Raw genomic sequence first — 72089 nt, forward strand, 5'->3', positions numbered from 1 at the left:
TTCTGACCAGTGATCGGCCCCTTAGGAGCCCTCTTAGGCTGACTCGGGCAAGAATCATCAGAATGACCAAACACCTTACAATGAGCACACCTAGGAGGACTCCATTCATATTCAACCGACAAAACCACTTTACTAAAGCCTTCACCTTCTGGCTCAGGCACCGCAATAACAACTTCCTCTTTAAAGGCATTTTCAGCTGAGATCTCTATCAAGGCTCTCGCATAGCTGCTCCTACCCCACGCATCCGTGCACATTGAGGTAGTATACGAATCCAACAATTTCGGTTCACCAATAGTTGTAGCAATCATACTCAAACCATCTTCTGTATAGGCAACTATGGGAACATCATGAATTTTAACCCAAACTATAATCTTTTCAACTTCCTTCTTCTCTAGTTTTGCAGTAGGCGACCACACACTAAGGAAGAGAGGTTGAGAACGAATAATCCAGGGTCCCTCTTTAAGAACATTCAACATACCTTCTTTGTTCGCAAATTTGAAAAAGAAAAACCCGTTTGCATTCATCATAGACTTTTGCAAACCAAACTTCTTCCAATTATTTTTCACAAAAAACTCAACCACCGGATAAGCCACACGATCCCCCAAAAAATACCCATACAGAGTATTAGCTAATCGATCTTGAACCAGTTTAACCGATTCCCGAGACAGCACCACATCACAACCATCCTGCACCACCGGACTTACCAGAGTTCTGAAATTAACCTGTTTGTTGTTGGCTGCCACGACAGAATCAGCATAAGACCTCGGCTTTATTGAATTACCCAAATCAGAACGAGCCTGGGAACCTGGGAATCCCATGTTTGAGTAACCAGACCCTTCACAATCCGAAGACATTGGACCAGCCAATTTCACAAGTTTTTCCATTGAACTGAAAGTTGCAGATTCAATAGGATTCTGAAGCGACCCTCTTCGGGGTAACCAAGTATTACCCTCAATATCAATGAACCGTTTAGCTAAATCTTCAAACGACCTGATTGTTTGCCACGGTCTTGCGGAAAAACCCCAGCTGATTTCTTTTCTTCCATACGGTACCGGCCACAGACGTAACTTGAACAAACCCTAAGCTGAACAGAAACAGATGTCGAACAGCCTTAAGCGATAATCTGAACAAGAAAAATCCGTGTGACGGCTGAACCAAATAAACCCTAGCAGCCGCCGATACACAAACTTTCAAAAGCACAGGAATCTGCGTGAACGAACATGTATGAACAGCGCCGCACACCCTAAACTGATTGCCGCACAACCCTGCTCGGAAACGGATAAAGATTGAAAGTACTGAAACCCTAACACAATACGACGATGTGATAAGTTCCTGCTCTTAAACCCCGTAATCAAATGGCTGCCGAACAGAGAAATAACAAAAACCGAAACCCTAGAAAATTAATAACCCTAATCTGATTTCAATTGATTAGAAATAGAGATTCGATTGATGATAATCGAATCCCTAGATGCTAAACAGATCGATCAGACTCAGATTTGATGAAAGAAATCGAAGGTTTCAAGGTTTTCCCCAAGATCGCCCAGAATCGCCCAGATCGCCCAGATCCCTCTCCCAATCCGTGTTTAACATGGGACAATACATTCATTAACATTGATCACGCCGTTCGTTAGTAGGTAGTGGTACCATAGGAATTGACAACTCCCATTCCTGAAGTCCTGGGTTTGATAGGACTGGAAGGAGTGACCGAATTCGATATACATAACTTAGATGAACCTTTAATTTGTTTAAGGGTTTATCGCCACAGTCTCAAGGCTTGGATGTATGCATAGTTTACAATACCGCATAAATGTTAATATCAATAGAGCATGCATTTTTCCACAGAACATAACGTTGATTTAAACCACGTTTTACTTCAACGACTTGTTTTGTGCATTTTACATATGGTTTAAGTTGATACATTTCGCTTACCATACATGATACATTTTGGGATACACATTTCATGATTTACATTGAACATAAACACGTTGACATTGACATACACATTTGGTGGTTTACATTGAACATACACATTTGACATGGTTTACACAATAACACTTGACATTTGGTTTATACATGAACAATTTACATGGTGGATTGGTTTGGGTAAACGGTTTGAGTAACGTGGAGTATGTAATATGATGCAAACATGGTGGATACGCCGCTGGTACTTCCTATATATAAATGTTTGCATAATATCACATATCTTGGCGTTATCTAAATCATTTCAGTTTGGACATATAACATTTTATACAAATAACATGCTTTTCATAAAACATTGTCTTACAAAACAACTTATCTTTTTTTTGGGTAAAGACAAAACAACTTATCTTATTCAACTCATTTTACTAGGTTATTCATTTAACCTTACATTTATCTATACATATCATCTGATATTATCGTTTTTCAAATGGTTTACAAAGCAAGACAAATTACAAGGTTCATGACTGACTGTTATTAAACATTTCTTTAAACTCAAGTCATGAGTCCCATTTTCACAAAAACTATGTAACTCACAGGCATTTTTATGCTGACGTACCTACTTTCACATGTGTTTTCAGGAGCTGTTCCATAGGATGTTGATCACGATACTAGGGCGGACCTGTGCCTTAGAGACTAAAACTGAAGATAGACTTAGTTAACTACGTTATAAACTCTTTGTTTTCCGGTTTAAGACAATGTACTACCCTTGTTTAATAAATAAAATGTAACTTTAATTTCCATGGTTGTATAACAATTAATTCTGTCCCAACACTCCCCGACGTTTCCGCCGCGGTTGCATGTTATACGCGGTCGGGGTGTGACAGCTAGCTCGATTTGAAACTCGACCTGACGATGAGGCGGTAAACCAGGTAAATCTTCAGGAAACACTTGAGGAAATTCGTGTACAACTGGAATATCCTCTATCCTTTTCTCTTTCGTCGATGCATCAGTAACAAGTGCCAAAATGGCAGTCACCCTTTCGTAAACATTTCTGAGCCTTCAAGAAAGAGATAATGCCAACCACAGCACCACTCTTGTAGCCTTGGACTTCAAGAGGTTCCTTACCCGAACGAGGAATACGAATGATCTTCTCTTTACATAGGATCTCTGCTTGCTGCTTGGATAACCAATCCATACCAACGACGATGTCGAAACTACCCAGAACTATAGGAATGAGGTCGATGGAGAAAGCTTGACCAGCGAGGATAAGATTACAACCCTGCACTATGTGTGTGGCCTCTAGACTTTTACCATTAGCTAATTCTACAACATGTTTGGTGTTTAAGGGAGTGGGTGCACGTTTTAACATTCGACTGACATTAAGAGACACATAACTTGTATCCGCACCCGAATCAAACAAAACAGTAACGTAAAAGTTGTCGAGAAGAAATTTACCCATAACCACATTGGGATCATTCATTGCGTCACCTCGACCCAGCACAAAAACACGACCCCGAGCTTCGTTGCCATTGTTGTTGTTGTTTCCCCTGTTGTTGTTGTTCCCATTTCCCTGGTTGTTGTTGTTGTTGCGATTCTGGTTCTGATTTAACTGGGGGCAATCACGCTTGAAATGACCTTCAGCCCCACACTGAAAACATCCCCTATTGCCCCGTTGTTGCTGCTGCTGCGGGTTTTGTGGAGCTGGTAATTGCAGTTGCTGGTTCTGATTCGCAGGCCGTGGACTCCTACAGTCTTTGGCCTCGTGACCCATCTTGAGACACCTTTGGCAACGACCCTTGTTGCACTGGCCGCTGTGATGCCTGTTACAGTTGTGACACTTGGGGTGAGATCCTTGATACCTTTTCTGCCTGTGACCACCAGAAGATTGCTGACTAGGATTCTGGTAGTGATCAGTCTTCTGCTGTTGAGCCTGAAACTGAACTGTTGCTGAACCCTTGCTAGAATCCCCCTCCCACTTTCTATTGTTGTCACTGGGGGTAGTAGGAGTAGTGGCTGATGTGGTAGCAGTAGTAGCGCTGATACGTTTAGGCAGCCTGTTCTGATCCACTGCCTGATCTGTGAGGCGATGAGTGAGGCGTTGAATAGCCTGGATGTTGTCAAGATTAGCCGATGTCACATGGCTCTGAATTTCTGGCGCCAAACCCTTGAGATACAACTCAATACGCTTAACTGGAGGGTCCACCATAGTTGGACATAGCACGACCAGCTCATTTGACCTTTTGGTATAAGCTTCAATGTCTGACCCAGTCATTTTCAAATGATAAAGCTCATCTTCCAGCTTGTGGATGTCATCCCGTGCGCAGTATTCTCTCTTGATAAGTTCCTTGAAATCGTTCCAAGGGGTGGCGTTAGCAGCTGCCAACCCTAAAATCTGAACTTGCGCGTTCCACCAAGTTAGCGCAATTCCTTCCAGCGTGCCAGTGGCGTACTTCACCCTGCGATCCTCAGGGCATTCACACATTTCAAATACCGACTCGAGCTTTTCAAACCAATGGAGTAGTCCCACTGCTCCCTCTGTGCCACTGAATGTGCTTGGACGACAGTCCATGAAGTTCTTGAAAGTACAAACAGGCTGATGAGCGTGTTGACCTCCGGCGTTTGCGGCTGCAAGTGCCGCAGCAACTTGTTCATTGATAAGAGCCGTTAACTGGGCTTGAGTCAAATTGACACGTCCGGCCATTGATCTTCACATCAAAGGCAGCATAAGTGAGAAAAGTTCGCGAATAGTGCGATGACAGAAGAGTGTAAGCACACGAGTGTTCTCAAGCAATAACAAATAGTGAGCAAGGTAATTTAAGCATACTACGAGCAAAGTTCTATGCAATTCTAGCAAGTAGGCAATAAACATAAACCTTATTACCTAGGATGTTGAGTCTTGCACGTGGAGCGAAGCGTCGTTGTGGATCGTTGAGAGCACTGTTCTGGTTGTAGTCTGGTTTTAATAAAAAAACGTTTTTCCCATATTAAAACCAAGTTCTCTATAACCAATGGCTCTGATACCAATCTGTCACACCCCCAAAATCCACACGCGGAGTACCACCGCTTGGAGGCGTGACATGACCAGGATCAAGCCATCAATCATATTGAACACAGCATAATATAAATGAGATAGTTCGTAAAACCCAATTCAATACAATTGATGTTCTAAACCAAACATAGTATCAATTTTTGGGTAAAGACCAAACATAGTATCAATTGCGGAAGCGTAATAATGAAAATCCAAAGTATATGAATGTAAACCCAAAGTAATGTTAAGTTTGATTGTTTAAACGTTTTAATATAGCATCCACGGTCCATGTTCCACAACGACCTGCTCCTTCCTAGTGCAAGCTCCATAAATACCTAAGGTCCTGCAAGGCATGCAGTAGAGAGTCAACAACTAGTTGAGCGAGTTCACAGTTAATAGTTCAGTAATAGTATAGTGTGAGTAGTAGTATGTTCGTTCGTTATGTCATGTATCGTATCAGTCTCCATCGCGGCCTCCCAGGCAGGTGTGCGAAGATATTAGGGGATGTTTTTCCCAAGTATTCTAGACTAGGTTTATTTGTAACGCGGCCTCCCAGGCAGGTGTGCGAAGATTAGTAAATTTAGTTCGCGGCCTTCCTATGGCAGGTGTGCGAAGTCAGTCATAATATCGCGGCCAACCCTTGGCAGGTGTGCAAAGATCAGTTCAATAAGTGTTACTAGTCTAGTCGTATCTTATCGTTAGGTTCTACCGTCTGAGTATACACAATAATTCATCAAATCCCATTCCCACCCGGGAACCCCATGCCTTGGCTGTGTGAACTCACCTTGGTTTGCTCGGTATGCTAAGTATGTGCTCACAGTTTATCAATCGAGTCCTAGAGTACGCACATATACATAATCAGTTTATATCCAAGTTATCATCACAGAAGTACTAGCATGCATCCAATAACCATATAAGTCATGCACATCACTTAACAGCAATTAGTTAATACAGTTAACATCTAACAGAGTCTAACTAGGTTACTGTGCAGTTAACCAAGTTGACGAATTACAGGTCGGCGAAACATATTCTGTTTCGCCAACTACCCTTGGCGAAACACCCCCCTTTATTTCGTCAAACCCCCTTGGCGAATCAAATCCAGTTTCGTCAAGACAGTCCTCGACGAAACACACTTTCATTTCGTCAAATCCAGTTTCTTCAAGCAGTGTGTTTCGTCAACAACTATCAGTTACGTTGACCCGATTATGTTGTTCAGCAGTTACACAATCATTTGCAGAAACCCTAATCATCTACAGCCGTAACATCATCATAAGAAAATCATGCAATCATTATCATACAGTAACCATTGATCATACCAATTACATCAAGGCACATATCATCTAACATGAATCCCAATTACCAATAACAGTTATGTAACGGCTTGGTCATGATTTGTATTATAGCAAATCATTGATTTATACAAGGTGCCTCATTCATTGACTAGATTAATCAGAATATACAACAACAGTTGAACATGGACAGTAAGCATAACACAACCGATCACATCATTAGGTTATAAGAATCCCTATCATGCTAGTCAATTCAATAAACGGCAAAAACACATCACAGTCGATCCGCATATAAGTGCATATCATTCGCAATACATGTATGTATAACAATCATCCAACACATAACAACAATCAAGTCACCAAGACGGAATACTAACCAAAACGATACGAGACTAGCAAGGGTTTGGGAGAGAGGGAAAACGTCAAGAACTCCGAGTGAGAGAGAAGCAGCTGTCTGTTCGTAGAGAGGGGCTCTAGGGTTTCGGTTCTTGGTGAAAGTGTGACGAAGTAAATGTTCCGTGTAACTTATACGTGTTTATGTGTTCTGGGCCCTTAATGGGCTTTGGCGAAACTGGGCTCGGCGAAACAGATTCTGTTTCGTTGAGAATGGGTTGACGAATCATGCTCCTGTTTCGTCGAGTTGTTATTGGCGAATCATAGTGTTGTTTCGTCGGGCCTATACATGGCTTAAAAATTCTAAGTCTCATAACAAGTTCCATATTATAATATCAACCACAAAAGCATGCAATACCATACGTTTGTCATAACACAATATGTACATTACAAGTCAAACCAGTCAAACACTACACAGTCAAAGTCAACGTGCAATAAATACGAAAGCGAAAGTCGAAAGTTCGAGTTGTCACATTATCCCCAACTTAAAAGAAATTTCGTCCCGAAATTTGTTACGTACTCACTGAGGAAGCTAGATTGGTTGCATCGTTCACTGGTTTTCTTGGGGTGTCACATCCTCCCCCCGTTGATCTGGAATTTCGTCCCGAAATTCCGTGGTAGTAGCTTCAGCCTCAGCAGTGGTTGTATTGGTTTCGAATAACTGGGGATACTTTTCTTTTTTTTTTGGGTAAAGGGTTACCCCGGTAAATTTTATAAATCAATAAGCACAATTGTGCAACTGAAATGTTACACACAAAACCTTGGCATACGAAGGCAAGAAAAAAAAAACTGCCAAAACAAGCACAACCCAAACAAAACAACCAACTAAACAACCCAGCTCACAAAGAGCAACAAAAATAAAATCAAGACACTACTTTTCAGCCTGGATCAATCTCTAAGTTTCCACTAGGAATCTGCCATTTCTCTAGGAGTCGACGAAGGCCAGGTCTCCACTTGAACTGGAAAGACAACATACGTAAGCGAACCGTCCAAACGACCTCACGAGCAATCACCATCGGCGTACGGTGGTTGTTTGAGAATAGCCTACTATTTCTTTCGCCAGACAAAATACGAAGCAGCTGAAAGAACCAATCGACTGATAATATTTTCCGGCACTTGCATGTTCGAGTGCTGAGTCATCCAAGACATAATATCATCCCAGGAACCATTTACACTTTCCATAGCCGTCCATGCCTTAACGTTATTAATTATGTTGGGTGCGAAAAAACCCTAATTCTCTCTCACTAGCCTAGGCGATTTTCGGTTCTTCATGTTTCCCAAGATCTTTCGAGATTGAACGTATAACATTCTGTGATTGGTAGTGTTTATCAATCGGCTATAACGAACTAGTTAGCATTCTTCAAGAATGTATAACAGTCTGTGATTAGTGATTGGTGATCGCATCCATAACGAAATCGTTAGCGTTCTTGAGTCGATTTTTCTAGGGTTTCTGTGGTTTTCTGTTTCGCCGCCTATCTATTCCATGTTCAGTTGATCGTTTGCCATGGGATAAGGTGCTAGTTTTAGGGTTTTCTATTCTGCCGTTCGTGTTCTTGGTGCGTTGGGTTTCTGTTAGGGTTTTGCATGGTTGTCTTCTTTTCTGCTTAAAGCGAGAGTTGTTTTTTCGTCTGCATGGAGGAACGTATTTTTTCTGCTGAAGTTGATAAGGGAGATCGGGGTAAACCTAGTTTGTTTTCTAGGGGTTTTGCAGGTCGTGTTATCAATGTTGACGGTAACCCGGTTTTGCCACGCCGTGGTACCGTTCCAGAACCCAGACATATTAATATTATTGACGAACTAACTAAGGTTACTATTCCTGTCAATGCTGATCCGTGCCGTCCGGAATGTGAGGCTTCAGGTAGTGGTAAAGATGATTCTGATGGAGGCTTGGGAGCCAGGGCGAATACTGGTAATTCAGTTAAACCTAAAACATATGCTGATTCGCTTTCTACTAGCAAATCCAACAAGCTGAATTTTCGGACACTTGTTAGCGAACATGTTCATGATGGGTGTGATGTTGTCCTTCCGAGAGATTCAGTTCGTTTGGCTCAAGATAAATTGGCAAACACCTTGTATGGCTACTTTCTTGGTGATCGGGTTGCTTTTCCTGTCGTGGATTATTTTGTGCGTAATAATTGGAAGAAGTTTGGGGTTCAAAAGGCTATGATGAATGATAATGGATTTTTTTTCTTCAAGTTCGCCAATGAAACAGGTATGATGAATGTCTTAAACAACGGCCCTTGGAATATTAGATCACAACCTCTTTTTCTAAATATCTGGAGTCCGACTACTAAATTGGAGAAAAAGGGTGTTAAGAATGTGCAAGTATGGGTGAAAATTCATGATGTCCCGATTGCGGCTTATACGGAAGACGACCTTAGTATGATTGCTACTACTATTGGTGTGCCGAAGGCTTTGGATTCGTATACCTCATCGATGTGCATGGATATGTGGGGCCGCAGCAGTTATGCTAGAGCCTTAATAGAGATATCGGCTGAAAAGAAATTAAGAGAGGAGGTCACGTTAGCTGTTCCTGAACTTGATGGGGAGGGTTTCATTAAGGAGACTATGTCTGTCGAATTCGAGTGGGTTCCTTTGCGGTGTAGTCATTGTTGTGTTTTTGGCCATTCGGACGATTCTTGCCCGCAACACCTGAAGGTTCAACCTGCTGCTCGTAATAACTCGAAGGCTGGTAAGAAGCCAGTGGTCGATGAAGATGGTTATACGGGTGTCTATGGTAAGAAAGTTGCTAGAAAATCTGCTTTTCCTATTAACAAGCCCAAGCCTAAGTTCGAGTATAGGCCAGTGACTTCTAAGAAGTCTCAAGACGGAGCTAGTGGGTCGGCTGCGTCTACGTCCAGGTTTCAATCCACAAACCCGTTTGATGCTCTTAATGATCCACATGTTTCTGAGGTGGATGGGAACAAGTCTGGTGAGGGACGCGGTGGAGATGGGGAAGGAGAGGTGGAGGAAGTGTTCAATGAAGCTGATGGTTATGAGATGGATGCGTTTCTTAATCAGGGTACTGTGAAAAAAGATGCTAAAAAGGGGCAAGCACTCCTTCCTCGATAGTTATTAATGGTTAATCTGGCTTCTTGGAATATTAGGGGTTTGAACCGCCCCATGAAGCAAGCGGAGGTTCGTCAGGCTATTAAAGATTTTAAGTTAAGTTTTTGTGCTATTCTTGAGTCTCATGTTGAGCTGAATAATCTTCCTCATATTTGTAAGTCGGTTTTTCGGTCTTGGCAATGGGCTTCTAATGGTGATAGTTGTGATAAAGGAACTCGGATTATTGTGGGTTGGAACCCTGTTATCTTTGATGTTATGGTCCTTTCTCTTTCGGATCAGGTTATGCATTTCCAACTGAATTTTAAACAGGAGAAGATAATGGTGTTTTGCTCGATTATTTATGCCGCGAATTATTATGTTACGCGTAGGGAGTTATGGAAGCATCTCTCTTTTCATAAGACGTTTGTTCGTGATGCTCCTTGGATCATGCTTGGAGATTTTAACTCAGCTCTTAACTTGGAAGATAAATCTATGGGGTGTTCCTCGATCTCGGCTAGCATGCGGGAATTTCAAGCTTGTGTTGATGATGTTGAGATGATTGATTTAAATCGCTCGGGTATTCATTTTACTTGGAGTCAGAAGCCGAAAAAGGGTATTGGTTTGTTGAAAAAAATTGATAGGGTTATGGGGAATTCGCAGTTTATAGCTCAATTTCCTAATGCGGTGGCAATGTTTTACCCGGCTCGTTTGTCGGACCATTGTCCGTGTGTTCTGAAGGTTCCAGAAGGGGGGAAAGTTAAAAATAGATCTTTCAAGTTTGCCAATTTTCTTGTTCATAAGCCAGATTTTCTTGTCATTGTAAAGCGAACTTGGGATACGAATATTAGAGGGGTGCCGCAATTTTCGGTGGTTAAGAAGCTTCGGTTGCTCAAATCTCCGCTTAGGGTTCTTCTTTTTCAGCAAGGGAACCTGCATAAGAAAGTTCATGATCTGAGAGCTAAGCATGATGAGATTCAGCACAACGTTGATATTGATCCTTCTTCTTTGTCGTTACGAGAGGAAGAAGCTGGTGCCCGTCGTCTTTATCTAGAAGCCCTTCTAGACGAAGAGAGATTTTTGAAACAAAAGTCCAAAGTTGACTGGTTGGCGGCCGGGGATTCAAATTCGGCTTTCTTTCATTCGGTTCTTAAAAATAAGATTCATTACAATCATATTGATGTTATTCAGGATACTAGCGGGGTGTTGCATGAAGGTGTTTCGGTTCAGGAAGCTTTCGTTACGCACTATCAAAATTTTTTGGGCTGCTCGGGTGACAGGTCTCTGTGTCCATCCCCTGATCTATTTTCGAAAACCTTGGATAATGATGTTGCGGCTCATATGACTAGACCGGTTACAGTTGCAGAGGTCAAGCAGGCTATGTTTTCCATAGGTTCTGACAAAGCTCCAGGGCCCGATGGTTTTACTGCTGGTTTTTTTAAAGGGGCATGGCATATTGTGGGTAATGATGTGACGGAGGCTGTTATCGATTTTTTTAGATCGGGGAAACTTCTTCGGGAATTAAACCATACTCTTATTGTGCTTCTTCCTAAGTCCCCTTCTCCGGTTATGGTGACGGACTATCGTCCAATTGCTTGTTGCAATGTGTTGTATAAATGCATTAGCAAGATAGTGGCCGATCGTATCAAAGCAGGTTTGAACGATATTGTTAGTATTAACCAGTCAGCGTTTGTTCTAGGAAGAAAAATATCTGATAACATTTTGTTAACGCAAGAACTGATGCATAATTATCATCGTAATATCGGGCCTCCTAAATGTGCGTTAAAAGTTGATATTCAGAAGGCGTATGACACGGTTGATTGGAAGTTTCTCAACGATGTTTTGATTGGGTTCGGTTTTCACCAAAAGATGGTTCGTTGGATCATGCTTTGTGTCTCCACTACGACGTATTCGGTTTGTATTAATGGGGAAGTTCATGGTTATTTTAAGGGTAATCGCGGTCTTCGTCAAGGTGATCCGGTCTCTCCTTATTTGTTCACGTTGGTGATGGAAGTGCTCACGGCGATCCTTCAACATTCGGTAAGGATTGACTCTTCATTTAAATTCCATAATAAGTGTGAGCGTCAGCATATTATCAATCTTTGTTTCGCGGACGATTTGTTTATATTCGCGAAAGGTGAAATTGCTTCAGCCAGATGTATTATGAATTCCCTTGATTCGTTTTTGAAAATGTCTGGTTTGTCTCCTAATGTGCAGAAAAGTACAGTGTTCTTCTCGAACGTGCCTTCTTATGTGAAAAATGCAATTTTGAATATTATGCCGTTTAAGGAGGGTGCTCTTCCTGTGAAGTATCTTGGGGTGCCTCTTATCTCTTCTAGGTTGCTCCATAAGGATTGTTGTGTGCTGATGGAGAAACTGGAAAAGCGGATTTTGCATTGGAGGAATAAACTGCTCTCATTTGCAGGCAGGGTGCAACTGATTATTTCTGTGCTGTCTTCTATGCATATATACTGGTCTTCTGTTTTCATTTTACCGTCTCGGGTTATTCTTCAATTGGAGGCATTGATGCGGAATTTTTTATGGTCTCAAGACAGTACGTTTCAAAAAGGGCGGGCTAAAGTGTCGTGGAATTCGGTTTGCGTTCCTAAGTATGAAGGAGGATTAGGTATCCGTCGGATTGGGGATGTTAACATGGCTCTCATGTCATCTCATATTTGGAGTATTCTTACGAATCGTAAATCTTTGTGGGTTGATTGGGTCCACTCTTATAGGCTTAAAGGTAAGAGTTTTTGGGAGTGTAGAATCCCTTCTTCGTGTTGTTGGTCTTGGAGAAAGCTGCTTCACCTTCGGCCGATTATTAGGAAGTTTATATGGACCGAGATTGGCAATGGGTCGACTACTTCTGCTTGGTTTGATTCGTGGTGTAAGTTAGGGCCTTTAAATGCTTTTATTTCGCCTAGAATCATTGCTAACGCGGGGTTTGATATGGGTTCAAAAGTGTCGGATATTTATTCCTCTAATTCATGGAATTGGCCGAATGATTGGAGGGTCTCGTTTCCGGTTCTTAATCAACTTGATCAGCTGATTTTGGTGCCGAATAAACCGGACAAGCTTAGGTGGCGGCATGGTGACAAATTGTTTGAATTTTCTTCTTCGCGTGCTTGGGAGTCGATTCGTATTCAGGCTGGGGAGGTTGATTGGAGCCGTATTGTCTGGTTCCCTCAATGCATCCCCCGTCATGCATTTTTAATGTGGCTTATCATGAGGCAGAAGTTGTTAACTCAGGATAGAATCTTGTCATGGGATTTTTCGCGTAGGAAGAATATGAATATGATGTGCTGTTTGCTTTGTTATGCCAACCACGACTCGCATAGCCACCTTTTCTTTGAATGCAAATACTCATCTCAGGTGTGGCATAAAGTTAGGCAGAAAGTTGGTATGGTCGCGGTTCAACCTATATGGAACGACATTACTAACTGGTTGATTGAGCATTCTAAACCGAATACGGCTGTTGGGTTCGTTGCTAGATTGGTTGTGGCGGCTTCTGCTTATTTTATTTGGCAGGAGCGTAATTCGAGGTTATTCAAGAACCAATTGCGGCCTCCGGAGACTTTAAGTGAAATTGTTCTTCAACAGGTTCGGTACAAGTTGATGGGAGCGAAGCTGAAGAATTGTGTTAATGTCCGAAGGCTTCTTGAGGAATGGGGTATTGAGGGCTCAGGTGTTTTGGCGATGGCAGCTGGTTAAGGATGTGCTTTTGTTTGTTCTAGCTGTTTAGGCTAGTGGTCGTTTTTGTTTGGTTTTGTTTGGTGTGTTTGTTTGGTTTGGCTGTACTTTCATAGGGCATGTCCAATGTTTGAACTAGTGTAGGCTTTCTACACTACTTGTATTTATTTGGTTGTGAATTTATAAAATCACCGGGGTAACCCTTTACCCATGCCTTAACGTTATTCCAAACCTCCAAAGCAAAAGAGCATTCAAAGAATAGGTGATTCCTCGAATCTCTATCATAGCAACATAAAGGGCAACACATGAGGTTCAGATTTGAAGCGCTTCCCGCCTCCCAAACCGACAATCTATCTTGTGTCTTTAATTTATTTCTAATAACAAGCCACATATGGAACGAATGTCTCGGGATGCAGTGTTTAAACCAAACCATATTAACCCATGGGACTACGTTCTCACGATGCCGAATATTATTCCAAACCTCCCTAGAAGAGAAGTGACAGGAGTTACCATCGAGATCTTTCCAAACCAGCCGATCTTGCCTATCATGAAACATCGGAACCTGGATATTAATTAAAACTGGAAACAAATCATACCATGCAATCGGCCAACTCCACTCCCCACTCTGCGTTACCAACTCAGCAACCGTAGACTGGAGATGGAACCCAGCATTAGCAATCCATCTCGGGCTGATGAACCTGCTCAAGGGACCATGATCACACCACATATCGCTCCAAACGTTTGTTTGAGCACCATTGCCAATAGAAGACCATAAGAAAGGCTAGAGTAAGCTGCGGATAGCAAGGAGCTTCCTCCAACCCCAAGTCATACGACCTCTACTCGGGACCTCCCAAAAACTCTTGCCTTTAAGCTTATACATATGGATCCACTGAACCCAGAGCGATTTTCTATTAGTAAGGATACTCCAAACATGAGAAGATAGGAGGGCCTTGTTGACATCAGCAATACATCTAATACCCAAACCCCCCTCATACTTGGGCAAACAGACAACCTTCCAAGCAACTTTAGCCTTAACAGACTGTTGGGTGGAACCGGCCCAAAGAAAAGCACGCACACATCTTTCCAGTTCATGAACAATTTTAGCTGGAAGCATGAACACAGTGGCCCAATAAATATGCATAGCAGAAAGGACAGAACTAACCAACTGGAGCCTACCAGCAAAAGATAAAGATCTCGTCATCCAATTGTCAATCTTTTTCACTATTTTATCAACTAAGATTTTGCAATCTTTGTAATAAAGCTTTGTTGAGATTAACGGAACTCCCAGGTAATGAACCGGAAGCGATCCCTCTTGGAACGACATAATATTGAGAATTTCCTGCTTAATGGTACGAGGAACATTACCAAAATAAACAGTACTTTTCGGCAAACTTGGGACCAGACCCGAAATACTTGAAAACATCTTAAGAGTGTCCCGAAGAATCCTCACCGACGCCGCATCCCCATTAGCAAACAAAAACAGATCATCAGCAAACGATACATTAATAATCTTCTGTTTTTTGCAATGTAGATGAAACCTGAATGCATTATTAGAGTAGGCTGCCCTCTTTAGTAACAAAGTAAGAACCTCCATAACCAGAGTAAATAGGTAAGGTGATATAGGATCACCCTGTCTAAGTCCTCGTTTCCCTTTGAAATAACCATAAAGGTTGCCATTAATGCTCAGCGAATAAGAGACACTCGTAACGCAAACCATGATCCATTTAACCATTTCTGGTGAAACCCAAAAGCATGAAGGACGTCCTCAAGAAAAGACCAGCTCACTGTATCATAGGCCTTTTGAATGTCAATTTTAAAAGCACATTTGGGCGGGCCAATGTTCAAGTGATAATTATGCATAAGCTCCTGGGTAAGCAGAATATTATCAGTAATCTTCCTACCCGGCACAAAGGCAGACTGATTAATGTCTACAAGGCGATCCAAACTACCTTTAATCCTGTCCGTGAGAATCTTACTAATGCATTTATAAAGAACGTTACAGCAGGAAATCGGCCTATAATCCGTCACTGAATTAGGCGATGGACTTTTCGGAACTAGAGCAATGATAGTGTGATTTATTTGCTGAAGCAACTTCCCATTATCAAAGAAATCCAGAATCGCTTTCGTTATCTCCTCACCTACAATCTCCCAAGAGTTTTTGAAGAACGCCGACGTGTAACCATCCGGCCCCGGGGCTTTATTTTCACCTATGGAAAACATGGCACTTTTAATCTCTTCACGCGTAACCTGCCGGACCATATTACTAGCACCATGCGAATCAAGGACATTAGAGAATAAATCATCATTCACCAACCTGCTTACCTGGTCCTGAGTACCCAAAAAGTTCGAGTAATGTGAAACCAGAACACCAAAGACATCGTTCCCATGCGACCAGTTTCCATAAATGTCTTGGATACTATGAATTTTGTTGCAAGCATTCCTCATTTTCACACAGTTATGAAAGAATTTCGTGTTAGAATCACCTGCCGCAAGCCCTTCTGCCTTAGATTTTTGTTTAAGAAAGCACTCTTCGTCATACGAGACGGTATTCAATTCCTGAATACAACGAGCTTCAGAGTCACGTAGAACCAGGTCTAAAGGGTTGTCATCTATAGCTTTCTGAATGGCATCCAACTTCAATCTAACCTCCTTCACACGGTTGTGGAGATTACCCTGATCAAATAGAAGGCGTCTTTGTCACACCCCCAAAATCCACCTGCGGAGTATCACCGCTTGAGAGCGTGACTGACCAGGATCAAGCCACCAATCATATCGAACATGTAATTAATACCAAATATAATAAATGTAAACCAGTCATTCAATATGATAGGTGTTCAAACATAATCATAGTTTTAAAGTATAGCGGAAGCATAAGTACAAAAACCCAAATGTGAAACATAAGTTCAATAAGTTTCAGAACATAATCCATGCCCCACAACGACCTGCTCCTCCCTGTGCAAGCTCCATAAGTATCTAACGACCTGCAAGGCATGTAACAGAGGATCAACAACTAGTTGAGCGAGTTCACAGTTAACAGTCAGTAGTAGTACAGTGTGAGTAGTAGTATGTTCGTTCGTTATGTCATGTATCGTACTAGTTTCCATCGCGGCCTCCCAGGCAGGTATGCGAAGATATTAGGGGATGTTCATCCCGTATATTCTAGACTAGGTTTATCCGTATCGCGGCCTACCAGGCAGGTGTGCGAAGATTTGTAAATTACAGTTCGCGGCCTTCCAAAGGCAGGTGTGCGAAGTCAGTCATAATATCGCGGCCAACCCTTGGCAGGTGTGCGAAGATCAGTTCAGTAAGTGTTACTAGTCTAGTAGTAGTTCTAACAGTGGAGTATGTACCATAGTTCATCAAATCACATCACCACGTTCCATTATAGACAAGTACCAGTAAATATCCAAATCCCATTCCCACCCTGGGAACCCCATGCCTTGGCTGTGTGAACTCACCTTGGTTTGCTCGGTATGTTATTGCTGCTAGGGTTTATAAATCTCTAAGTCCGTTACCCAAGACCTAGGATATATTGCACACGCTTCATTCAATTAGGGCTTACAATCCTCGATATTCAAGCATCGGTGCTTTGTGTGTTTATTGTGTACACGATAAAATTACATAAAATGCTCACACATGCAAGATCATACTGTCGCATTCAATATCATACAATCATTCACACATAATCATACATCATGTAAGCAGTCAGTCCTATTCATGTAATTCATGCGTAGCGTCCCTGATTTCACGGTTTAATCTTACGTGTACATTATTCTAGTGGCCACTGTTAACACTCTTTATACCTTTAACAGTGTAAATACTTCACATGATTAACGGAAACAAGGAATCAAAGTGTCATACAGGCTTAACAGGACTAACATAATATATCATGCAGCTACTTGTTTCAAATTGACAATTACACAGCATCATACAGTTACACAATATCAGACAAGTGTGGGGGGGGGGGGGTTTCCCCTGTTTGAAACTCGGATAACACATGACATAGCATACAACCTCGGACATATAATCAACATACAAATTCGGACATGTATGATCATATTAAACTCGGACATGGATGATCATGTTAAACTCGGTCCATAGATAATCCGTTAAACTCGGTCCAATAGATAGTCCACTAACTCAGACTTTTGTATTGCTTAAACTCGGACAATACACATTCCATTAAACTCGGACAATATAATGAAATTAAGGTCGGACTTTGATCTCCTTTATCAAAGTCGGACTAGGGTGAGGGGGGGTTTAAACTCGGGCATCACACATGGTTATTAAACTCGGACAAGTGTGATGTTCAAGAAACTCGGACCTTCTTCATTAAACAAACTCGGTCCATCTACATACAATAAACTCGGACCACCATACATTAACATACTCGGACCACCATACATTAACATACTCGGACCACCATACATTAACATACTCGGACCACCATACATTAACATACTCGGACCAGGTGAGAATGGTTAAAAAAACTCGGGTATATGAAGCATATGAAACTCGGATCCTTAATGCATTATTAAAACTCAGACTATTATACACATAAAGGTTACAAACTCAGACATTAACAGTACGTTTCACAGGATCAAGAATATCAAATCAGTTACGTTCTATATTATCAAACCCTAATTCATACACTTCGCAGAACGGCAATTTATCATCAGGCAATCATTCTAACATTCCTTGAATCTTAACATCATGTAAATGATCATTCACTAATCAACATCATCATCACAATATTCAATATCAATTTAAAACGCAGAACCTTCATATGATAATCTAGGGTTTTTCAAGAATTACAAGAATCATGAATTTGTAACAATCAAACAATCAATTACTAACAACCAACAATGATTAAGCAATTACCTTGATGGATTCTAGAGAAAGAGGAATCAAGTGTGATGATTATCTTGTGCCAATGATGATGGTGGTGATGCTTACTAGAGGATTAGGGAGTTACAAGTACGTGCTTTGATTTTGAGAGAATGATTAGTGAGGAGGGGATTAGGGTTAAGTATAATTAAGTTTTCACTAATAACTCTTCACACCCTCAATTATTCTATTTTACAAAGGTACACCATCTCAATTAATTTCACAGTTTCACCACCAAGTTCACATATTAACAAACAACCATGCAAAATCACACGACACACTTCATTGTATCCAAACATATACAATTCCATAACAACTAACTGTGAAATCAATCAACTAAATAATACAAGAACGTGCAATAAATGCGAAATAGAATCTTGGAAATTCGAGTTGTCACATTATCCCCAACTTAAAAGAAATTTCGTCCCGAAATTTGGTACGCACTCATCGTTCGCTGGTTTTCCTGGGGTGTCACATCATCCCCCCGTTGATTTGGAATTTCGTCCCGAAATTCAGTAGTAGTAGCTTCAGCCTCAGTAGTGGTTGCATTGGTTTCGAATAACTGGGGTACTTTTCTGTCATCTGATCTTCGCGTTCCCAGGTGTACTCTGGGCCACGTCGGGAGTTCCAACGAACTCGAACAAGAGGGATTCTCTTGTGTTTGAGGACCTTAACATCCCGGTCCGTGATTTCAACTGGTTCCTCGACGAACTGCAACCGCTCGTCGATAGTGAGTTCCTTAAAAGGAATTATGAGGGTCTCATCTGACAGACACTTCTTCAGATTCGACACGTGGAATACGTTGTGAACTGCACCGAGTTCAGCTGGTAGGTTCAGTCTGTAGGCTACTGGGCCTATTCTTTCAGTGATTTCGAACAGTCCAACATACCGTGGATTGAGTTTGCCTCTTTTACCAAAACGAACCACACCCTTCCAGGGTGAGACTTTTAATAAAACCCGGTCCCCGACCTGAAATTTCAATGGTTTCCTACGCTTATCCGCGTAGCTTTTCTGGCGATCACGAGCCGCCGCCATGCGTTGTCGTATTTGTGCAATTCGTTCAGTAGCGTCAACTACCATTTCCGGGCCTGTAATCTACCTATTCCCCACCTCTGCCCAACCGAGAGGTGACCGGCATTTACGTCCGTACAATGCCTCGAATGGAGTGGCTTGAGTGCTGGTGTGGTAACTGTTATTGTACGAAAACTCCACTAAAAGGGAGGTGCTTTTCCCAACGGTTGCCGTAATCGATAACACACGCCCGAGGCATGTCTTCTAGAGTTTGGACTGTTCGCTCAGACTGCCATCCGTCTGAGGGTAATAAGTTGTGCTCGTGTCTAAACGAGAGCCGAAAGCTTTGTGCATTGCTTGCCATAGTTTTGACGTGAATCATGCATCGCGATCCGAAATGATAGATGTGGGCACCCCGTGCCTCGAGACTATTTCCTTTACGTATAGGTCCGCTGGTGTGGGAAAACTTGTCTGTTTCTTCGATTGCTAGGAAGTGAGCAGTCTTGGTGAGGCGATCCACGATCACCCATGTAGTATCATTCCCACGCTGAGATCTAGGTAAGCCAGTAACAAAATCCATGGAAATTTCTTCCCATTTCCACTGTGGTATCCTGGGTTGTTGCAGTAGGCCTGAGGTTTTCTGATACTCTGTCTTGACTCTCGCACAAGTCAAACATTTGCCGACGTAAGTTGCAATGTGGGCCTTCATGCTAGGCCACCAATATGTAGTTCTAATGTCGCGGAACATTTTATCCGACCCTGGATGTATCGAGTAGCGAGACTTGCGTGCTTCATCCATCACAAGTTCGCGTAGACCGCCATAGAGTGGGGCCCAAATGTGCCCCGTTACATAGTAGGCGCCGTCTCCCTTTGTTCTAATCGTTGCCTTGAGCCGCGCGAAGCTTCATCCTTTACGTTTTCTGGTTTCAATGCTTCCACCTGAGCATCTCGTATTTGTGCAGGAAGATCAGACTGAATAGTGAGCTGCAAGGCTCGTACGCGTCTAGGTAGAGTGTCCTTTCGACTGAAAGCGTCAGCCACAACATTGGCTTTTCCTGGATGGTACTTGATGGCGTATGTCACACCCCCAAAATCCACACGCGGAGTATCACCGCTTGGGAGCGTGACTGACCAGGACCAAGCCACCAATCATATAGAACATTGTATAAAGTAAAAGTAATTGCAGTATAATTCAGAACAAATCCATATGAAAGGTGTTTCCAAAACATAAGCCAGTTATCAATGTTTAGCGGAAGCGTATATATAAAAATATCCAATGTAAAAGTGTATCAAGTATCATATGGGTTCCATATGATGTTCACGATCCAAGTCCACAACGACCGCGCCTCCAGTGCAAGCTCCCAGTACCTAACGATCTGCGAGGCATGTAAAGGAAAGGATCAACAAAATAGTTGAGCGAGTTCACAGTACGTAAATGCGTAATAGTAAGTAACGGGTGGCTCTACCGGGCCAATAGTAAGTTATACAGGTGGGGGCTTCCCATGTTAAGTGACCACTAGACTATTCGTATTATGACCACGTAGGTGTTATCCCAACCTACGGAAGAAGTAAGTAATGCGTACACGTATGTCTTACGTGCGTATCCTTTGTATCGAGGATAGTAATTTGCATATGACCACGTAGGTGTTATCCCAACCTACGGAAGAAGTAAGTAATGCGTACACGTATGTCTTACGTGCGTATCCTTTGTATCGAGGATAGTAATTGGCATCTGACCACGTAGGTGTTATCCCAACCTACGGAACCACGTAGGTGTTTTCCAACCTACGAAACCGTCCTGACATCCGAGGACTATGATAGGTGATAGTCTAGGAAAAGCGTAGTGTATGTACGTTATTAGTTTATCATCAAGCCTTTAACCCATTCCCACAACCCGGGAATCCCATGCCTTAGTAAGAGTGTGAACTCACCTTGGTTTGCTCGGTATGCTAGGTTATGTACTCACAAGTAATTAATCACGTCCTATTGTATGCATGTATAACAAATCAGTTCATGTTCGCAATGATACGTATGCAAATCGAGTGTCACACAATTGCAAATGTAAACATTCATCATCAAGCATGGCATGTCAAGTAAATCAAACATACATTCCACTATCTTTCGAAAGATGTTTATAACCTACCATCCTTCGAATCCAACCTTATCTTTCGACACATTAGTGATCCTTCGACACATACTAAATATCACAGTTACCTTTCGGACTGGTTGTTATGTTTCGAACCACCAGTCATCTTTCGACCAAATGGCATCTTTCGGTCAACCTAATTATGTTTCGGTCAATTCTATCCTTCGGTCAACAGATATCTTTCGGTCACAACTATGCTTCGACAACTATGTTTCGACTACAAGTATCTTTCGACACATATCAGTTACGTCAACAACAGTTACAATTTCAGAAACCCTAAACATGCTAACAGCCGTCAACAACATTGTCGATCAAACAACAATCATGCAGCAATCATAGGATCAAATCATCAACCAATCCAAATCATCATCTATGTGTCATGTAAACATAATTATCATTTGGTTCAACAATCTAACATACATCTATACGCATATCATCCAGTTGCTTAGCATAACGTATTACATAATCGAACACTATTGACATGCTAATCTGTTTTCGAAATCTAATCAAATCAATATCATTCAACCCATTCAATACTATGCATTCGATCCTATCAATCTAGATCAACATGTATTTCGTATGCAGTTACATAATAAATTAATCATGTATGATGAAATCAAGAACAAAACACGTAAATCACTAACCGAAGTTAAGAATGAACAGCACAAGAGATTTGGCTTCGGATGTTGAGGGTTTGCCGACGCACACACACACAAAGGAGCTAGGGTTTTTCTTAGGAAATCCTTATCAGTTTACATGCATTCCCATATTTAACGTATCACAGAAATGGGCCAAGCCCATCAGAAAAGGCTGGGCCGAAAGATGTCGAAGGATATGTTTCGTGCTCGAAGGATGAAGTCCTTGGTCGAATGATATGTTTCGAGAATCTTTAATTCGAAGGTTGATCCTTCGGATCGGAAGTTATCTTTCGTGGTCCTTCGAATCCTTCGAACTGTATGTCAGGTTTCGTGATCTAGACTAAGTGTTTTAATGATAATTCTAATATTAATTCTAATATTATTTTCTACCACAACAAGTAATCACATATAGGCAAAACAACAATACGTTTCATTAAAACACCACGCGTACAATTCAAGTTCACAACCCAAGCAACTAAGCAGTCAAAGTCAACGCGCATTTAATGCGAAAGCGAAAGTCAGAAACTCGAGTTGTCACATTATCCCCAACTAATTGGAAATTTCGTCCCGAAATTTGGTATGCACTCACTGAGGAAGCTAGGTAAGCTGTATCGTTTACTGGTTTTCCTGGGGTGTCACATCATCCCCCCGTTGATTTGGAATTTCGTCCCGAAATTCAGTAGTAGTAGCTTCAGCCTCAGTAGTGGTTGTATTGGTTTCGAATAACTGGGGTACTTTTCTGTCATCTAATCCTCGCGTTCCCAGGTGTACTCTGGGCCACGTCGGGAGTTCCAACGAACTCGAACAAGAGGGATTCTCTTGTGTTTGAGGACCTTCACATCCCGGTCCGTGATTTCAAGTGGTTCCTCGACGAACTGCAACCGCTCGTCGATAGTGAGTTCCTTAAAAGGAACTATGAGGGTCTCATCTGACAGACACTTCTTCAGATTCGACACGTGGAATACGTTGTGAACTGCACCGAGTTCAGCTGGTAGGTTCAACTTGTAGGCTACCTTGCCAATCTTTTCTGTAATTTCGAATGGTCCGACGTACCGCGGATTTAGTTTGCCCCGTTTGCCAAAACGTACCACACCCTTCCATGGTGAAACTTTCAATAAAACCCGGTCCCCGACCTCAAATTCCAATGGCTTTCTACGCTTGTCCGCGTAGGCTTTCTGACGGTCGCGTGCTGCCGCCATGCGTTGTCGTATCTGTGCAATCTTTTCTGTGGCGTCCACTACAATCTCTGGACCCGTAATTTGACTATCCCCCACCTCTGCCCAACAGAGAGGTGACCGGCATTTACGTCCGTACAATGCCTCAAATGGAGCGGCTTGAATGCTGGTATGGTAACTGTTATTGTACGAGAACTCCACCAAAGGGAGATGCTTTTCCCAGCCGTTGCCGAAATCAATGACACATGCCCGAAGCATGTCTTCAAGTGTTTGGATCGTACGCTCAGACTGTCCATCCGTCTGAGGGTGATAGGTTGTGCTCATGTCTAGCCGTGAGCCAAAAGATTTATGCATTGCTTGCCATAGTTCCGACGTGAATCGTGCATCGCGATCCGAAATGATAGAATTTGACACTCCGTGCCTTGAAACAACTTCTTTCATGTAGATGTCTGCTAGGGTAGAAAACTTATCCGTTTCTTTGATTGCCAAGAAGTGAGCAGACTTTGTGAGTCGATCAACTATGACCCATATTGTATCGTTTCCATGCTGAGATCTGGGTAAACCCGTGACGAAATCCATGGAAATTTCTTCCCATTTCCATTGAGGTATCTTAGGCTGCTGAAGTAAGCCAGCTGGTTTCTGATATTCAACCTTGACTCTCGCACCGGTCAAGCATTTTCCACGTACGTAGCGATGTGGGCCTTCATGCTAGGCCAGCAATAAGTAGTTCTGATGTAGTGATACATCTTGTCCGACCCTAGATGTACCGAGTAGCGAGACTTGTGAGCTTCATCCGTTACAAGTTCGCGTAGACCGTCGTAAAGTGGGACCCAAATACGCCCCGTTACATAGTAGGCGCCGTCCCCCTTTTGTTCCATGCGTTGCCTTGAGCCGCGTAAGGCTTCAGCTTTGACGTTTTCGGGTTTCAGTGCTTCTAACTGAGCAGCTCGTATCTGTGCTGGAGGACTAGACTGAATCGTAAGCTGTAGCGCTCGCACGCGCTTAGGTAGAGTGTCCTTCCGACTGAGGGCGTCTGCCACAACATTGACTTTGTCTGGATGGTACATGATGGCGTATTCGTAGTCGCTAAGTAGTTCAACCCATCTTCGTTGACGCATGTTCAAATCCTTCTGCTTAAGGATATGCTCGAGACTCCTGTGATCGGTGTAAATCGTGCACTTGGTACCGTACAGGTAGTGTCGCCATATCTTAAACGCGAAAACAACAGCTCCCAGCTCTAAATCGTGCGTCGTATAGTTCCGTTCATGAACCTTGAGTTGCCGAGAAGCGTAGGCTATCACTTTATCACGTTGCATCAACACACATCCAAGACCCTGGATGGATGCATCACAGTATACCACGAAGTCATCTGTGCCCTCTGGCAATGAGAGAATAGGTGCGCTGCAGAGCCTATCCTTTGAGTACTGAAAAGCGGTTTCCTGAGAATCTCCCCAACGGTAGGTGACACCTTCCTGTGTCAGCATTGTAAGCGGCTGCGCGATCTTGAAGAAGTCTTTGATAAATCACCTGTAGTAACCCGCCAAACCCAAGAATTGGCGTATCTCTGTTGGTGTACGCGGTGCTGGTCTGTTCCTGATCGAATCTATCTTGGATGGATCGACATGAATCGCATCCCTGTTCACTACATGGCCTAAGGAGTGGACTTCACGTATCCAGAAGTCGCATTTAGAAAACTTGGCGTACGTTTGCTCCTTCCGAAAAGTTCCAAGATAAGACGTAAGTGTTGCTCATGTTCTTCCTGACTCTTGGAGTAGATCAGAATGTCGTTGATGGAGACAAGGACAATTTGTCCAGGTAGGGTTTGCACACCCTGTTCATAAGGTCCATAAATACGGCAGGTGCGCTCAATAATATCAAACCATTCATCATATCAAACATGAAGTATAGCAGTTAAAATAATTCATAAAACCCAACATGATTAATGTTCAAACCAAACTTTGTTTGAGTAGCGTAAACATAATAATAAAAATCCAAGACAAGTTATGAGTTCAATTAGCGTTCATTGCGTCTCCTCCTCCTAACATGAAAACTCGACCTCTTGCCTCGTTGCCATTGTTATTGTTGTTTCCCCCGTTGTTGTTGTTATTGTTCCCGTTGCCCTGATTGTTGTTGTTGTTGTTCTGGTTCCTGTTTAGCTGCGGGCAGTGTCTCTTGATGTGACCTTCAGCACCACAATTATAGCACCCCTTGTTGCCCTGTTGCTGATTCTGCTGAGCGTGTGGCTGCTGCTGACCCTGGTTCTGGTTCGCAGGACGAGGGCTCCTGCAGTCTTTGGCCTCATGACCCATCTTGAGGCATCTTTGACAACGACCTCTGTTACACTGGCCGCTGTGGTGCCTGTTGCAGTTGTTACATTTCGGAAGATTTCCCCGATATCCTCCCTGTTTGTGACTACCCGAAGAGTGCTGACTGGGGCTTTGATAACCTTCAGTCTTTCGTTGCTGAGCCTGGGACTGGACTGACGCTGATGCTTTACTTGAATCCCCCTCCCATTTTCGCTTATTGTCACTGGGAGTAGCAGTAGTAGCAGACGTAGTAGCAGTAGCAGTAGCGCTGATGCGCTTAGGCAGGCGATTCTGATCCACGGCCTGATCTGTGATGCGATGAGCGAGACGCTGGATCTCCTGGATGTTGTCGAGGTTAGCTGAGGTAACATGGCTCTGAATTTCTGGAGCCAAACCTTTGAGATACAACTCGATACGCTTGTATGGAGGGTCCACCATAGTTGGACACAGCACGGCCAGCTCATTTGACCGTTTAGTATACGCTTCAATCTCTGATCCAACCATTTTCAGATTATACAGCTCGTCTTCCAACTTGTGAATATCTTCACGTGTACAATACTCTCTCTTGATAAGTTCTTTGAATTCGTTCCAGGGTGTGGCGTTAGCAGCTGCCAACCCGAATATCTGCACTTGCGCGTTCCACCAAGTTAACGCGATTCCCTCTAGGGTACCGGTAGCGTATTTCACCCTGCGTTCCTCAGGGCATTCACACATTTCGAATACTGATTCTAGCTTCTCGAACCAGTGAAGGAGTCCAACTGCTCCTTCTGTGCCGCTAAACGTGCTGGGACGGCATTCCATAAAGTTCTTGAATGTGCAGGCAGGTTGTTGCTGAGCGGGTTGACCTATTGTGTACGAATAGGGCAAAGTTAAATACGAGAATTAATGTAGGATCTAAAGATCCTAGTGCCTATACTGCAGGGTATACTACCTGCTTGGGCGGCTGCAACTGCCGCAGCAACGAGAGCCTCTAGCTGGGCTTGAGTCATGGTAATTCGTGCGGCCATTGATCTTCACATCAAAGGCAACATAAGTGAGAAAAGTTCGCGAATAGTGCGATGACAGAAGAGTGTAAGCACGTAAGTGTTCTCAAGCAATAACAAGTAGTGAGCAAAGTAATGTAAGCATACTACGAGCAAAGTTCTATGCAGTTCTAGCAAGCAGGTAACAAACATAAACCTTATTACCTAGGATGTCGAGTCTTGCACGTGGAGCGAAGCGTCGTTGTGGATCGTTGAGAGCACTGTTCTGGTTATAGTCTGGTTTTAATAAAAACGTTTTCCCATATTAAAACCAAGTTCTCTATAACCAATGGCTCTGATACCAATCTGTCACACCCCCAAAATCCACACGCGGAGTATCACCGCTTGGGAGCGTGACTGACCAGGACCAAGCCACCAATCATATAGAACATTGTATAAAGTAAAAGTAATTGCAGTATAATTCAGAACAAATCCATATGAAAGGTGTTTCCAAAACATAAGCCAGTTATCAATGTTTAGCGGAAGCGTATATATAAAAATATCCAATGTAAAAGTGTATCAAGTATCATATGGGTTCCATATGATGTTCACGATCCAAGTCCACAACGACCGCGCCTCCAGTGCAAGCTCCCAGTACCTAACGATCTGCGAGGCATGTAAAGGAAAGGATCAACAAAATAGTTGAGCGAGTTCACAGTACGTAAATGCGTAATAGTAAGTAACGGGTGGCTCTACCGGGCCAATAGTAAGTTATACAGGTGGGGGCTTCCCATGTTAAGTGACCACTAGACTATTCGTATTATGACCACGTAGGTGTTATCCCAACCTACGGAAGAAGTAAGTAATGCGTACACGTATGTCTTACGTGCGTATCCTTTGTATCGAGGATAGTAATTTGCATATGACCACGTAGGTGTTATCCCAACCTACGGAAGAAGTAAGTAATGCGTACACGTATGTCTTACGTGCGTATCCTTTGTATCGAGGATAGTAATTGGCATCTGACCACGTAGGTGTTATCCCAACCTACGGAACCACGTAGGTGTTTTCCAACCTACGAAACCGTCCTGACATCCGAGGACTATGATAGGTGATAGTCTAGGAAAAGCGTAGTGTATGTACGTTATTAGTTTATCATCAAGCCTTTAACCCATTCCCACAACCCGGGAATCCCATGCCTTAGTAAGAGTGTGAACTCACCTTGGTTTGCTCGGTATGCTAGGTTATGTACTCACAAGTAATTAATCACGTCCTATTGTATGCATGTATAACAAATCAGTTCATGTTCGCAATGATACGTATGCAAATCGAGTGTCACACAATTGCAAATGTAAACATTCATCATCAAGCATGGCATGTCAAGTAAATCAAACATACATTCCACTATCTTTCGAAAGATGTTTATAACCTACCATCCTTCGAATCCAACCTTATCTTTCGACACATTAGTGATCCTTCGACACATACTAAATATCACAGTTACCTTTCGGACTGGTTGTTATGTTTCGAACCACCAGTCATCTTTCGACCAAATGGCATCTTTCGGTCAACCTAATTATGTTTCGGTCAATTCTATCCTTCGGTCAACAGATATCTTTCGGTCACAACTATGCTTCGACAACTATGTTTCGACTACAAGTATCTTTCGACACATATCAGTTACGTCAACAACAGTTACAATTTCAGAAACCCTAAACATGCTAACAGCCGTCAACAACATTGTCGATCAAACAACAATCATGCAGCAATCATAGGATCAAATCATCAACCAATCCAAATCATCATCTATGTGTCATGTAAACATAATTATCATTTGGTTCAACAATCTAACATACATCTATACGCATATCATCCAGTTGCTTAGCATAACGTATTACATAATCGAACACTATTGACATGCTAATCTGTTTTCGAAATCTAATCAAATCAATATCATTCAACCCATTCAATACTATGCATTCGATCCTATCAATCTAGATCAACATGTATTTCGTATGCAGTTACATAATAAATTAATCATGTATGATGAAATCAAGAACAAAACACGTAAATCACTAACCGAAGTTAAGAATGAACAGCACAAGAGATTTGGCTTCGGATGTTGAGGGTTTGCCGACGCACACACACACAAAGGAGCTAGGGTTTTTCTTAGGAAATCCTTATCAGTTTACATGCATTCCCATATTTAACGTATCACAGAAATGGGCCAAGCCCATCAGAAAAGGCTGGGCCGAAAGATGTCGAAGGATATGTTTCGTGCTCGAAGGATGAAGTCCTTGGTCGAATGATATGTTTCGAGAATCTTTAATTCGAAGGTTGATCCTTCGGATCGGAAGTTATCTTTCGTGGTCCTTCGAATCCTTCGAACTGTATGTCAGGTTTCGTGATCTAGACTAAGTGTTTTAATGATAATTCTAATATTAATTCTAATATTATTTTCTACCACAACAAGTAATCACATATAGGCAAAACAACAATACGTTTCATTAAAACACCACGCGTACAATTCAAGTTCACAACCCAAGCAACTAAGCAGTCAAAGTCAACGCGCATTTAATGCGAAAGCGAAAGTCAGAAACTCGAGTTGTCACATTATCCCCAACTAATTGGAAATTTCGTCCCGAAATTTGGTATGCACTCACTGAGGAAGCTAGGTAAGCTGTATCGTTTACTGGTTTTCCTGGGGTGTCACAGCGTATTCGAAATCATTAAGTAGCTCGACCCATCGTCGTTGACGCATGTTCAATTCCTTCTGCTTGAAGATATGCTCGAGACTCCTGTGATCGGTGTAAATCGTGCACCTGGTACCGTACAAGTAGTGTCGCCATATCTTAAGCGCGAAAACAACAGCTCCCAGCTCTAAATCGTGCGTCGTGTAGTTCCGTTCGTGAACTTTGAGTTGCCGCGAAGCATAGGCAATAACCTTATCCCGTTGCATCAATACGCAACCAAGCCCCTGTATCGATGCGTCGCAGTAGACCACAAAATCGTCTGTGCCCTCTGGCAATGAGAGAATAGGTGCACTGCAAAGTCTATCCTTTAAGTGCTGAAAAGCAGTTTCCCTGCGTGTTGCCCCAACGGTAGGTGACACCCTTCTGTGTCAGTAGCGTGATCGGCTGAGCAATCTTTGAAAAGTCCTTAATAAACCGTCTGTAATACCCCGCCAAGCCCAAGATTTGGCGTATTTCCGCCGGTGTACGCGGTGCAGGCCAGTTCCTGATCGAATCTATCTTGGATGGATCGACATGAATCCCATCCCTGTTCACCACATGGCCTAGCAAGTGGACTTCACGAAGACAGAAGTCGCATTTTGAAAACTCTGCGTACAGTTGCTCCTTTCGAAGAAGTTCCAAGATAAGACGTAAGTGCTGCTCGTGTTCCTCCTGACTCTTGGAGTAGATCAGAATGTCGTCGATGAAGACAATGACGAACTTGTCAAAATAGGGTTTGCACACCCTGTTCATAAGGTCCATAAATACGGCAGGTGCGCTCAATAATATCAAACCATCCATCATATCAAACATAAAGTATAGCAGTTAAAGTAATTCATAAAACCCAATACAATTGATGTTCAAACCACACTTTGTTTGAGTAGCGAAAACATAATAATGAAAACCCAAAATAAGTTATAAGTTCAAATATCATTCATTGCGTCTCCTCGTCCTAACACGAAAACTCGACCTCTTGCCTCGTTGCCATTGTTGTTGTTGTTTCCCCCGTTGTTGTTGTTGTTCCCGTTGCCCTGGTTATTGTTGTGGTTCTGGTTCTGGTTCAACTGGGGACAATCGCGTTTGTAATGACCTTCTGCCCCACACTGGAAACATCCCCGGTTTCCACGCTGTGGTTGCTGCTGCTGGTTCTGTGGAGCTGGCGGTGGGAGTTGCTGGTTCTGATTTACTGGCCGAGAGCTTCTACAATCCTTAGCCTCATGACCCATCTTGAGGCATCTTTGACATTGCTCCCTGCGACATCTTCCGCTGTGGTGTCTGTTGCACTTATTACACAGTGGGTGAATTCCCCGATATCCACCCTGCCCCTGACTGCCAGATGATTGCTGACTCGAATTCTGGTAGTCATTTGTCTTGCGCTGCTGAGACTGAACAGAAACTGATCCCTTGCTGGAATCCCCCTCCCATTTCCTCTTGTTGTCACTGGGAGTAGCAGAAGTGGTGACAGCAGTAGTGGTAGCCTTGACACGCTTTGGCAGTCTGTTCTGATCCACTGCCTGATCTGTAATACGGTGAGCGAGGCGCTGAATAGCCTGAATGTTGTCAAGATTGGCCGATGTCACATGGCTCTGGATCTCTGGCGCCAATCCCTTGAGATACATCTCAATGCGCTTGTACGGAGGGTCTACCATAGTTGGACACAGCACGGCCAGCTCGTTTGACCGTTTAGTATACGCTTCGATCTCAGATCCAACCATTTTCAAATTGTACAGCTCGTCTTCCAACTTGTGAATATCTTCACGCGTGCAATATTCCCTCTTGATAAGTTCCTTAAAATCGTTCCAGGGTGTGGCGTTAGCAGCTGCCAACCCCAGAATTTGCACCTGCGCGTTCCACCAGGTTAGCGCGATTCCCTCCAAGGTGCCAGTTGCATACTTGACCTTGCGAGCCTCAGGGCACTCGCACATTTCTAATACTGACTCTAGCTTTTCAAACCAGTGGAGGAGTCCAACCGCTCCTTCAGTGCCGCTGAACGTGCTAGGGCGACAATCCATGAAATTCTTGAAAGTGCAGACAGGCTGCTGCGCGTGTTGACCTGCTTGAGCAGCTGCAAGTGCCGCAGCAACTTGAGCCTGAACAAGAGCCTCTAGCTGGGCTTGAGTCATGTTAATACGTCCGGCCATTGATCTTCACATCAAAGGCAATATAAGTGAGAAAGGTTCGCGAATAGTGCGATGACAGAAGAGTGTAAGCACGTAAGTGTTCTTAAGCAATAACAAGTAGTGAGCAAAGTAATGTAAGCATACTACGAGCAAAGTTCTATGCAGTTCTAGCGAGCAGGTAATAAACATAAACCTTATTACCTAGGATGTCGAGTCTTGCACGTGGAGCGAAGCGTCGTTGTGGATCGTTGAGAGCACTGTTCTGGTTATAGTCTGGTTTTAATAAAAACGTTTTCCCCATATTAAAACCAAGTTCTCTATAACCAATGGCTCTGATACCAATCTGTCACACCCCCAAAATCCACCTGCGGAGTATCACCGCTTGGGAGCGTGACTGACCAGGATCAAGCCACCAATCATATCGAACATGTAATTAATACCAAATATAATAAATGTAAACCAGTCATTCAATATGATAGGTGTTCAAACATAATCATAGTTTTAAAGTATAGCGGAAGCATAAGTACAAAAACCCAAATGTGAAGCATAAGTTCAATAAGTTTAAGAACATAATCCATGCCCCACAACGACCTGCTCCTCCCTGTGCAAGCTCCATAAGTATCTAACGACCTGCAAGGCATGTAACAGAGGATCAACAACTAGTTGAGCGAGTTCACAGTTAACAGTCAGTAGTAGTACAGTGTGAGTAGTAGTATGTTCGTTCGTTATGTCATGTATCGTACTAGTTTCCATCACGGCCTCCCAGGCAGGTATGCGAAGATATTAGGGGATGTTCATCCCGTATATTCTAGACTAGGTTTATCCGTATCGCGGCCTACCAGGCAGGTGTGCGAAGATTTGTAAATTACAGTTCGCGGCCTTCCAAAGGCAGGTGTGCGAAGTCAGTCATAATATCGCGGCCAACCCTTGGCAGGTGTGCGAAGATCAGTTCAGTAAGTGTTACTAGTCTAGTAGTAGTTCTAACAGTGGAGTATGTACCATAGTTCATCAAATCACATCACCACGTTCCATTATAGACAAGTACCAGTAAATATCCAAATCCCATTCCCACCCTAGGAACCCCATGCCTTGGCTGTGTGAACTCACCTTGGTTTGCTCGGTATGTTATTGCTGCTAGGGTTTATAAATCTCTAAGTCCGTTACCCAAGACCTAGGATATATTGCACACGCTTCATTCAATTAGGGCTTACAATCCTCGATATTCAAGCATCGGTGCTTTGTGTGTTTATTGTGTACACGATAAAATTACATAAAATGCTCACACATGCAAGATCATACTGTCGCATTCAATATCATACAATCATTCACACATAATCATACATCATGTAAGCAGTCAGTCCTATTCATGTAATTCATGCGTAGCGTCCCTGATTTCACGGTTTAATCTTACGTGTACATTATTCTAGTGGCCACTGTTAACACTCTTTATACCTTTAACAGTGTAAATACTTCACATGATTAACGGAAACAAGGAATCAAAGTGTCATACAGGCTTAACATGACTAACATAATATATCATGCAGCTACTTGTTTCAAATTGACAATTACACAGCATCATACAGTTACACAATATCAGACAAGTGTGGGGGGGGGGGGGTTTCCCCTGTTTGAAACTCGGATAACACATGACATAGCATACAACCTCGGACATATAATCAACATACAAATTCGGACATGTATGATCATATTAAACTCGGACATGGATGATCATGTTAAACTCGGTCCATAGATAATCCGTTAAACTCGGTCCAATAGATAGTCCACTAACTCAGACTTTTGTATTGCTTAAACTCGGACAATACACATTCCATTAAACTCGGACAATATAATGAAATTAAGGTCGGACTTTGATCTCCTTTATCAAAGTCGGACTAGGGTGAGGGGGGGGTTTAAACTCGGGCATCACACATGGTTATTAAACTCGGACAAGTGTGATGTTCAAGAAACTCGGACCTTCTTCATTAAACAAACTCGGTCCATCTACATACAATAAACTCGGACCACCATACATTAACATACTCGGACCACCATACATTAACATACTCGGACCACCATACATTAACATACTCGGACCACCATACATTAACATACTCGGACCAGGTGAGAATGGTTAAAAAAACTCGGGTATATGAAGCATATGAAACTCGGATCCTTAATGCATTATTAAAACTCAGACTATTATACACATAAAGGTTACAAACTCAGACATTAACAGTACGTTTCACAGGATCAAGAATATCAAATCAGTTACGTTCTATATTATCAAACCCTAATTCATACACTTCGCAGAACGGCAATTTATCATCAGGCAATCATTCTAACATTCCTTGAATCTTAACATCATGTAAATGATCATTCACTAATCAACATCATCATCACAATATTCAATATCAATTTAAAACGCAGAACCTTCATATGATAATCTAGGGTTTTTCAAGAATTACAAGAATCATGAATTTGTAACAATCAAACAATCAATTACTAACAACCAACAATGATTAAGCAATTACCTTGATGGATTCTAGAGAAAGAGGAATCAAGTGTGATGATTATCTTGTGCCAATGATGATGGTGGTGATGCTTACTAGAGGATTAGGGAGTTACAAGTACGTGCTTTGATTTTGAGAGAATGATTAGTGAGGAGGGGATTAGGGTTAAGTATAATTAAGTTTTCACTAATAACTCTTCACACCCTCAATTATTCTATTTTGAAAAGGTACACCATCTCAATTAATTTCACAGTTTCACCACCAAGTTCACATATTAACAAACAACCATGCAAAATCACACGACACACTTCATTGTATCCAAACATATACAATTCCATAACAACTAACTGTGAAATCAATCAACTAAATAATACAAGAACGTGCAATAAATGCGAAATAGAATCTTGGAAATTCGAGTTGTCACAGTCTTAACGGAGACTTAAGGGCCGACAACTTCCTAACCACCGAGAACATAGTCTTACCCGGAATCTCCTTAGCCCATTCCTTGGCAACACACGGAATAAAACCCCCTTGCTTGCTAGGAAGTTAGCAAACTTGAAAGGCTTAGGCCGATTATGGTTAAACGGGAACAAATTCAGAATGCACGGCGAGTGGTCCGAAACCCGATAAGGATGAAAGAAAACATAAGCATCTGGGAATAAATCAAGGAGCTGAGTGTTACTCATAACTCTATCAATCTTCTTCAATACTCCTACACCATTTTTCTGTTTTTGGTTCCAAGTGAAACGAAGCCCATGACTTTTAACATCAGAAAGTTGATTGTGTTGAACACAATCATAAAACTCCCTCATCCCTACCGGAATAGTAGATGGCCCAACTAAGTAGTCATCCATCGAAAGAGCTGAATTAAAATCACCTAACACTACCCACGGTCTGTCTTGAATGAAGCACTTGTGTTTACAAAGGTCATCCCACAAAGCCCTTCTATCTTGGTAATTATTTTCAGCATAAACAAACGAGCAGAACAGGATTTTATTATCAGATTTTATACGCATTTGCACATGTAACACCTGATCCGATTGGGCTATCACCAAAAGATCCACTACATCCTTGTTCCAACCGACAATAATCCGAGTACCTCTAGAACAGCAGCTCCCATTAGAGGTCCAATCCCACGATCTAAACACCCCTTTACAGATTCTATCAAGCTTGCTAACATGAACATGAGACTCCAAAACAGCACACACCTGAAGCCGATTTTCAGAGATAAGTTGACGAACCTCTCTTTGTTTCAGGGGAAGGTTCAATCCCCTTATATTCCATGCACCAATACTACCCATGGACACCAGCTTGACCGGGAGTGCTTGCCACCTCAGATTTTTTGTTACTAGTACCCGCACACATAAACTCAGAAATCTCAGTTGTATTATGCTTTACACAGTCTTCATCAAATGAACTCTCACCCATACTGTTACTCGTAGTTGGGTCCCCATCAGCCATTTGATCCAGCACCGAAAAGGAGTTCTTCAAATTCAGGTTACTGTTACTAACACCTTGACTTGCCTTAGCCGCAGGCTGTTCACCTTCACCATTCTTAGTTCCAGATGGACCAGGACCCGTATGGCTAGTTTTTTGTCTATAAATAACTTTCGGCTTTTGCTTCTTTTGAGGAAATCCATATCTAGCAACTTTCCTTTTGTCAGTTACAAACCCATCTTCATCAGTTGTTACTTGTTTAGACTTCAAAGCTACCGATTTAGGACAGATAGAATCCGAATGGCCAAAAAGACAACAAGCTGAACACCTTTGAGGTTTCCACTCATATTCAACGTTAACTTTTTCCAGCAAAAAACCATCTTCATCTAACTTAGGAATAGCAAGGACAATGTGCTCCTTTAACTCGTTGTCCGCCGATAACTCGATCATGGCCCGAGCAAAGCTTGTGCGACCCCAATTGTCAGCACACATATCAGCCGTATAAGCATCTAATCTTTTTGGGACCCCAAGCTTTGACGCTAGTAAACTCAGACCCTCGTCAGTGTAAACTGCAAGGGGAACATTATGCAATTTGATCCATACCGGCACCGTTTTAATCCCCTCCTTTTTCAAACTTACCGATGGAGTCCAGATATTGAGGAATAGGGGAATCTTCCTTATAAGCCAAGGGCCACCTTCTAACACATTTAGCATACCTTCTTTAGTATCAAACTTGAAGAAGAAAAAGCCACCCGCATTCATCATCAATTTCGTGAAACCAAACTTCGCCCAAACATTTTTTGCATAATACTCCACAACCGGAAAAGGCAACCTGTTACCCAAGAAATAACCATAAAGAACATTCTCGAGCTTATCCTGGGCCTTTTGGACTACTTCTCTAGGGATTACCACATCCGCATCCTCTCTTGTTTCCGACGGCTTCATAAGTCTGAAGTTAATTTCTTTCTTTTTTCGGAATGATGATTGAAGTTTCTCTGCATAGGAAACATGTACTGACGGCTCAACATGCTGATCTTCCTGACTATCAACGATGTCAGCAGCTGGCTGAACAGGAACTGTGATCTTCTGTAATTCGTCAATAACGTTAATGATCTTAGGATCTCCCTGCAACACACCCCGACAAGGAAATAGAGGATTCCCATCGATCTTAAGCGGTTTGCTAAACAAAGACGGCTTATCACGTACATCCTGAATATTTATAGGGCCCTTTGACGAAATAAATACATCCTCATGCATCTTTTCCGAAAAAGTCCGAAACCCTAATTCGTCTAAACCCTCCTCACGATTATTATTCATATTCAAGAACAAAGAATAACCAACAGCTTACATGCAACGTGAAGCGAACAGAAAAGACGGCAGCACCACGACGATTACAAGCAACAAAAACCCTAGAAGAACAATAAGAAACGAAAACCCTAAAATCAACTTCAAAAGATTAGAAACCAGGGTAGAAGTCTAGAAACCTTACTCAGAAGGATCGACAACACCTCAATACCTAACCCAGATCAATCGAAATTAAGGTTGAAATCAAGAACTAGGGTTTCTTAGAAAAGTCGCCAAAATCGCCTAAGGGACCAGAGAGAAGCCATAGGACTCTTGTTAAGATTAGTCATCAACTGGGGATACTTTTCTGTCATCTGGTCTTCGCGTTCCCAGGTGTACTCTGGGCCACGACGGGAGTTCCAACGAACTCGAACAAAAGGGATTCTCTTGTTTTTGAGGACCTTAACATCCCGGTCCGTGATTTCAACTGGCTCCTCGATGAACTGTAACCGCTCGTCGATAGTGAGTTCCTTAAAAGGAACTATGAGGGTCTCATCTGACAGGCACTTCTTCAGATTCGACACGTGAAATACATTATGAACTGCACCGAGTTCAGCTGGTAGGTTTAGCTTGTAGGCCACTTTGCCTATTTTCTCAATGATTTCGAACGGTCCGACGTACCGCGGATTTAGTTTGCCCCGTTTGCCAAAACGTACCACACCCTTCCAGGGTGAGACTTTAAGTAAAACCCGGTCCCCGACCTGAAATTCCAATGGCTTCCTACGCTTATCCGCGTAGGCTTTCTGACGGTCGCGTGCTGCCGCCATGCGTTGTCGTATCTGCGCAATCTTTTCCGTGGCGTCCACTACAATCTCTGGACCCGTGATCTGACTATCCCCCACCTCTGCCCAACAGAGAGGTGACCGGCATTTACGCCCGTACAATGCCTCAAATGGAGCGGCTTGTATGCTGGTATGATAACTGTTATTGTATGAGAACTCCACCAAAGGGAGATGCTTTTCCCAGCCGTTGCCGAAATCAATAACACATGCCCGAAGCATGTTTTCTAGAGTTTGGATCGTTAGCTCAGACTGCCCATCCGTTTGAGGGTGATTCGCTGTGCTCATGTCTAACCGTGAGCCGAAAGATTTATGCATCGCTTGCCATAGCTCTGACGTGAATCGTGCATCCCGATCCGAAATGATGGAGGTGGGCACCCCGTGCCTCGAAACAACTTCTTTAAGATAGATGTCTGCAAGAGTGGAGAACTTATCCGTTTCCTTTATAGCCAGGAAGTGTGCAGACTTGGTGAGTCGATCCACGATCACCCATATGGTGTCATTCCCACGCTGGGATCTGGGTAGGCCTGTAACAAAATCCATGGAAATTTCTTCCCATTTCCATTGTGGTATCCTGGGTTGTTGAAGTAGGCCCCCTGGTTTCTGATACTCCACTTTGACTTTTGCACATGTCAAACACTTGCCAACGTAGGTCGCTATGTGGGCTTTCATGCTAGGCCACCAATATGTTGTTTTGAGATCGTGGTACATTTTATCCGACCCTGGATGTACCGAGTAGCGAGACTTGTGAGCTTCGTCCATCACAAGCTCTCGTAAAGCGCCATAAAGTGGGACCCAAATACGCCCTGTTACATAGTGGGCGCCGTCTTCCTTTTGTTCCATTCGTTGCCTTGAGCCGCGTAAGGCTTCAACCTTGACGTTTTCGGGTTTTAATGCTTCTATCTGAGCAGTTCGTATCTGTGCAGGAAGACTAGACTGAATAGTGAGTTGCAAAGCTCGTACACGTCTAGGTGTAGTATCTTTCCGACTGAGGGCATCAGCCACAACGTTGGCCTTGCCTGGATGGTATTTGATGGCGCATTCATAATCGTTCAGAAGTTCAACCCATCTTCGTTGACGCATGTTCAAATCCTTTCGCTTAAGGATATGCTCGAGACTCCTGTGATCGGTGTAAATTGTGCACTTGGTACCGTACAGGTAGTGTCGCTATATCTTAAGCGCGAAAACAACAGCTCCCAGCTCTAAATCGTGCGTCGTGTAGTCTCGTTCGTGAACCTTGAGTTGACGAGAAGCGTAAGCAATAACTTTATCCCGTTGCATCAATACACAACCGAGCCCCTATATCGATGCGTCACAATAAACCACAAAGTCGTCCGTGCCCTCTGGCAATGAGAGAATAGGTGCGCTGCAAAGCCTATCCTTTAAGTACTGGAAAGCGGTTTCCTGGGAATCTCCCCAACGGTAGGTGACACCCTTCTGTGTCAGTAGTGTAAGCGGCTGTGCGATCTTCGAGAAGTAATAACCCGCCAAACCCAAGAATTGGCGTATTTCCGTTGGTGTACGCGGTGCAGGCCAGTTCCTGATCGAATCTACCTTGGATGGATCGACATGAATCCCATCCTTGTTCACCACATGGCCTAAGAAGTGGACTTCACGAAGCCAGAAGTCGCATTTGGAAAACTTGGCGTACAATTGCTCCTTTCGAAGGAGTTCCAAAATCAATCGTAGGTGCTGTTCGTGCTCCTCTTGACTCTTGGAGTAAATCAGAATGTCGTCGATGAAGACAATCACAAACTTGTCTAAGTACGGCTTGCACACCCTGTTCATCAGATCCATAAATACGGCAGGCGCATTCGTTAACCCAAATGGCATGACAAGAAACTCGTAGTGACCGTAGCGAGTTCTGAATGCGGTTTTAGAGACGTCCTCATCCCGGACTCTCAGCTGATGATACCCTGACCTCAAGTCTATCTTGGAGTAGTAATTCGGCCCCTGCAACTGGTCGAATAAGTCGTCTATACGCGGAAGAGGATAACGGTTCTTCACCGTCACCTTGTTCAGTTCACGGTAGTCGATGCACATCCTGAAAGTGCCATCCTTCTTTTTCACGAAAAGTACTGGAGCTCCCCAAGGCGATGAGCTTGGACGAATAAAGCCCTTTTCCAAGAGTTCTTGTAACTGCTTCGACAGTTCTTCCAGTTCGGTTGGAGCTAAACGATACGGTGCGCGGGCTATTGGTGCTGCTCCAGGAGCTAACTTAATCTGGAATTCGACCTGGCGATGAGGCGGTAAACCGGGTAAATCTTCAGGAAACACCTGAGGAAAGTCACGTACAACTGGAATATCCTCCAGCTTCTTTTCTTTTGCGGATGCATCAGTGACAAGTGCCAGAATTGCAGTGTGCCCCTTTCGTAAACATTTCTGCGCCTTTAAGAAAGAGATGATGCCAACCACAGCACCACTCTTGTCGCCTTGAACTTCGAGAGGTTCTTGACTAGAGCGAGGAATACGAATGATCTTTTCCTTGCATAAAATCTCTGCGTGATGTTGGGATAACCAATCCATACCGATGACGACGTCGAAACTACCCAAAACTATGGGTATAAGATCAATCGTGAAGGTCTGACCAGCTAAAACGATGCTACAACCCTTGATTACATGTGCGGCTTCTACACTTTTGCCATTTGCTAGTTATACGACGTGTTTGGTGTTTAGGGGTGTTGGTGTACGTTTTAACAATTTACTCATTTTCAAGGACATATAACTTGTATCAGCACCCGAATCAAATAAGACAGTAACATAAATATCGTCGAGAAGAAACTTACCCATAACCACATTGGGATCATTCATTGCGTCGCCCCGACCCAGCACAAAAGCACGACCCGGAGCTTCATTGCCATTGTTGTTGTTGTTTCCCCTGTTGTTGTTGTTCCCGTTGCCCTGGTTATTGTTGTTGTTGCGATTCTGGTTCTGGTTCAATTGAGGGCAATCACGTTTGAAGTGGCCTTCAGCCCCACACTGGAAACATCCCCGGTTTCCACGCTGTGGCTGTTGCTGCTGGTTCTGTGGAGCTGGCGGTGGGAGTTGCTGGTTCTGATTTGCTGGCCGTGAGCTTCTACAATCCTTAGCCTCATGACCCATCTTGAAGCATCTTTGACAACGTTCCCTGCGACATCTTCCACTGTGGTGTTTGTTGCACCTACTACACCATGGGTGAATTCCCCAATATCCACCTTGTCCCTGACTGCCTGATGATTGCTGATTCGGACTCTGGTAGTCATTTGTCTTGCGCTGCTGTGCTTGAGACTGAACAGAAACTGATCCCTTGCTGGAATCCCCCTCCCATTTTCTCTTGTTGTCACTAGGAGTAGCAGAAGTAGTAACAGCAGTAGTGGTAACACTGATGCGTTTTGGCAGTCTATTCTGTTCCACCGCTTGATCGGTGAGGCGATGAGCAAGACGCTGAATGTCTTGGATGTTGTTGAGGTTAGCCGACGTCACGTGGCTCTGAATCTCTGGCGCAAGCCCCTTGAGATACAACTCAATGCGCTTAACTGGAGGGTCCACCATCGTTGGACACAAGATGGCCAGTTCGTTTGACCGTTTCGTGTAAGCCTCAATCTCTGACCCCGTCATCTTCAAGTGGTATAACTCATCCTCCAACTTGTGGATGTCGTCCCGTGTGCAGTACTCACGTTTAATCAATTCCTTGAAATCCTCCCAAGGTGTGGCGTTAGCAGCTGCCAACCCTAGGATCTGTACTTGCGCGTTCCACCAAGTTAGCGCAATCCCTTCCAACGTGCCAGTGGCGTACTTGACCCTGCGAGCCTCAGGGCATTCACACATCTCAAATACCGACTCGAGCTTCTCAAACCAATGGAGGAGTCCCACTGCCCCCTCGGTGCCACTGAAAGTGCTTGGACGACAGTCCATGAAGTTCTTGAAAGTGCAGACAAGTTGCGGAGCGTTTTGACCTATAGTGCATAGAATAGGACAATGTTAAATAGAAAGGTTGATTTAGGAATGTAGCATTCAAAGATCCTAGTGTGTATCCCATCCGCAGGGTATACTACCTGCTGGTGCAGCTGCAAGTGCCGCAGCTACTCGTTCATTAATAAGTGCCGTCAACTGGGCTTGAGTCATGTTCACACGTCCAGACATGATCTTCATAGTAAAAGTAGAATAAGTGAGAAAGGTTCGCGAGTAGTGCGATGACAGAAGAGTGTAAGCACATAGGTATTCTCATGTAACGACGTATAGTATGCAATTCTAGCAAGTAGGCAATAAACATAAACCTTATTACCTAGGATGTTGAGTCTTGCACGTGGAGCGAAGCGTCGTTGTGGATCGTTGAGAGCACTGTTCTGGTTGTAGTCTGGTTTTAATAAAAACGTTTTTCCCATATTAAAACCAAGTTCTCTATAACCAATGGCTCTGATACCAATCTGTCACACCCCCAAAATCCACACGCGGAGTACCACCGCTTGGAGGCGTGACATGACCAGGATCAAGCCATCAATCATATTGAACACAGCATAATATAAATAAGATAGTTCGTAAAACCCAATTCAATACAATTGATGTTCTAAACCAAACATAGTATCAATTGCGGAAGCGTAATAATGAAAATCCAAAGTATATGAATGTAAACCCAAAGTAATGTTAAGTTTGATTGTTTAAACGTTTTAATATAGCATCCACGGTCCATGTTCCACAACGACCTGCTCCTTCCTAGTGCAAGCTCCATAAATACCTAAGGTCCTGCAAGGCATGCAATAGAGAGTCAACAACTAGTTGAGCGAGTTCACAGTTAATAGTTCAGTAATAGTATAGTGTGAGTAGTAGTATGTTCATTCGTTATGTCATGTATCGTATCAGTCTCCATCGCGGCCTCCCAGGCAGGTGTGCGAAGATATTAGGGGATGTTTTTCCCAAGTATTCTAGACTAGGTTTATTTGTATCGCGGCCTCCCAGGCAAGTGTGCGAAGATTAGTAAATTTAGTTCGCGGCCTTCCTATGGCAGGTGTGCGAAGTCAGTCATAATATCGCGGCCAACCCTTGGCAGGTGTGCGAAGATCAGTTCAATAAGTGTTACTAGTCTAGTCGTATCTTATCGTTAGGTTCTACCGTCTGAGTATATACAATAATTCATCAAATCCCATTCCCACCCGGGAACCCCATGCCTTGGCTGTGTGAACTCACCTTGGTTTGCTCGGTATGCTAAGTATGTGCTCACAGTTTATCAATCGAGTCCTAGAGTACGCACGTATACATAATCAGTTTATATCCAAGTTATCATCACAGAAGTACTAGCATGCATCCAATAACCATATAAGTCATGCACATCACTTAACAGCAGTTAGTTAATACAGTTAACTTCTAACAGAGTCTAACTAGGTTACTGTGCAGTTAACCAAGTTGACGAATTACAGGTCGGCGAAACATATTCTGTTTCGCCAACTACCCTTGGCGAAACACCCCCCTTTATTTCGTCAAACCCCCTTGGCGAATCAAATCCAGTTTCGTCAAGACAGTCCTCGACGAAACACACTTTCATTTCGTCAAATCCAGTTTCGTCAAGCAGTGTGTTTCGTCAACAACTATCAGTTACGTTGTGACAACTCGAATTTCTGAGATTCCTATTTCGCATTTATTGTACGTTCATCTATTGTGTAGTTGTTTAATTGCACAAATAATTGGCTATGGAACTGTAATGTTTTTATACAATGAAGTGTATTGTGTGATGGTGCATGGTTGTTTGTTAAATATTGATAGACTTGTCAAATGCATAAACTTGGTGGTGAAACTGTGAAACTGTTTGAGATGGTGTACTATTGTAAAATATTATAATTAAGGGTGTGTAGAGTTATTGGTGAAACTTATATGATACTTAACCCTAATTCTTCACTAAACCTCACACAAGAAACAAGGCACGTACTTTCATTCTTTGGTTTTCTCTGACAATCATCACATCATCATTGGCAAGCTATTCATCACTTTTCGATTTCCACATTTTCTCTAGAATCAACACAAGGTAATTGTTAATGATTGTTTGTTGATTATTTGATTGATATCAATTCTTGATTCTTGTAAACCATGCAAACCCTAGTTCTTGATATGATGGTCCTGTATTTATTGAATTGAATCTTGATTATTGTGTTATGATAATGATTAGTCGTGAAATCGTTGTTTGATGACAAGATATGCTTGATAGGATGAAGTTGTTAATTGTTAAAGTGATTCCTGTTATGCAAAGTATATTATTAGGGTTTTCTGTTCGTATGAAAACAAGAACGTAACTGATCTGATTTGTTTGATTCTGTGCAATGATTGGAGTTCACGCATGTAATTGTCTGAGTTTTAAGTGATAATGTTATGTCCGAGCTTTGATATTACAAGTTGTCTGAGTTTCACATCATTTAGCCTTGTCCGAATTCTTGTGAAATAAAATGATCTGTCCGACTTTTACTAGCTAGATTGTAGTCCGACTTTTATGAATCAAACATGATCCGAATGTTGAAAATTAAAGTAAAGGGCCGAGCTTTAAGAGAAGGGATCTTGTCCGAGTTTTAAAAGGAGCCCATGTCCGAGTTTTGTGAAGCTAATCTTTTGTCCGATCTTTTGAGGTTATGTGGCCCTAGTCCGACTTATATATACAACACACTTGGTCCGAGTTTTTGCTTGTTCTAGTCCGAGCTTTAACATGTTGTAGGGTCCGAGTTTTAGGAGGTTATTAGTCTGACTTTTATGAGCATACAAAGGTCCGACTTTTCTTAGCATGTTAGTGGGAGTCCGAGTTTTAAGGGGGGGCCTCTTGTCCGACCTTGTGACCCCCACACCCCTTATCTGAGTTTCAACCACCTCTTTTGGTCCGAGCTTTTCATGTGGAAGTTATGTTGTCCAAGTTTTGAAATCCCCATGCGCTATCCGACTTTTAAACAGGGGAAACCCCCCCCCCACACTTGTCTGAGTCTTTATGAAGGGCAAGGCCCTGTCTGATTCTGATGTGTGATTAATATGAGGCCTTGAGATATGTGTTTCATAATGTTGAATCTGCTAAGATGGGTACGCTACTGTGTTAGGCCCCAAACTCTGTTAAACCTGTTAAGCTTGATAACGATGTAACATGTTAAGTATGTTAACAGTGACAATTAGATTAACATCCACGTGAGATTTAAACTGTGTAATCAAAGACGAGACGCATGAATTTTTGTGAATACTATTAACTGTTTACGTGATGTATGATTCTGTATATGGTCGTACGATACTGAATGCAACTGTATGATCTGGCATGTATGAATCGGTCTATGTGATATCATCCTGTACACAACAAGCACACAAAACGCAGTTGCTTGATTTCCAATGAATTGCAAACCCTAATTTGATGCAAACACTTACATCGTATCATGTGCAACATATCCTAGGTCGTGTGTAACGGACTTAGACACTTGATAAACCCTAGAGCATAGCATACCGAGCAAACCAAGGTGAGTTCACACCCTTACTAAGGCATGGGATTCCCAGGGTTGGGAATGGGATTGAAGGAATAAGGTTGAATAGATTCATACTGACACTACCACTAGACTACCATACCAGCGTCCTCGGTTGTGCAGGACACATACGTAAACCTACGTATGCTTATACTACTTACTGTCCTCGGTTGTGCAGGACACATACGTAAACCTACGTATGCTTATACTACTTACTGTCCTCGGTTGTGCAGGACACATGCGTAAAGCTCACATATGCATATGCTTCTTACTGTCCTCGGTTGTGCAGGACCCCTACGTAAAATCTACGTATACTTATACTTACTACTTTCCTCGGTTGTGAAGGATACTCACGTAAAACCTACGTGTATTTATACTTACTACTATCCTCGGTTGTGAAGGATACTTACGTAAACCTACGTAAACTTGTACGTACTACTGTTCTCGATTGTGAAGAACACTTATGGTTACGAATAGTCTAGTGGTTATACAACATGGGAAGCCCCCACCAATAGAACATACTATCGGCCCAGTAGAGCCACATGTTACAAACAAACTTACTATTACCCATTTACTTTCTGTGAACTCGCTTAACTAGTTGTTGATCCTCTGTTACATGCCTTGCAGGTCGTTAGATACATGGAGCTTGCACAGGGAGGAGCTGGTCGTTGTGGGCTTGGATCGTGATTGTTTGTTAAACACTTTATGACATTACATACTTATTTATGATGGGTTTTATTGATGCGCTTCCGCTAAACAGTGATAACTTACTTATGCTTTGGAATACCTTTCATATGGATTTGGTTTGGTTTAATTACGATTACTGTTACTATATACATTGTTCTATATGATTGGTGGCTTGATCCTGGTCAGTCACGCTCCCAGGCGGTGATACTCCGCAGGTGGAATTTGGGGGTGTGACAGATTGGTATCAGAGCCATTGGTTATAGAGAACTTGGTTTTAATATGGGAAAAACGTTTTTATTAAAACCGGACTATAACCAGAACAGTGCTCTCAACGATCCATAATGACGCTTCGCTCCACGTGCAAGACTCAACATCCTAGGTAATATGGTTTATGTTTATTACCTACTTGCTAGAATTACATAGAACTTTGCTCGTGGTATGCATAGATTACATTGCTCACTATTTGTTATTGCTTGAGAACACCTGTGTGCTTACACTCTTCTGTCATCGCACTATTCGCGAACATCTCTCACTCATGTTCTCCTTGATATCAAGATCATGAGTGGACGCGTTAACCTAACTCAAGCCCAGTTGGCGGCTTCGATCACTGAACAAGTTACTGCAGCACTCGCAGCTGCCCAGGCAGGAGGTGTAACCTACCATCACCACTTATTCTAGGATCTTTAGATCCTACTCTCATAAACCAACACTCGTGCTCAAGTATGTTTACTCTTACGCACACGACAGGTCAACACGCTCAGCCACCTGTCTGCACATTCAAGAACATCATGGACTGTCGACCAAGCACGTTCAGTGGCACGGAAGGAGCAGTGGGACTACTCCATTGGTTTGAGAGGCTCGAGTCAGTATCCGAAATGTGTGAATGCCCTGAGGCTCGCCGGGTGAAGTACACCACTGGCACTCTCGAAGGAATAGCGCTAACTTGGTGGAACGCGCAAGTACAGATCCTAGGGTTGGCAGCTGCTAACGCCACACCTTGGGAAGATTTCAAGGAACTGATCAAACGAGAATACTGCACACGCGATGACATCCACAAGTTGGAAGTGGAGCTTTATCATTTGAAGATGACGGGGTCAGAGATTGAAGCTTATACGAAACGGTCGAACGAACTGGCCATCTTGTGTCCAAGCATGGTGGACCTTCCGATCAAGCGTATCGAATTGTACCTCAAGGGTCTAGCCTCAGAGATTCAAAGTTATGTGACATCGGCCAACCTTGCTACTATCCAGGATGTTACTCATCTTGCTCATCGCCTCACGGATCCGGCAGTGGAACAGAACAAGCTGCCTAGACGCATTGGTGCTACTACTACTACTTCTGCTATTCCCAGTGACAACAAGAGAAGGTGGGATGGAACCTTCAGCAAGGGTTCAACTTCAGTTCAGTCTCAGGCACGGCAGCGAAAGATTGATGACTATCAGAGCACTGGTCAGCAATCTTCTGGTAGTCAAGGGTTGTAACCTCGTTTTAGTTGGTCAGACATTCTCCATCAACCTCATTCCCTAGTCTTGGGTAGTTTCGACATCGTCATTGGGATGGATTAGTTATCCCAACAGCAAGCGGAGATCCTATGCAAAGAGAAGATTGTTTGTATTCCCCGTTCTGGTCAAGAACCTCTCGAAATTCAAGGCAACAAGAGTGGTGCTGTAGTGGGCATCATCTCCTTCCTTAAGGCCCAGAAGTGGTTGCGCAAGGGCCACACTGCTATGTTAGCACTTGTTACTGACGCATCATTGAGAGAGAAGAGAATAGAGGACATTCCAGTTGTACGCGATTTTCCTCAAGTGTTTCCTGAAGATTTACCTGCGCCAGGTCGAGTTTCAAATCGAGCTAGCTCCAGGAGCAGCACCAATAGCCCGCGCACCGTATCGTTTAGCTCCAACCGAACTGGAAGAACTGTCAAAGCAGCTACAAGAGCTCTTGGGAAGGGGCTTTATTCGTCCAAGCTCTTCGCCTTGGAGAGCTCTAGTGTTATTTGTGAAAAAGAAGGACGGTACTTTCAGGATGTGCATCGATTACCGCGAACTGAACAAGGTCAACGTGAAGAACCGCTACCCTCTTCCACGTATTGACGACTTATTCGACTGGTTGCAAGGGTCGAGTTACTATTCCAAGATTGATCTAAGGTCAGGATATCATCAGCTGGAAGTCCGGGATGAGGACGTCTCCAAGACAGCATTCAGAACTCGCTACGGTCACTACGAGTTTCTAGTCATGCCATTTGGGCTTACTAACGCGCCTGCAGTTTTCATGGATCTAATGAACAGGGTGTGCAAACCCTATCTTGACAAGTTCGTCATCGTTTTCATCGACGACATTCTGATCTACTCCAAGAGTCAGGAGGAACACGAGCAGCACTTACGACTTATCTTGGAACTTCTTCGAAAGGAACAACTGTACGCCAAGTTTTCAAAATGCGACTTCTGGCTTCGTGAAGTCCACTTCTTAGGCCATGTGGTGAACAGGGATGGGATTCATGTCGATCCATCCAAGGTAGATTCATTCAGGAACTGGCCTGCACCGCGTACACCAACAGAGATACGCCAATTCTTGGGTTTGGGAGGATACTATAGACGATTCATTAAAGACTTTTCGAAGATCACACAGCCGCTTACACTGCTGACACAGAAGGGTGTCACCTACCGTTGGGGCAACACTTAGGAAACCGCTTTTCAGTACTTAAAGGATAGGCTTTGCAGCGCACCTATTCTCTCATTGCCAGAGGGTACGGACGATTTTGTAGTATATTGTGACGCATCGATACAGGGGCTTGGTTGTGTATTGATGTAGCGGGACAAAGTTATTGCCTACGCTACTCGCCAACTCAAGGTTCATGAACGGAATTACATGACACACGATTTAGAGCTGGGAGCTGTTGTTTTCGCGCTTAAGATATGGCGACACTACCTGTACGGTACCAAGTGCACTATCTACACCGATCACAGGAGTCTCGAGCATATCTTCAAGCAGAAGGAATTGAACATGCTTCAACGACAGTGGGTGTCACACCCCCAAAATACCACCTAGAGAATGTCCCTGTTAGGCGTGTGACGTTCCAGGACCCAAGCCACCAATCACATTGAACTCATAAATATATTTAGATAAAACCTTCATTCATTAACATAAAGGGTTACAAACGTTACATATCATTTATTGTGTACAGCGGAAGCAAAACTCATTTGTTAAGCGTTTAGTAAACCATGTGTACATAAATCATTTAGCTTGTGTTGAGATTCCATGTATCACGACCCATGACCACTCCAGCATCCCAGACAGCAAGTCCCAATGATATAAACCTACAACCTGCAAGCATGCAGACAAGTGTGTCAGACGACGCTGGTGAGTTCAAAGTTTTGTTAATGCGCTTAGTTACCAGATGTGTGTATAAGACAGTTCAACGTTTTGTTTTGATGTTGTTATTACTCGATTACCGTATGTGGCGACTAGATGTGAATGCCCAACCCCAATGCCTCCATTTAGGCATTGGTCATGAGGTCAAGGTATCAAACAACCTTGAATAGATGTAAGGGGTCTTATATGTACACGATGAGAATGCCCAACCCCAATGCCTCTAACTAGGCATTGGTCATGTAGTCCAGGTAATTAGTTCACGCCCGTCCTTTCGGCCCGGTGTGAGGGTGCCAAACCTAATAGCGCTATCAACTAAATACCTCGTTGCTTCTTCAGCAACACGGTAGATGTATGGGGTCTTACATGATTTATACTGTGTTCAATAACCAACATCCCAAATAAACAGTTTAGCCAGTATTTCCTTTAGAAACGTTTACCAGATGTCCCAAACCACCGGGACGCATGCTTAGAAAAGTGCAGTGAACTCACCTTAGGTTTGCTCGGTAAGATTTAGTTACTCGTTTATCAAAAGTGGTCAACCAAGCCCTACCGTGGTTACCAGAGTTAGTCAATTTCATGTATACGTAAAGTGGGTGTTTATTGCATTTAGCACACAGGTTACAGATAACAATACTTATGTTATTACACAGATCGTAACAAGCAGTTGAGTCAGACAATACAAGTCCATATCATACTATATCACAAGTGGTTTAGTTCACAATTAACTTTACGCGTCTTGGCTCAAAGAGCTTCGTAACCACATTTAGCATTATGGCACATCATAATTTAATCACATAATAAAACGACACTATGGATTTTGGGTCACATATTCAACACACCTTATTGATAGCATCCAACTTATTATTATAGTTCTTATAACCATTCGGCCTGTCTAGGTCCGGTTAACTATCCGTGGCCCAATTACATGCATCTAATAAGTCCTAGTCGTACAGCCCAGGTTATGAATATGGCCAGTTATTTCCGTAGCTAACCCACCATCACAACCGGCTTTCCTGGTGTTATCCAGATTACATGGACCCACTCCTGCTTGTGGCCTGACTCGCTAATCAGCCCAAGCCATATCCTCGTGCACCATCTAAGATCTCAAACAGGCTATTTTATGTGAAGATTATTACCCTTCTCTATGTTAAACACCTTATGATTATTTAACAGTTTATACAATCACTAGTTTAATTATCAAAGCCAAGAACAACGCAACCAGTTTCATTATTACAAGCCATTCATCATAATATTCTATGGCAATTGTATTTGTGTAATCCATTTGCATGAGATCCACTCATTTTATCGGTCCAATCATGAGCCATCAAAACATTATCATTTGTTTTTAATACAAAAGGATTCGGTCACATGCTCTTGCTCTGACATACAATTAATGAAAAGATGCTTGTTTCCAATCGGTCCAATCAGATGTACTTAGGTGGTCTTTGATCAAATATTGAGTGTATCAATTTGGATAGCCCATGTGCCACTTCTCTGTTGACGGCAAACAATACCCTCAAACCATGTGATACATTGAATCTAGCAACAACCCTAAGTTATACTTATTATCCTATATACACCCAAATCGCACAACATCAATTAATAGTTGTTTAATCTCATGCAAGTCTATTCATTTAATAACATTATCAACAAATCAAGTATATATACAATCAAGTTTAAGACATAAGCCAAGGTCACAAACACCCCTCGGTCACACTCAAGTTCCCGTAATACATGCAATTCGAGGGTGTGATACTAACCAGTTAGCGGATCAGATGAGAGATGGGCGAGAGATTGATTCCGAATCCAAGACTTGCCGTAGCGATTTACAAGAGGGCGTGCTAGGGTTTGGGTGTATCTTTGCGTTTGCAACAATAAGGCATGCATACGAAGACACTATATAGCGATTCGGGCCCTGCGTTTGGGCTTTAGATTGGGCTGGCAACCGGACTCAGTGATGAGCGATTTGGGCCAAGGTGAAACGCAACGAAGAAAGGGTTTGCGGTCGTTTAACATGTAGCAATAATCTACAAATAACTTAGCATATAATTATGATACGTGACGGAACATATGTATATGACCCTGACGTTTATTATTGGTATGCAACAACTCACGACCATTTATTCGTAGAGACACAAAGACAACGTATAGAAGGACATGAATGATAGCGATACAAATCAAGTGTCACGAGCTTAAACAAAGCTAACCTTGGGAATACGGGTTGTCACATCATCCCCAACTTGAAAGAAATTTCGTCCCGAAATTTGACAAGCAATACAGAGGAGTGAAACGATAGAAACTCAAATTAAACTATATGCAACACCACACACATAATAATCAAGCATTACACACAATAACCCATCATCCAGATAACTACGCAGACACTACGTAAACCAAATTGTAAAAAAAAACAAAATCGTGAAATCAGTCGGGTGTCACAGTGGGTCTAGTTGCTTAATGATTACGAATGCGCCATCAAGTACCATCCAGGCAAGGCCAATGTTGTGGCTGACGCTCTCAGTCGAAAGGACACTCTACCTAGGCGTGTACGAGCTTTGCAGCTCACTATTCAGTCTGATCTTCCTGCACAAATACGAGATGCTCAGGTGGAAGCATTGAAACCAGAAAACGTCAAGGCTGAAGCCTTACACGGCTCAAGGCAACGATTAGAACAGAGGGAAGACGGCGCCTACTATGTAACAGGGCGTATTTGGGTACCACTATACGCGGTTTACGAGAACTTGTGATGGATGAAGCTCATAAGTCTCGCTACTCGGTACATCCAGGTTCGGATAAAATGTACCACGATCTTAGAACTACATACTGGTGGCCTAGCATGAAGGCCCACATTGCAACTTACGTCGGCAAATGTTTAACTTGTGCGAGAGTCAAGACAGAGTACCAGAAACCCTCAGGTCTACTTCAGCAACCTAGGATACCGCAGTGGAAATGGGAAGAAATTTCCATGGATTTTGTCACTGGCCTACCCAGATCCCAGCGTGGGAATGACACCATATGGGTGATCGTGGATCGACTCACCAAGTCTGCACACTTCCTGGCTATAAAGGAAACGGATAAGTTCTCCACTCTCGCAGACATCTATCTTAAAGAAGTTGTATCGAGGCACGGGGTGCCCACCTCTATTATTTCGGATCGGGATGCACGATTCACTTCAGAACTATGGCAAGCGATGCACAAAGCCTTTTGGCTCTCGATTAGACATGAGCACAGCTTATCACCCTCAGACGGATGAGCAGTCTGAGCGCACAATCCAAACTCTAGAAGACATGCTTCGGGCGTGTGTTATCGACTTCGGCAACAACTGGGAAAAACACCTCCCTTTAGTGGAGTTTTCGTACAATAACAGTTACCATACCAGCATACAAGCCGCTCCATTCGAGGCATTGTACGGGTGTAAATGCCGATCACCTCGCTGTTGGGCAGAGGTGGGGGATAGTAAGATTACAGGACCAGAAATGGTAGTTGATGCTGCTGAACGAATAGCACAAATACGACAACGCATGGCGGCAGCTCATGATCGCCAGAAAAGCTACGCGGATAAGCGTAGGAAGCCATTGGAATTTCAGGTCGGGGACCGGGTTTTACTCAAAGTCTCACCCTGGAAGGGTGTGGTTCGATTTGTTAAACGAGGCAAGCTCAATCCACGGTATGTTGGACCGTTCGAAATCACTGAAAGAATAGGCAAGGTAGCCTACAGACTAAACCTACCAGCTGAACTCGGTGCATTGCACAACGTATTCCACGTGTCGAATCTGAAGAAGTGCCTGTCAGATGAGACTCTCATAATTCCTTTCAAGGAACTCACTATCGATGAGCGGTTGCAGTTCGTCGAGGAACCAGTTGAAATCACGGACCGGGATGTTAAGGTCCTCAAGCACAAGAGAATCCCTCTTATCCGAGTTCGTTGGAACTCCAAACGTGGCCCAGAGTACACCTGGGAACGCGAAGACCAGATGACAGAAAAGTACCCCCAGTTATTCGGAACCAATGCAACCACTACTGAGGCTAAAGCTACTACTACTACTGAATTTCGGGACGAAATTCCAAATCAACGGGGGGATGATGTGACACCCCAGGAAAACCAGTGAACAATACAGCTTACCTAGCTTCCTCAGTGAGTGCGTACCAAATTTCGGGACGAAATTTCTTTCAAGTTGGGGATAATGTGACAACTCGAATTTCCGAGATTCCTATTTCGCATTTATTGCACGTTCATCTATTGTGTAGTTGTTTAATTGCACAAATAATTGGCTATGGAACTGTAACGTTTTTATACAATGAAGTGTATTGTGTGATGGTGCATGGTTGTTTGTTAAATATTGATAGACTTGTCAAATGCATAAACTTGGTGGTGAAACTGTGAAACTGTTTGAGATAGTGTACTATTGTAAAATATTATAATTAAGGGTGTGTAGAGTTATTGGTGAAACTTATATGATACTTAACCCTAATTCTTCACTAAACCTCACACAAGAAACAAGGCACGTACTTTCATTCTTTGGTTTTCTCTGACAATCATCACATCATCATTGGCAAGCTATTCATCACTTTTCGATTTCCACATTTTCTTTAGAATCAACACAAGGTAATTGTTAATGATTGTTTGTTGATTATTTGATTGATATCAATTCTTGATTCTTGTAAACCTTGCAAACCCTAGTTCTTGATATGATGGTCCTGTATTTACTGAATTGAATCTTGATTATTGTGTTATGATAATGATTAGTCGTGAAATCGTTGTTTGATGACAAGATATGCTTGATAGGATGAAGTTGTTAATTGTTAAAGTGATTCCTGTTATGCAAAGTATATTATTAGGGTTTTCTGTTCGTATGAAAACAAGAACGTAACTGTCTGATTTGTTTGATTCTGTGCAATGATTGGAGTTCACGCATGTAATTGTCTGAGTTTTAAGTGATAATGTTATGTCCGAGCTTTGATTTTACAAGTTGTCTGAGTTTCACATCATTTAGCCTTGTCCGAATTTTTGTGAAATAAAATTATCTGTCCGACTTTTACTAGCTAGATTGTAGTCCGACTTTTATGAATCAAACATGATCCGAATGTTGAAAATTAAAGTAAAGGGCCGAGCTTTAAGAGAAGGGATCTTGTCCGAGTTTTAAAAGGAGCCCATGTCCGAGTTTTGTGAAGCTAATCTTTTGTCCGATCTTTTGAGGTTATGTGGCCCTAGTCCGACTTATATACACAACACACTTGGTCCGAGTTTTTGCTTGTTCTAGTCCGAGCTTTAACATGTTGGAGGGTCCGAGTTTTAGGAGGTTATTAGTCTGACTTTTATGAGCATACAAAGGGATAAAAACCCTAATTCTCTCTCTCCTATAGGCGATTTTCGTTCCCCATGAATCCATAGTTTTTCTTCGTGATCATGTGTATAACAGTCTGTGATTAGAGGATTGATCTTACAATACTCTATAACGAACTCGTTAGCACTAGGGATCGATCCAGAACTAGGGTTTATTTTCGTTTTCTTGTAATCGCCGCTCTAGTTTTGATTCAAGAACCCTGATTTATTAAACTGGTAGTCACTGATTGCGGTTAACTGAGTTTAATTTAGCTAGATTGGTGCTCAGGTTTAATCGATTAAGGGATCAAGTTTCATTCTAGGGTTTATAGGATTTAGGGTTTTGTTTTCGTTTGTGTTGGTGGCGGCAGTAGAGTTTGGTTTTACGTGTGCATGCTTGCTGTTTTGTCTGGATTCAAGTGAGAGTTGCGTGAGTAGTTATGGATAATCGTTCCAAGCCTTGTGACACTACTGATGGTGTCCTGCATGATCGTGGTAAACCGCCGGACTCGTTTAACGATTTTACTAATGAACCTATAAACCTAGATGGTGCTGAATACATGAATGAACCTGTGGCCGAGGAATTGTCTACACCTGGGACAGCTCCAATTCGTGGAATCGGATTACGTGTAAGAAATATTGAAGGTAACCCTTTGCTTCCTAGAAGAGGTATGTATTCTACATCGAATGCATCGATTTTGGATGGGTTGACGAGTATATCTAAACCTGTGGAAAACTTGTTTGCTGCTGGAGCATCTTCATCGATGGCTAGTAAGGGTGTTGATGGCTCGCAACCTGTTTCGTTTGCGAAGATTGTGCAGAATCAAAAGGAACCTGTGAAAGTAAATTTCAGAAAGATGAATCTGGATGTTAACATGGAAGGAGTGGATGTTGTTATTCCGGTTGAGTCGGTTAAACAAGTAAACGACAGATTCGCTAACACTTTATACGGGTACTTCTTGGGTAAACGTTTGGCGTTTCCTGTTGTGGAATATTTTGCTAAAAACAGTTGGGCGAAGTATGGTCTAAACCGATTAATGATGAATGCAAAGGGATTTTTCTTTTTTAAGTTCAACTCGAGTAAGGGTTTGGAAAAACTTTTGGAAGATGGCCCATGGTTGATTCGGAACGTCCCTATTATCTTGAATGAATGGTCGCCATCGGTGAGTTTAGTTAAAGAAGATATTAAAACTATTCCAGTGTGGGTGAAGATGCATGATGTACCTTTACCGGCCTTTTCTGAAGATGGCCTGAGTTTACTAGCTTCGAAAGTGGGTGACCCGAAGATGTTAGACTCTTATACGGCTTCTATGTGTGCTGAATCATGGGGTAGGAGCAGTTTTGCTAGAGCCCTAATTGAAGTTCATGCTGATTGTGATCTTAAAAAGACTGTCAAGGTTGCGATCCCGGGGTTGGAAGGTAATGGTTACATGACGACTGAAGTTAAAATAGAGTATGATTGGGAACCAATTAGGTGTGCGGGGTGTTGTGTTTTTGGGCATGATGACAAAACATGCCCAAAGAACCCGATTAAGGTGCCTGATGAGGGTAGTAAGCAGGATGCAGATGGCTTTCGGGATTTTAAAGGTAAGAACAAGAAAGGCGGCCAGAATGGTATCCAGATTAATAACAGGAAGCCGAAGATGGTTTACCGTCCGGTTATTAAAAATCAGGCTAAACACCAAGCGGATAGAGCGTCCTCGTCTACTGCCAGGGTTCAGGTTTCAAACTCATTTGATGCGCTGCGAGATGAGGAAGAGATTAATATCGGTGATGTTCCTAAAGATAATCCTCCCAAGTATGGGGACCCGAGTAAACAAAGCAAGAAAGGGCAAGAACATGACATCCTATCGGACGAGGTTTCGATAGATGACCTTCTTTCGGATATTCCTAAATACATGGATGGAAGTAAGGATGGCAAAAAATCTGAGGGTGCAAGCACACCCGGTCAAGAGGTTTCCAATGGTTAGTATCGGTGCTTGGAATATAAGGGGTCTGAACCACTCCCTTAAACAAAAGGAGGTTCGGCAGATTATCAATGATAATCATCTTCAAGTTTGTGCGATTATGGAGACTCATGTGGATATTTCAAACGTTTCAGATGTTTGTAGGAAGGTATGTAATAATTGGCAATGGATTTCTAATGCTGGTAGTTGCTTGGGTGGTACACGAATTATGGTTGGGTGGGATGATCACAATGTGGACGTTATGATTCTTGCCCAAACAAATCAGGTGATTCATACGCAGATTATTTTTAAGCTGGATAAGAAATCGTTTTTTTGCTCGTTTGTGTATGCGGAAAATCACTACAAAGAGAGGCGTAAGTTATGGTATGATTTATGTGGCCATCATGCTTTTATGCGAAGTAAGCCTTGGGTGTTAATGGGCGATTTTAATGCCACTCTAGCCTTTGATGATACTTATTCGGGCTCGTCTATGACAAATATTGGGACAAGGGAATTCAAAGACTGTGTAAATGATATTGATGTGTTCGATATTAATAGCTCGGGTTTTCACTACACGTGGACGAACAAACAGAGGAATGGTAATACAATCTTTCGGAAACTTGATCGTGTGTTAGTGAATGTGCATTTTACGGATGTTTTTCCGAATTCGGGGGTCAGATTCTTGCCTTTTAGAATCTCGGACCATACTCCATGTGTTCTTACTCTCCCTAATGTGCAACGTGACAAAGCGAAACCTTTTAAATTTGTCAATTTAATTGCTGATAAAAAGGGCTTTCTTGAAGATGTTAAACGAGTCTGGGATACGGAATGTGAGGGGCATACCATGTTTAGAGTGGTGTCGAAGCTTAAGCTTTTAAAGAGTCCGTTAAGGAAACTTCTTTATAGCCAAGGCAATCTACACGAGAATGTGGTAAAGCTTAGAAAGCGGCTGGAGGAGTGCCAGATGGAATTGGTAACAAACCCGGGTAATGATGAGCTGTTGTTGAATCAGGAAAAGGCTCTTCAGATGTATAAGGAAGCTGTTCGAGATGAAGCATCCTTCTTGCAGCAGAAATCGAAGGTTGACTGGCTATCTTTGGGAGACTCTAACACAAGGTACTTTCATAATGTTGTCAAAGCTAAGAATCATAGAAGTCGGATTTCAACAATTCGAAACGTTGCGGGGCAATTTTTTGAAGGTAGTGAAGTACCACAAGTTTTTGTAGATCATTATATGGAGTTCTTCGGTTCTACAGCTGATACAACGGTTCAGCCGTCTCCAGATTTATTTCATCAGAAGCTTTCGGTGGAAACTGCTGACTCTATGGTTCGTAATGTGACCGATGATGAAATTAAGAATGTGATGTTCTCTATTGCGGGAAACAAAGCGCCTGGCCCGGATGGTTATACGTCAGTCTTTTTCAAAAAGTCTTGGCATATTCTTGGGGAGGAGGTGTGCAAAGCGGTTAGGGAGTTTTTTAATAATGGTAGGCTTCTTCAGCAGCTAAACCATACTGTGCTATCATTAATTCCGAAGGTACCAACCCCAGCTCTCGTAACTGACTTTAGACCTATTTCGTCCTGCAATACTCTTTATAAGTGCATCAGTAAGATCATCTCTAACTGAATTAAGGAAGGATTGGGGGATATTGTGAGCATAAACCAATCGGCTTTCGTACCGAGTAGAAGAATTTCTGATAATATCCTATTGACTCAGGAGCTTATGCATAATTATCATCGCAACATAGGGCCTCCTAGATGTGCGTTTAAGGTGGATATCCAAAAGGCCTATGATACGGTGGAATGGAAATTCTTAGAAGAAGCGTTAGTGGGGTTTGGGTTTCATCCGAAAATGGTGACATGGGTTATGGCGTGTGTCTCTTCCACATCGTTTTCTGTAGCGATTAATGGAAATATGGACGGGTATTTTAAAGGAAAACGCGGTCTGCGTCAAGGTGACCCTATGTCGCCTTATCTTTTTACGTTGGTAATGGAGGTTCTAACATTGGTTCTTCAAAAGCAGGTTATGGAATCACTGGATTTTCGGTTTCATGTTAAATGTGAAAAGCAAAGAATTATTAATCTCTGTTTTGCGGATGATTTATTTTTGTTTGCTCGTGGGGACCCGAAATCGGCTAGGGTGATTATGGACTCGCTGGATGAATTCAAGAATATGTCTGGTCTTGTCCCTAGTTTGCTAAAGAGTACAGTTTTTTTCGGTAACGTGCCTTGCTCGGTGAAAACTAGAATTCTAGCTATTATGCCTTTTGAGGAAGGGGTTCTTCCGGTGAAGTATCTGGGTGTTCCGCTTATCTCATCTCGCCTCTATTACAAAGATTGTAAAGTTTTGGTGGATCGAATGGAAGCTAGAATTACCGATTGGAAAAACAAGAGTTTATCTTTTGCGGGCAGATTACAGCTTATTCGATCGGTGCTATCTTCGTTGCATGTGTACTGGGCCTCGGTTTTCATTCTCCCTAAACGTATCATCAATGATTTGGAGGATCGTATGCGGAGGTTCCTTTGGGCTCAAGGAAATGGCATTAAAGGTAAAGCGAAGGTTAACTGGAAAATAGTTTGTTTGCCAAGAAAAGAAGGGGGGTTGGGCATCCGTAGGATTGGGGACATGAATAAAGCTCTAATGGTCGCGCATATTTGGAGTCTGCTTACGAACCGGGAATCGCTATGGGTCAAGTGGATTCATGCATACCGTATTCGAGAGAGAAATTTTTGGGAGGTTCCAGCAAAAAATAACATAACCTGGAGTTGGCGAAAGATGCTCGGGTTAAGACAAAGTATACGAAATAATATATGGGTGAAACTTGGGGATGGGGCGAATACATGTGCTTGGTTTGATAAATGGGATGCAATGTGTCCGCTTGGCAGTTTTATTTCTCCTAGAACCATTGCTAATGCAGGTTTTAGTATGAGCTCTTGTGTAGCCGATGTTTGTGTCAACGGCGAATGGGTGTGGCCGGAAGCTTGGGTTGGTCGTTTTCCGGGTTTATGTGAAATGCAGGTTCCGGAGTTAAATGCAAACGATCATGACAGGTTGGTTTGGTGTACAAATGGCGGACAAAAAACGGATTTTAGTACGTCAACAGCGTGGAATGATGTGAGGCACTCGCATAATGAGGTTCAATGGGCAAGTATAGTATGGTTTCCGCAAGCTATACCTCGCCACTCTTTTCTCGTATGGTTGCTTGTTCTTCGAAAGTTGAAAACCCATGATGTCATGAGTCGATGGAACTCGGGCAATATGAATCTTAATCTGTTATGTTGCTCGTTGTGTTCAAGGGGGCCTGACTCGCATGAGCACCTGTTTTTTGAATGTGATGAAGCCAAGAAGATTTGGTATGGGGTTCGGGAAAAAGCTGGCATGGGCACAATTCAGAATACTTGGAATGATATCTTTGAATATCTATTGAGTATAGCTAACTCAAAAAAGGCGGCAAATGTCATTGCGAAGCTGGTTGTCGGTGCAACAGTCTACTTTGTTTGGGAAGAACGGAATAGACGATTATTCACTCCGAAAAGGAGAACGAATGATCAGCTTATTGAGGTCTTGTTGTTTACGGTCCGAATGAAGCTTCACACTATGAGGTTTCGGTATTCTATCCACACGGAGCATGTCTTGCAGGAGTGGAGTTTACCGAGAGGGTTGCTTGTTGCGGATGATGATTGCGGCTGATTAGTTGTTTGTGTTAGAGGTTTAGAGTTGAAAAACTCGAGTTTGTACTGATAGTGTGTTTATAGTGTGTGTCACTTGTTTAACTCTTGTATGGCATGTCATACTTGAGAACTGGAGGTGATTTCTTGCCTTCACTTGGTTTTTGTTGGTTTGGTGGTAATAAAATTAACCGGGGTAACCCTTTACCCAAAAAAAAAGAGCATACAAAGGTCCGACTTTTCTTAGCATGTTAGTGGGAGTCCGAGTTTTAAGGGGGGACCTCTTGTCCGACCTTGTGACCCCCACACCCCTTATCCGAGTTTCAACCACCTCTTTTGGTCCGAGCTTTTCATGTGGAAGTTATGTTGTCCAAGTTTTGAAACCCCCATGTGCTATCCGACTTTTAAACAGGGGAAACCCCCCCCCCCCACACTTGTCTGAGTCTTTATGAAGGGCAAGGCCCTGTCTGATTCTGATGTGTGATTGATATGAGGCCTTGAGATATGTGTTTCATAATGTTGAATCTGCTAAGATGGGTATGCTACTGTGTTAGGCCCCAAACTATGTTAAACCTGTTAAGCTTGATAACGATGTAACATGTTAAGTATGTTAACAGTGACAATTAGATTAACATCCACGTGAGATTTAAACTGTGTAATCAAAGACGAGACGCATGAATTTTTGTGAATACTATTAACTGTTTACGTGATGTATGCTTCTGTATATGGTCGTACGATACTGAATGCAACTGTATGATCTGGCATGTATGAATCGGTCTATGTGATATCATCCTGTACACAACAAGCACACAAAACGCAGTTGCTTGATTTCCAATGAATTGCAAACCCTAATTTGATGCAAACACTTACATCGTATCATGTGCAACATATCCTAGGTCGTGTGTAACGGACTTAGACACTTGATAAATCCTAGAGCATAGCATACCGAGCAAACCAAGGTGAGTTCACACCCTTACTAAGGCATGGGATTGCCAGGGTTGGGAATGGGATTGAAGGAATAAGGTTGAATAGATTCATACTGACACTACCACTAGACTACCATACCAGCGTCCTCGGCTGTGCAGGACACATACGTAAACCTACGTATGCTTATACTACTTACTGTCCTCGGTTGTGCAGGACACATACGTAAACCTACGTATGCTTATACTACTTACTGTCCTCGGTTGTGCAGGACACATGCGTAAAGCTCACATATGCATATGCTTCTTACTGTCCTCGGTTGTGCAGGACCCCTACGTAAAATCTACGTATACTTATACTTACTACTATCCTCGGTTGTGAAGGATACTCACGTAAAACCTACGTGTATTTATACTTACTACTATCCTCGGTTGTGAAGGATACTTACGTAAACCTACGTAAACTTGTACGTACTACTGTTCTCGGTTGTGAAGAACACTTATGGTTACGAATAGTCTAGTGGTTATACAACATGGGAAGCCCCCACCAATAGAACATACTATCGGCCCAGTAGAGCCACATGTTACAAACAAACTTACTATTACCCATTTACTTTCTGTGAACTCGCTCAACTAGTTGTTGATCCTCTGTTACATGCCTTGCAGGTCGTTAGATACATGGAGCTTGCACAGGGAGGAGCTGGTCGTTGTGGGCTTGGATCGTGATTGTTTGTTAAACACTTTATGACATTACATACTTATTTATGATGGGTCTTATTGATGCGCTTCCGCTAAATAGTGATAACTTACTTATGCTTTGGAATACCTTTCATATGGATTTGGTTTGGTTTAATTACGATTACTGTTACTATATACATTGTTCTATATGATTGGTGGCTTGATCCTGGTCAGTCACGCTCCCAGGCGGTGATACTCCGCAGGTGGAATTTGGGGGTGTGACATACGTTGACCCGATTACGTTGTTCAGCAGTTACACAATCATTTGCAGAAACCCTAATCATCTACAGCCGTAACATCATCATAAGAAAATCATGCAATCATCATCATACCGTAACCATTGATCATAACAATTACATCACGGCACATATCATCTAACATGAATCCCAATTACCAATAACAGTTATGTAACGGCTTGGTCATGATTTGTATTATAGCAAATCATTGATTTATACAAGGTGCCTCATTCATTCACTAGATTAATCAGAATATACAACAACAGTTGAACATGGACAGTAAGCATAACACAACCGATCACATCATTAGGTTATAAGAATCCCTATCATGCTAGTCAATTCAACAAACGGCAAAAACACATCACAGTCGATCCGCATATAAGTGCATATCATTCGCAATACATGTATGTATAACAATCATCCAACACATAACAACAATCAAGTCACCAAGACGGAATACTAACCAAAACGATACGAGACTAGCAAGGGTTTGGGAGAGAGGGAAAACGTCAAGAACTCCGAGTGAGAGAGAAGCAACTGTCTGTTCGTAGAGAGGGGCTCTAGGGTTTCGGTTCTTGGTGAAAGTGTGACGAAGTAAATGTTCCGTGTAACTTATACGTGTTTATGTGTTCTGGGCCCTTAATAGGCTTTGGCGAAACTGGGCTTGGCGAAACAGATTCTGTTTCGTCGAGAATGGGTTGACGAATCATGCTCCTGTTTCGTCGAGCTGTTATTGGCGAATCATAGTGTTGTTTCGTCGGGCCTATACATGGCTTAAAAATTCTAAGTCTCATAACAAGTTCCATATTATAATATCAACCACATAAGCATGCAATACCATACGTTTGTCATAACACAATATGTACATTACAAGTCAAACCAGTGAAACACTACACAGTCAAAGTCAATGTGCAATAAATACGAAAGTGAAAGTCGAAAGTTCGAGTTGTCACAACCACGACCAACAATAAAAGGGCAAGTTTTATCAGACTTCGCCACGGAAATTCCCATAGACAAAGTGCAGAAATGTGAAGCAATCCAAAACCCGGTTCCTGTTTTCGATGATAGGGTCTGGACTCTGCACACAGATGGAGCTTCTAATGACGATGGAGCAAGCGCGGGCCTCCGATTGGTCAGCCCAGACGATCACGAGCTCACATATGCGATACGCTTGGATTTTCGGAGCACAAACAACGAAGCAGAATACGAAGCGTTTCTAGCAGGCCCCCGTTTAGCGCTTAAAATGGGAGCAAAAAATCTTGAAGCTAATGTTGATTCAAAACTGGTGGCCGAACAAGTTAATGGGCACTACGATGCAAAAGGTGAAGCTATGGCATTATATCTGGAACAAGCGCAGATGCTAATCAGCCAATTCCAAACGTTCAAAATAAATCACATAAACAAAAGTGAAAACAAGCACGCGGATGCACTAAGCAAATTGGCTGCCACCAGCTTCAGACATCTAGCAAAACAGGTGCGCATTGACGTATTGTCCAATCCTTCCGTCCCTTTAAAACAAGTAAATATCATAGAGGTCGGCAACCCATCCTGGATGTCCCCGAATATCATGTACCTACAGCATGGCAAACTTCCGGAAGGAAAGGCAAAAGCTAGGAAAATCCAGAACAAGGCAATAAACTACGAGATGGTGGACGGAATTCTATACCGAAGGTCATTCATGGGACCACTCCTGCGCTGTGTCGACAAAACTGATGCGCAATACTTAGTCAGAGAAATACATGAAGGCTTATGTGGGATACACGCCGGTCTGCGCATGGTAGTAGCAAAGATCATGAGTGCAGGCTACTACTGGCCGGGGATGCATGTGGACGCGATAGAATTACTACGAAAATGCGCAGCTTGTCAGCGTCACGCGCCAAAAACCCTCCGTCCAAAAAATCCACTCGTACCGGTCACATCCGCCTGGCCCTTCCAGCAATGGGGCATCGATCTTGTTGGTCCATTCCCTGACGCGCTTGGCGCAATAAAATTCATTATCGTGGCAGTTGATTATTTAACAAAATAGGTTGAGGCCAAGGCGTTAGCTTCAACCACAACAATGGTAATCCACAAATTTATATGGGAACATATTATTTACAGATTTGGATTACCATTGTGCATCATTTCCGACAACGGCACCAACTTCGCCTCGAAAGATCTTCAGAAATGGTTCAAGGAAATGAAAATCGAACACAACTTTGCCTCTGTGGCGCACCCACAAGCGAACGGCCAGGTCGAAAGTGTCAACAAACAAATAGTCGATGGCATAAAGGCGAGACGTGGGACCGCGCTGTCACACCCTCAAAAATCCACACGCGGAGTATTACCGCGAGGCGTGTGACGACCAGGATCTTAGCCACTAATTATTTTGATCGGATTAGTTATTGTTAAAAACATTAGCATAATTAGTGACCTAATTTAAATTTTTCAAAACATAGTTTAAGTTCACAGCGGAAAGGGGAAGAAAACGCATCATAATCGTAACCACAAGTTTATTAACATGTCACTTACGAACCACGCACTCCATCCGATTGCAATGTCCGTCCAAAGCTGTATTGAGCAACCTGCAAAGCATGCAGTAGAGTGTCAACATAACGTTGGCGAGTTCACGTGTTTGCAGTTTTCCAGTTTTAATTCCAAAAACTTGTTTTAACCAGTTAATTTACTCGTTTATACATGCCATGGGGAGCTACCCCATAAGTAAGCGACTAAACTGTTTTTCCAATACCGAACACTAGGTAACCGTTGCGTTTCCGCAGAATGCCCCGATGTCAATGTTCTATCATCATTGACGGATGCCTGAGTCCATTAGTTCACGCCCGATCCCATACACGGGCACGGTGTGAGGCTGGTAAAACCTAAATAGCGCTATCAACTAATAACCCGTTCGCTGGCCCCGACGACAAATCGGTATTATGTAGTAGGGACTTGAGTGATAGAGTTTCGTTTAGTGCTGTTTGTTGCAATCCGTATAAACAGTAATTAACTAAAGGTTCCCAATAACAAGGGAAGAAAAGTAGGTTTGTATCCCTCACAGGGGATAGTGTTGTTACCCGTATCCCACACAAGGAGATAGAAATACCGCATCCCGCACAAGGAGATAGTAAGCAATTCCAAACCATGAAAAGTTGTTTCGTTCCGTTTCCCAACCACCGGGAACGCATGCTTTAAGTAAAAAGTAGTGAACTCACCTTTGCTTTGCTCGGTAGTCAATTTACTTGTGTTACGTTGGTGAACCATGCCCTATTATGGTTATTAAATATTTATTAGGTTCGTATGCAAGTAGTGTCACGCACAAACTACACGTATCTAACACATAACACGTAAGTCACACTAGCATATACGTTATTGGGCCTATCCTAACATATGAGCAGTTAAACACTAGCAGCACATAGTCCAGTTAAGCAGTGGCAATTAATACACAGTCCAAAACAGGTTGTCACATAGTGCGGCCCAATAACGGAGTCAAACAGCCCAGTCGAAACTAGGTAGTCTCGACTCGATACTATGAGGTCTCGAGTCGCAACCAAGCGTTTTCGAGTCGCAACCGGAGATTTCGAGTAGTGCATTCTTGAGTCGAGACCCTTAGGTCTCGGGCCCGGTCTCGAGTTGTGCACATATGAGTCGCAACCAAGCAGTGTTTCGAGTCCGGTCTCGAGTTGAGATCAAGAGATCTCGAGTCGAAACCATGCTGATCTCGAGTCGCAACTGGGATGAAACATCTATTGAGTCGAGACCATGGAGGAATCTTTCTAGAATGCACGAAACAGTACTACCCAAATCTGATTTCATAACTCTGTACTATCCAATCAAATTCCACTAACATGTTTTCATGTATCGTGCACCCACAATTCAGATCAACAGCATATTATTTCAAATATCTCAAGAGCATTCAACAATTCATCAAGGTTTTCATTACCAAGCACTAAGTTAAATCATCATACTTATCGATTTTGAGGAAGAAACACATGCTTTTCAAAACACTGAAGATATAATATCTAACCTAACAATAAGCAATTTACTATTAAGAATCCTCATAAATGTCATAGACCTATTTCAACAATACACTTTATATCCTCCTTTTGAATCTGTATACAAGACAGTTGGTGCCAGGTCATTTTAATCATGCTTTTAAATTTCCTTTCTAGCAACCAATGTACAACAATGCAGGGGTAGTATGAGTTGGGGGTGGAGGAAGATTCTATCCATTCGTAACATTGTTCGGCCGTTCGTTTGGAAAGTCATTCGTTCTGGTAGGCAAACGAATGCTTGGAGTGATAACTGGTGTCACTTGAGTCCTCTCAGGTCGATGATAACTCCAAGACGTATTGCAAATGCGGGCTTTAATCTCGGTTCCTCGGTTGCGGAATTACTTGATGAAAATGGTGAATGGAAATGGCCGCAAGCTTGGTATGATCTCTATCCAGTTTTGATTGGGTTGACACTTGATATGCTTACTCCTCAACTACAAGACCTAACGATTTGGAGGGATTCGGAGGGTAATCGATGCCAGTTTAGCTCGTTGGAAGTGTGGCATAGCATTCGTACCCGAGACACCCTTAGCACTTGGGCGAATATGGTTTGGTTTAGTCAGTGTATTCCTCGACACTCATTTCACCTTTGGTTGGTTATAAAAAATAAGCTGAGAACCCAGGATCGATTGCGAGTATGGGGAGCGGGTAGTGAAACTAATTTAAGGCTCATGTGTTGTCCTCTTTGCCAGCATGGTCGAGATTCAAGAGATCATCTCTTTTTCTCTTGTGTTTTTGCCTCACAGGTCTGGATGAACGTAAAGACTATGGTTGATATGGACAATGTGGGTGGGTCGTGGGATTCTATTTCGGAGTGGATGGATCAGCACGCAAATTCAAACACTTTAGATCGTGTGGTGTGTAAGTTGGTGGTAGCAGCTGCGGCTTATTTCATCTGGCAAGAACGCAATAACCGGCTCTTCACCAGAACTCATTGTTCGGTTAATCAGGTTACCGAGAAGATTAAAAACACGGTCCGACTTCGGTTGATGGATTTCAAGCTTCAAAAGCATGTGGATTACAATCGAGTTGTGACGAACTGGCAGATACCAGCTAGGGCGCTAAATGAAGACCCGGGTTAAGCATATCGATGGGGGTCTTTAGATAGATTGTTGGTAGGTGGTCGTGTTTATTGTTTCGGGTTGTTTTTTGTTTTTTGGTTGTCGTTTTTTATGGGCTTTGTGTGTCGTGGTTGTCTTGAATTGTAGTGTGTGTCAGTGTTTTGGCACACCCTGTTCTTTTATTTGGTGATTTATAAAATTTACCGGGGTAACCCTTTACCCAAAAAAAAAAACATATGAGAAACTCAAAGGCAATATCATCACACTTATATTTAGATCTGAAAAGAATACAAGAATACATCCTATCATCATCATCATCACCGAATCATGTGCACCATCTAACACAATTTAATGTTTCAATATCATGTTACAAGGACCTCCTATATTTTTTTTTATATATCTACATCGGATCTCAATATCACCCTTTTAGTATATTCATCAGTTTTCAATAACCCCACAACTCCCTAAACCTCTACTTATTGTTCTTGTGCATATTATCCTAATATCATGAACAGGACAGTTTTCATTTAACACTACCAAACATATTATGAACAGCAGATGTATTTGACCTTATCATAATTCAAACACACAACATCACATAAAGAAAATCCTACTCTATTCACAAAACGGTTACAATCACATTAACTAAATCATAAAGCAACAAAAACACATATAAATTATGAACCACTAAACACTGACCAAAATGTGCTGACCGAGTGGCTTCGAGACAGGGGGAGGGGGAAGAGATACCATGTTTCCACCGATACAGCTTGAATTGAGGTGCCGGAGACCTCCACTGCCACCGTTCTCCACCGCCACACCACTGTGTCATCAGAGTGACGTTTCCCGCCGCCACCAAGAGCTGTTGACTGGTTTCTGGCTGTTGGGGTATTATCCAGCGCCACCATTGTTTACGGTGGTGGTCGGCTGTGTTATTCAGGAGAGAGAGAGAAGGAATAGCGTGACTGAGGTGTGTGATCGGACAGAATGAGAGTGAGGAGGAGACAAGGAGTGTGGGTGCGGGTTGTCGGCAGAAGGAATCGCCGGAGCTCGCCGGAATCGGCTCCGGTCACTGGAGGTCTGATCAATCGGGAAGGAGGGAGGGGAAGAAGGGGGATTTGTTGGCTGATGTGTTTGTGTAGGGTTTTGTCCAAGAATTGAGGGGGGTGGGGTTTAAGATAATTAAATAGTGTAGGGTTTGGGTTGGTTAGGTTGGGCCTAGCCCAAGTGTGTGGATCCACCTAATACTAGGTGTCGCCAAGCCCGAACACCCGGTTTAAATTATAGAAAGTTATTTTATGTATGATTCGTGTTATCCGATAGACAACTCGTATTTCTCGTTGCTGGTTAATAGTAATGATAATAAGAATGATAATAACAGTAATAATAATAATTATAATAGTAATCACATGCTCGTCTCTCAACGATCAGGATCAGGGGTTCGAGTTGTCACATTCTCCCTATGTTACAGGAACTTCGTCCTCGAAATTTAGACAAAAGTTATACGCTACGCTCTATATGTATACATAGACTCCATTACCATACGTAATTACAAGTAGTTTCATGAAAGTCCATAGAACGAACATATAAGACACATAGTGCATAAGGCCACATAGCACGTAACTAGCACGTAACAGCCACGTAGCACAAGATCCACAGAGTTTGTACGTATTTCACATAGTATAGAATTTCACAAATTTAATTATAACATCCAAGTAACGCGCAGGAAAACTCGAAGTGTCACATTATCCCCAAGTTCAAGAAATTTCGTCCCGAAATTTAGCGCGCAGCCACTGACAAGCTAGTGTGATTAAACGTTTTCGTGGGGTGTCACATCATCCCCATGTTGGCTTGAAATTTCTTCCCGAAATTCAGTTGTAGCTTCAGTGCTGGAAGTTATGTTTGTAAACAACTGGGGATACATGCGCATCAGCTGGTTTTCCCGTTCTCAGGTAAACTCTGGGCCACAGCGTGAGTTACAACGAACTCGTTCTGTTAGTTACACTACGCTCGAGGGTTTTGATTTCTTGATCCTTGATCTCAACCGGTTTCTCAGCGAAGCGTAGTTTGTTGCTGATCACGAGTTCCTAAAAAGGAATAACGAATGTTGCACCTGACAGACACTTCTTCAGATTAGGCACGTGAAAGACGTTGTGTACCGCACTCGGCTCTTCAGGCAGGTTTAGTCTATAACAACCTTACCGATCCTCTCGGTAAATTTCGAACGGTCCAACATATCGCGGATTAAGTTTGCCCTTGTTTGTCAAAACGTACCACACCCTTCCACGGTGAAACTTTAAGTAGAACCCAGTCTCCGACTCGGAGTTCTAGAGGTTTCCTACGCTTATCCGCATAGCCTTTCTGACGGTCTGGAGCTGCCGCCATGCGTTGTCTATCCTGGGCAATCCTACCCGTTGTGTCAAGTGCAAGTTCTGGGCGGGTAATTTGACTTTTTTTGGGTAAAGGGTTACCCCAGGTGAATTTTATAAATAACTCAAATAAGTACAAGGGTATGCCAGAATGACACACCAACTAGGCTCCACAACCCGAAGCCTAGGAAATAACAACGAAAAAACACAACCCAAGACAAATACAAAGTCTAAAAAACCAACAACAAAGACCAGCTAAAAACAAGGCCACGAGCCCGACACTCGAAAAAAGACACACGCCAAAAGCTTGCTAGCCGCTAACCCGGATCTTCCTCCTGTTCACTTTCAGCGATCTCCCAATTCCTTAACATCCTGTCAACTTTGGCATCACCTTTGAAGTCGAACCCCATAAGTCGAAGCCTGACTGTCCTCTTGATTCTCCCAACCACAGATTCAACTTTAGCCCGATCATTCGAAAACAAACAATTGTTCCTCTCAAGCCATATAAAATAAGTGGTCGCCGCAATTACCAACTTGCTAACAATATGCTCCGCCTTCTTCGACGAGGCATGAAGCAACATCCAATCCATAATGGATTGCCAAGTATCATCAACCTGCTCCAAGAACCCCATCGGTCTCATCTGCTGCCAAACCGTGGCCGAGAACGAACACTGAAAAAACAAGTGGTCTCTAGAATCGCGATCATTTCTGCATAAGGGGCAACACATGAGATTCATGTTCGTTGCGCTACCTACTTCCCACTCAGCCAACCTGTCTTGAGTTTTAAGCTTATTTTTTATTACCAACCATAGGTGGAACGAGTGTCTTGGGATGCATTGAGCAAACCAAACTCCATTAACCCACGGCACAAGACTTGCACGGAATCTTAGCACATTCCAAACCTCTAATGACCGAAACCAACAACACTTACCCTCCAAATCCTTCCAAAGTGTACGATCAGGCATATCATGGGTTAATTGGGGAACCTCCAAATCGATTAAAACCGGATAAAGATCATACCACGCTATCGGCCACTTCCATTGACCATTACCATCAATCAGATCCGCTACCGAAGCTGACATAGAAAACCCCGCCTGAGCAATGCGTCTAGGAGTTATAAAAGAGCTTAGAGGACTAATGTGACACCAATTATCGGTCCATATGTTCGTATGCAGCCCACTCCTAACCTCCTTCCAAATAAACGGACGAACTATGTCTCGAGTGGACAATATTTTCCGCCATCCCCAACTGATACTCCCACGAGGTTGAATATCCCAAAAACTACGGTCTTTCAACTTATAGTCATAGATCCAATCCACCCATAGGGACTTCCTTCGAGTGACAATGCTCCAAATATGGCTGGTCATTAGAGCCTTGTTGACATCCGCAATGCTCCGAATACCAAGACCACCCTCCTGTTTAGGCAAGCACACATCTACCCAAGCCACCTTAGCTTTCGCCCTACCCTGAGTCCCCGCATTCCAAAGGAATTTCCTCATCAACTTCTCAAGGTTCTGAATAACTCTAGCCGGAATAATAAAGACTGACGCCCAATAAATATGCATGGATGATAAAACCGAGTTAATAAGTTGCAATCTTCCCGTGAACGACAACGACTTATTCAGCCAACTATCAATCCTTTTCTCCATCCGATCAACTAGCGGTTTGCAATCTTTATAAATCAGCCTTGTTGAGATTAACGGAACGCCCAAGTACTTAACCGGAAGAAAACCCTCTCGAAACGGCATCAAATTAAGAATTTGCTGCCGAACATTCCACGGAACATTGCAAAAATACACCGTACTTTTAGCGGGACTCGGCACAAGACCCGAAACATTCGTGAATATCTCAAGAGCCTTTTTAACCTTCCCCACAGACAACACATCCCCATGAACGAAAATAAACAGGTCATCGGCAAAGGACACGTTAATAATTTTCTGTTTAGCACATTGAGCATGGTACGTGAATCCATTACCAAACGCGGCTTCATGCTGAAGAAGTAACGATAAGATTTCCATAACCAACGTGAAAAGGTAGGGTGACATAGGATCACCCTGTCGTAACCCCCTCTTCCCTCTAAAATAACCATGCAAATTCCCATTAATGCTTAGAGAAAACGACGTCGTAGAAACACACGCCATAACCCATGCAACCATTTTATCATGGAAACCGAACGCCTTAAGCACCTTTTCTAAAAAGCTCCAACTAACCGTATCATACGCCTTTTGAATATCAATCTTGAACGCACATCTAGCTGGCCCCTTATTCAGGTGATAGTTATGCATGAGCTCCTGGGTTAATAAAATATTGTCGGAAATTTTCCTACCCGGAACAAAGGCGGACTGATTAATACTAACCAAATTGTCGAGGCTCCCCTTAATTCTGTCAGTGATAATCTTGCTTATGCACTTATAGAGAACATTACAACAAGATATCGGACGGTAATCCAGCACCGAATCCGGCGTATCTACCTTAGGGATAAGAGCCAAAATTGTATGATTAACTTGTTTCAACAGCATGCCATTGTTAAAAAAGTCTAACACAGCCGAAGACACTTCTTCACCCACAATGTCCCAAGACGACTTAAAGAACGCCGATGTATACCCGTCCGGCCCAGGGGCTTTGTTCACACCAATACTAAACATAGCATTTTTTACCTCCTCTCGAGTAACTTGCCGAACCATATTAGTTGCACCTGCACTACTTAGCTTATTAACACAAATGTCATCCAAGTCAATAGGAGCAACCCGATCCTCGGTTCCTAAGAAGTTAGCGTAATGAGCGACCAGAGCATCCGTAATGCCTTCCCCCTCATACCGAGTCCCATGAACATCCTTAATAGTGTGAATCTTATTTCTAGCGTTCCTGCATTTA

This window comes from Helianthus annuus, chromosome 1, assembly GCF_002127325.2.
Source record: "Helianthus annuus cultivar XRQ/B chromosome 1, HanXRQr2.0-SUNRISE, whole genome shotgun sequence".
Taxonomy (NCBI): Eukaryota; Viridiplantae; Streptophyta; class Magnoliopsida; order Asterales; family Asteraceae; genus Helianthus; species Helianthus annuus.